The 72,089-nt window shown below is 35.6% G+C and overlaps 4 protein-coding genes, 1 long non-coding RNA gene and 1 pseudogene across 5 annotated transcripts in view; 3 read left to right on the top strand and 3 right to left on the bottom strand.

The window, feature by feature from the left end:
- Window positions 1-2,324, bottom strand: part of LOC139893218 (uncharacterized) — a 2,881-nt gene extending 557 nt beyond the window's left edge. The window contains exons 1-2 of the mRNA XM_071876367.1: window positions 2,193-2,324; window positions 91-1,706 (exon numbers count right to left, since the gene is read on the bottom strand). Of these exons, the coding sequence (XP_071732468.1) occupies window positions 222-1,670 (1,449 nt within the window). The 5' untranslated portion in view covers window positions 1,671-1,706; window positions 2,193-2,324 and the 3' untranslated portion in view covers window positions 91-221. The remainder of the gene's footprint in view (window positions 1-90; window positions 1,707-2,192) is intronic.
- A 33,819-nt stretch (window positions 2,325-36,143) lies between these two features.
- Window positions 36,144-40,215, top strand: LOC139889837 (putative disease resistance RPP13-like protein 1). The gene is made up of 2 exons (XM_071872759.1): window positions 36,144-39,756; window positions 39,883-40,215. Exons 1-2 carry the CDS (start codon window positions 36,301-36,303, stop codon window positions 40,213-40,215), a joined length of 3,789 nt encoding a protein of 1,262 aa, XP_071728860.1. The 5' UTR covers window positions 36,144-36,300.
- Window positions 40,216-44,514: 4,299 nt separating this feature from the next.
- LOC139889835 (protein argonaute 4-like) lies at window positions 44,515-47,962 on the bottom strand. The gene is made up of 17 exons (XM_071872758.1): window positions 47,928-47,962; window positions 47,678-47,846; window positions 47,463-47,579; window positions 47,263-47,370; window positions 47,112-47,174; window positions 46,915-47,028; window positions 46,656-46,821; window positions 46,432-46,544; window positions 46,212-46,349; window positions 45,988-46,118; window positions 45,771-45,836; window positions 45,607-45,670; window positions 45,403-45,514; window positions 45,196-45,269; window positions 44,980-45,074; window positions 44,822-44,853; window positions 44,515-44,696 (listed from the first exon to the last, which is right to left on the bottom strand). The coding sequence occupies exons 1-17, from the start codon at window positions 47,960-47,962 to the stop codon at window positions 44,515-44,517; spliced, it is 1,779 nt and encodes a 592-aa protein (XP_071728859.1).
- Window positions 47,961-58,853, top strand: LOC139894592 (putative disease resistance RPP13-like protein 1; annotated as a pseudogene).
- Window positions 58,854-64,433: 5,580 nt separating this feature from the next.
- Window positions 64,434-65,638, bottom strand: LOC139893217 (uncharacterized). The gene is made up of 4 exons (XR_011774411.1): window positions 65,377-65,638; window positions 65,230-65,291; window positions 64,933-65,140; window positions 64,434-64,854 (listed from the first exon to the last, which is right to left on the bottom strand). It is a non-coding gene; the product is annotated as an uncharacterized lncRNA (long non-coding RNA).
- Window positions 65,639-70,567: 4,929 nt separating this feature from the next.
- On the top strand, window positions 70,568-71,819 carry LOC139893216 (cysteine proteinase inhibitor A-like). Its single transcript, XM_071876366.1, has 2 exons — window positions 70,568-70,680; window positions 71,643-71,819. The coding sequence occupies exons 1-2, from the start codon at window positions 70,585-70,587 to the stop codon at window positions 71,817-71,819; spliced, it is 273 nt and encodes a 90-aa protein (XP_071732467.1). The 5' UTR covers window positions 70,568-70,584.
- The last annotated feature ends 270 nt before the right edge of the window (window positions 71,820-72,089 follow it).

Raw genomic sequence — 72,089 nt, 5'->3', positions numbered from 1 at the left:
AACAAAAAGGCAAAATTAATATGAAACAAAGTAGCAATTTTGACCCATTTACTTATTAGCAGGTCGATTCGGGTTATCTTTTTTCTCTACCTGCTCAAACGGAAAAACTAGGCTTTATGGGAATGCGTTGCAAGTCATTCGGATCGTTCTCGTGCAGATAAATGTGCACAAAAACTGACATAATTCTGTTAACATTCTCATTTTGGGAATTAATCCCATAATTACTGCAACGTTCTAGCCAGTCTTATTTTCTTCCTTGCTTCTTTTAATTTCAACTGAAGCTTTCTTGCTTCTGAGTAAAAACCCGACTCTCGAAGACCTTTTATAACCACCCTTTCAGTAGGTTTAAATACCTTCATACCCTGATTTATACAAGCTAAAAGAACCTTGTATGCAGTCCGATAACTCCTTTCGTTGCATAAATTATGCACCACTGAGGTGTAAGTAATACAATCTCTAAGTTCCATTTTCTCAAAAAGCTTTGAAGCTTTATTAATGTAACCAGCTTTACATAACCGATCAACCATGCAATTATACGCGACTAAGTTAGAATCAAACCCTAATGTATCCATATATTTCAAATGCTTCAAAGCACCATCAAAATCACCTGCTCTGCATAGCCCATCGATAAGTGTAGTATGTGTGTATTGATCACATTTTAATCCCGCTTGTTCAATCTTATCAAACAATTCGTAAACCTCCATTAATTTACCTTCTATGCAATACATATTAACTAAGATATTGTACGACACGATATCAAGCTCAACACCCTTTTTCACCATCAATTGAATACATCTATATGCTTCTTCCAATCTACCCGTTTTAACCAACGCGTTGCTGACTGTACAATACGAAAACGCATCATACGTATACCCTTTACTTCTCATCTCATGAAACACTTCCAATCCTTCTTTAAATTGACCCGATCGAAAATAACATTTCATAATTGTAGTATAAGTACTCGCATTACACGCAAGGTTTGAATCCTCAAGTTCCATAAGGACCCTTCGTGCAGCCCGTAACCGGCCCGCTTTACAAAGCCCGTCAATCAAAATATTGTATGTTATTAAGTCGGGTATAAAACCAAGCTGCTTTATACGTTGAAAGAACGATATAGCGTTATCAACATACCCATTCTTGCAGAGACCGTTAAACAAGGTATTAAACGTGGTCGAACAAGGCGATATATTTTTTGTTAATTTATAAAAAACCTTTTTGGCTTCTTCGGGTTCTCCTTGTCTAAAATAACAATGCATTATAGTATTATAACTCCAAACATCAGGGTTAATTCCAAGTTTAATCATTTCATCGAAAAGATCAAAGCATCTTGAAAATAAGTTATTGTTTGATGCACCAGCTATTAAAGAATTATAAGTAACCACATTTGGATAAATATCTGCTTCTTTCATTCTATTTAAGATTGAATATCCTGAATCAAAGTCAACAAAACGACAATATGCAGCAACCAGTGTGTTGTATGTAACAACATTTGGTAGTGTTCCTAACCTTATAGCATCAACAATAACAGCTTCTGCTTTCTCCAATTGTTGAACTTTACATAATGAAGATACACATATATTCATCAGCCTTGTTGATAAATTATAAACCATTTGCCAAATATATTCCAAAAGTATCCAAATTGAGGCCTCAAATGTCAGATCAACAGACATATATGGATAAGCTTAGAAGGAACTTCAGCCATTGACCTACAAAGTTTTTTAACAGTAAATTAGTTAAAAGCTTTCGTTAATAATACAAGATTAGATGCCAATTTAGTAATTAGGTTTTTGTATCATTGATATTATTTCTTTGCATACAGGTCAATGAAAAAGTATATTGGTAGATAGAGAAGAAAATAATACTTAAAATCACTGGTGCCATTAACTAATCATCATAACCTTCCAGTGAAAAACCAATCTCCCTAGCTATCAAATAAGCTAAACAACATTATTATAATCTACAAAGGCAGCATATCAATTACTTAGAACTATAGCTATGTTTCATATCTAAATTACTAAATTATGTACCTAATAACAAACTTTCAAATAAAGTTTCAAAATTTACATATTAAACAGGCAAATGTCATGGCATTTCATCGAACAAGTGGTGTGCATTACACTTTACTCAAATCTTCTTCATCAGTATCAGTACGGAGCACAAACGCAAACAGAAATTGGAAAGAAGAGAAATACCTGATTTTAGTTGAGGGATTTTAACAGAAATAGAACAGAACAGGCGGAGATTTGAGCGACATGATAACACTTTGGTTTTGTAATAAGTTTGAGGGTTTTGTAATAAGTTTGAGGGTTTGATTTGACTTAGGGGGTTTGGGACACGTATGCACTTATGCTCTAGATGTCAGGGTTAATATGAACTTACAGCTTAGTCATTCAGTCGACAGCAAGCGTCGATTTATTAGTGACTTGACTGACTCTTAGAGCATAAATTAAATTTCAGGCAGGATTTAAAACCCATGAAAATTTGATTTTACCATTTTCATGGCGTCTCAATTTTATTTTAAATTTTTCTTTTTAAAAATTTTTCCTACTTATTGGCCGGAGGTCCACTCAGAAACAATCTCCCTATCCGTCGAATAGAGAGAGGGATGAGTTTCTCTACTTTTGGGTGGAGAAATGACTTGTCTTTATTCTCGGATAGGGGAAGGATTGTCTACATCTCACCTCCCCATACACCACTTATGTGGTATTGGGTTTTGTTGTTGTTGTTGTTGTTGTTGTTGTTGTTGTCTTGTAATATGAACGTTATGTAAAACATGAATTTAGACGATAGCAAAAAGGTTGGAATACGTATACGATGTTATTGTTGTATCGAGACCTAAATCAAAGGTATCAGCAACAGTTTGAGAAACGGATTTTGCTGCAAAAAAAAAATGAAAACAAGTCTAAACATGTCATCAGAAGTTAAGCTAGGGGTGTTCATCGGTTCGGTTTTCGGTTTTTCAGTTTATTCGGTTCAGTTTTTTCGGTTTTGAAACTTATAAAATCAAAACCGAAACCAAATTTAAATATCAAAGCCGAACCGAAAATTAAATTTGATTTCGGTTTGGTTTCGGTTAAAATCGAAAATCACTAAATATAAAAATCATAACCAATATAATTACTTACGTATAAATTAGAAATAACGGTTGTGGAATTAATTTAAGTATATAGGGTATATAACATGTTTAAACCAAATATAAATATGGTTATTAATTTAACCAAATAATACATTAAATTAAATATAATATAAATTAAATATGTTTTAAATATATTTGGTTTAACCAAATAATACATTAAATTAAATATAATATAAATATAAACATTATAAATATAAATATGTTTTAATATGTTATTAATTTAAATTCGATTTTTAATTTAGTTTTCGGTTAACCGAATATAAAATTTTCAAAACCAAAAACCAAACCGAAAACCGAATTACAAATTTTGTTTCGATCGATCCGAAAACCGTTTAAAAATATTTACATGTTAATAATATATAGTTTCCAATAAAAGTGTTAAGCAATCGTTTTTAAAGAAAACACAGTCGAAGTCCATACTCACTAATGTATCCTAACAAACTCGATAAGACACACTAATGCAAATTTCTGGTTCTCTAAGACCAACGCTCGGATACCAACTGAAATGTCCCGTTCATATTGATTATAAACGTTCCATATTAATTGATTTCGTTGCGAGGTTTTGACCTCTATATGAGACGTTTTCAAAGACTGCATTCGTTTTTAAAACAAACCATAACCTTTATTTATCAACAAGGTTAAAAGGACACACCTAGATTATCCAGAAATGATAATCTAATAATATCACACTTACACACTACCAATACATATTGGTTTACAATATTAATCTGTTACAACAAAGTAAAACTCGAATGCAGTTTTAAACAATATTATACAAACATGCTGACACCAAATCTTGTCCATATTTTAGCATGCAACAGCGGAAGCTCTTAATAATCACCTGAGAATAAACATGCTTTAAACGTCAACAAAAATGTTGGTGAGTTATAGGTTTAACCTATATATATCAAATCGTAATAATAATAGACCACAAGATTTCATCTTTCAATAATATACAATCTGTATAAAAATCATTTATATGGTGAACACCTGGTAACCGGCATTAACAAGATGCATATAGAATATCCCCATCATTCCGGGATACCCATTGGACATGATAAACTCGAAGTACTAAAGCATTCCAAATTCCAGAATGGGGGTTGTTAGTTCCCGTAGATCTACCTTTAGGATTCACGTCAATTAGGGGCCAGTTCCCTAATTTTTAGGCTACCAAGCTAAAAAGGGGCATATTCGATTTCGATCATTCAACCATAAAAATGTAGTTTCACGTACTTGTGTCTATTTTGTAAAACATTTATAAAAATGCATGTATTCTCATCCCAAAAATATTAGATTTTAAAAGTGGGACTATAACTCACTTTCACAGATTTTTACTTCGTCGGGAAGTAAGACTTGGCCACTGGTCGATTCACGAACCTATAAAAAATATGTACATATATATCAAAGTATGTTCAAAATATATTTACAACATTTTTAATACGTTTTAATGTTTTAAGTTTATTAAGTCAGCTGTCCTCGTTAGTAACCTACAACTAGTTGTCCACAGTTAGATGTACAGAAATAAATCAATATATATTATCTTGAATCAATCCACGACCCAGTGTATACACGTCTCAGACTAGATCACAACTCAAAGTATATATATTTTTGGAATCAACCTCAACCCTGTATAGCTAACTCAAACATTACTGCATATAGAGTGTTTATGGTTGTTTCAAATAATATATATACATGGGTCGATATGATATGTCAAAACATTTGCATACGTGTCTATGGTATCCCAAGATTACATAATATATTAGAATACGTGTATAATACAATATGAGTTAGCTAGGATATGATAAATATAGATTTGTCACCAATTTTCACGTAGCTACAACAAGCAAAATTATCCAATATTGTTTTACCCATAACTTCTTCGTTTTAAATCTGTTTTGAGTGATTCAAGTTGCTATGGTTTCATATTGAACTTAAGTTTATGAATCTAAACATAAAAAGTATAAGTTTATATTCGGAAATACAGGTTACAAGTCATTTTTGTAAAGCTAGTCATTTCAGTCGAAAGAACGACGTCTAGATGACCATTTTGGAAAACATACTTCCACTTTGAGTTTAACCATGATTTTTGGATATAGTTTCATGTTCATAAGAAAAATCATTTTCCCAGAAGAATAGCTTTTAAATCAAAGTTTATCATAGTTTTTAATTAACTAACCCAAAACAGCCCGCGGTGTTACTACGACGGCGTATATCCGGTTTTACGGTGTTTTCGTGTTTTCAGGTTTTAAATCAATAAGTTAGCATATCATATAGATATATAACATGTGTTTAGTTGATTTTAAAAGTCAAGTTAGAAGGATTAACTTTTGTTTGCGAACAAGTTTAGAATTAACTAAACTATGTTCTAGTGATTACAAGTTTAAACCTTCGAATAAGGTAGTTTTATATATATGAATGAATGATTTTATGAACATCATTACTACCTCAGGTTTTGTGGATAAACCTACTGGAAATGAGAAAAATAGATCTAGCTTCAAAGGATCCTTGGATGGCTTGAAAATTCTTGAAGTAGAATCATGACACGAAAACAAGTTCAAGTAAGATTTCCACTCGAAATAAGATTGTTATAGTTATAGAAATTGAATCAAAGTTTAAATATGAGTATTACCTTGTATTAGAAAGATATATTACTGTAAATAAGAAAGATTTCTTGAGGTTGGATGATCACTCAAAGTGGATTTGCAAGATTGGAAGTAAGTTAGCAAACTTGGAAGTGTTGTTGGTGTGTTCTTGAGTAGTTGTTTTATAACTTGGTTTATGTATGGATTTATGAACTAGATTGAGCTAGATTTTGATGAAGATGATGAAGAACACTTAGAACACCAAGAGAGAACTTTAAAGAGAGTAGTTTGATGCATAAAAATTGGAATTAAAATGTGTTTGTGATGAGTGATGGTGGACGTGATTTTAGAGTCTCCATATAGTCTCCATTAGTTTGTAATCTTGTGAGATATTTCATGCTAGATGTTAAATGATGGTTCCCACATGGTTAGGTGACTCACATGGGCTGCTAAGAGCTGATCATTGGAGTGTATATACCAATAGTAAATACATTTAAAAGCTAGGTATTGTACGAGTACGAATACGGGTGCATACGAGTAGAATTGTTGATGAAAATGAATGAGGATGTAATTGTAAGCATTTTTGTTAAGTAGAAGTACTTTGATAAGTGTCTTGAAGTCTTTCAAAAGTGTATGAATACATATTAAAACACTACATGTATGAAATGCCCCGTCCTAATCCATCTGGACGAAGTCTTCAACAGTTGGTCCCATTGCGAGGTTCTGACCTCTATATGCCATGAACGACTCCATGTAATATGAGCAAATGCACAGCGGAAGATTTCTTTCATACCTGAGAATAAACATGCTTTAAAGTGTCAACCAAAAGGTTGGTGAGTTCATAAGTTTATCGTAAACAATAAAATTCATCATTTTGATAGACCACAAGATTTAAATCCTGCATGGTACAAATGGGCCCGAATCCTATACCCACCTGTAATGTACATGCGATATCTTTTAAATACAGTACACCTTTCTCGTGTACGAAATCATCTTTCATAAATCTTAGTAACCGTACACATATCTCGTGCACAAAAATAACATACACATAACCTGTGTATAAAATTATTCTCTCGATACATAACATTCATATCAATTAGTGGCAATTATCATCTCCACATAATTCAAAGGTGGCAATTATCATGTCCACATAATTCAACGGTGGCAATTATCATGTCCACATAATTCAACAATAATCTGCAGAACTTCTGTCTGCATAATAATTCGTTCGAGGAATGTTTTGCTTGTGTCTATCTCGTCAAACATTTATAAAAGCATTTCATGTATTCGCAGTTCAAAATAGATTTCAAAAGCATTTAATAAAGCAGTTGTAAAAACAACGCATGTATTCTCAGCTCAAAAAATATAAAGGGTAAAAAGGCAAATGAAACTCACCATACTGTATTTCGTAGTAAAAATACATATAACATCATTGAACAAGTGTAAGGTTGGCCTCGGATTCACGAACCTCAAGAAAAAGCTTCCAAAAATATAACGAACATAAAGTGTCTCCTCGCGGGCTCGAACCCAAGACCTCTCGATTTAACAAAACACTCCTCACCATCCGTCCGTTTATGTTTTCTGATATAATATCAGACACTAATATAAATAACCCGTGTTCATTTCTATCTTCATCACATTCTGCCCAACAGATTAATCTAGCAGGCTCTCGGCCCAAAACAACAAGGAGATCACGACCCAACATCTAAGTCCAACAATACAAGGTTTTATAGCCCACAACAAAAAAACGCAAGCCTAGTAACATGTTTTAATACACTTGCACGATGAAATTTTTGGTGGTGGGGCTCGTTAAACACAGGAACACCAAACGTAATTTTCCTCTTTACAGCTCATCCTAACCAATTATTCATTTATCATCATTGTCCCTAATCCTTGTCTTCATTTACTCTAATCTTCGTAACAGGAAGTAAAAGAGAAAAAATTTAAAAGCAAGCAGCCGCCTTAACAGAATAATATAGTAGTTGCAGTATTTAATAACAGCGAACGATTTGTAGTAATATGGCAGCGGTTTATGATGGTTTATGGTGGTCATGTTGGTGTCCTCCAACGGAACAGAAACAGCAAGGAAAAACATGTGCAGTATGAATAATAAGGATGATGATTTTATGTAGGTTTTTGTGGTCCTTAATGTTATAATCGAAAATAATTGTAGCAATATATTCGATGATGATTACTTTGGTTAAACAGAAAATATGAATAATTAGGTTTCGTGAAGGTGGTGGTTGTATATGGTGGTGACTAGGGTGTTTGGCTTCGGTTGTGTTCAATAGAAAACAGAAGTATAAAGTAGATGCAGCGAAGGAAAATAGCAGTTACGATCTTAGTGTTTTGCAGGTGTGATCATGGTTGTTTGGGTTTGGTGGTGGTTTTGAGGGTTGTGGAACCAATGGGTTTAGTGTTCGGTTAACAAGGTTTAAAACAAAAGGAAACAACAAAGTGGTGGTTCGTTATAGTTTAAAAACAGAAACAGAAAGCTGAGTAGCAGCAGCCTGAGTTAACCATGTGGCGGTTTATGGTGTTTTAAATGGTGGAGGTGGTGTTTTACGTGATGATACAGAAACAGTCTGGTATCACTAGCATCGAATAACAACAGTTGGTGTTTGTGGATTCATGGAGAAGAAAAATAAGAGAGAAGGAGGAGATAGATATATGAGACAAGTGGATGAGTTTAAAATCTTAAGTGTATATGCACGTATAGTGATACTTTAATAAAGTATCAAGTTAGGGAAAGAAATAGATAGATATATTTTGTTGTATGCAATCACGGACGTACAGAAGGAACGAAGAAAATAATTATAAAGTGGAAAGTAATAAGAGTGATAAAGGGTGATACTGATATATGCATGTATGTGCCTATGATATACATAGATATGTAAAGTTAATAGAAACCAATCAATTCAGAGAACAAATTCGATGCATGTGAATTTTTCACTTTTTGAAAAGTTTAGCCTCCCTTTCATTTTTCTCTATTTGTTTTGTTCTATCTCGTGAGTATCATTTGGTATTACTTGTCATTACTTCAGCTTTATTGTCTATGTAAATGTAAAGAGTGACCATTCTATAAACCCAAGGGTGGGTATCCTTAAATTTATGCTAGTGATGATAAAAGTATATGATTGACTATTTAATAAACATGATAGTGGAAGACACGTGTAAGTGAGTGACTATACATAATAACATATAACATATAGTCGTTCCACTCTTCCAGAACATCGTAAAATATATAAAAATATTACAAGTAATAAATATTGGTTATGATTCCTTGTTAAGTTTAAAATTATCATCATCTTCATGTTTCTCTCACTAACTAGGTAATAAGGGTCTAGAAACTAATTGATTTATCTTCAAATGACACACTGCATTATAAATGTATTCAAAGTTTGTTTAATATATATATATATATATATATATATATATATACAAATAGTTGTTCGTGAATCGTCGGAAACAGTTGTAGGGTAATTGAATATATGAAACAGTTCAAAAATTTTTGTGACTCAACATTACAGATTTTGCTTATCGTGTCGGAAACATATAAAGATTTAAGTTTAAATTTGATCGGAAATTTTCGGGTCATCACAGTACCTACACGTTAAAGAAATTTCGTCCCCGAAATTTGATAGAGGTCGTCATGGATAACAGTAAGAATGTTTTTATGACAAATATGAGTTGATAAATAGAGTTTTATCATTATTGAGTAATATGGATAAAATCATTTGATTTTGTGAAGAGTACGAGTGAAGTTATTACCAAAGAGTGAAATGAGTAGTTATAGATTCGTCATATCTTTTAACGTAGATGGGATTGATTTCCAAATTCAAGAGATTTGGAGAAAATCTTCGTAATAAGATTTGATTCTTCAGTAATCAAGGGGATTAGGATCCGCTTTAAATGCGATCATCTGTTTTGATTGCTCTGTCAGATATTTTACTATAAATCCACCCTCGTCGTTTCCTTACAACTCACACCTTCTTTCTCCCTCAACTCATACTTTAAAGCAACCATTAATATGCTCCATCTAGTACTGATTCTTGATATACTCCTAACTTTCATATCTGTCATTCTTCTTTTTCATTTACCACCGGAGGATTTTATTTATTTTTACTATTACCTTGGGGTTATAGTAATTTTAATTCTCCCTTGCCTTTACGTGGCAATACGTATTGATATGCACGGTTTGTAATTTATGTGTTATTGTCGAGCTTTATATTTTCTTTTATATTCAAGGGTTCCATACTTTTGTCTCCCTTTCCCGACTACAAGTCAAGCGAATAATGGCCCAGAATTTGTAGATATGAAATTCGAAATGAATATAGTTAATGTTCTAAGAAAGAAATCGTAATGGCACGATCTTGATTTGGCAAATTACCAGAATATCCGAAAAGATAGAACTATCAAGAAGATATGTTCTTAATATGTTTGGAAATTGAGTAGAATGCAAGAGTCGTGTAAATGGCACATGATGATGGTACTGAGAATCATCACGTTTCATTAAAAACTCAACATGAATTACTGTAATATAATCACGTTGATCAAGTGTCATTATATTATACTAACTCATGCATCAGTTTCCAACACTACTTCAAAAACATTCATATTTTAAATTTGAAGGTTCGCAGAATATAGAAACTAAAACAGTTTCCTTTTATGATATAATACGGATAGCGCAGAGAGATAATTAATATCGAATGAGAATATTTATGAAGATATCTTCAGAAATATTGAGGATATTTATAATGAAAGATACGATAATATCTTAGAATTTCTAATATCGATGAATGATGCAAAAGATTTTCCCGTAAAGGTTTAAAGTCAGAAGCAAGGTATTCGTTAATAACTTCAGCAGATACTGAACCATTTGGATTCTTTGAAGACAGGTTTAGTCCTTGTGATTTGTCCACAACCTCCTTCATGGTTTGCTCAATCCGTTTTCCGGTTCTAACTTTTCTGAACTTTGCCAACATCATATTCTTTATCATCAAACTTTCGACGGTTACAGTCGTTTACAGTTTTTGCTACTTCATTCAGCTTTTTCAGAATTCAGAGTATTGATTCGTAGACTGGGTGCTTTTCAGAATTTCAGAATGGAAGATCATAGTTCTAAACGATAAATGTTATATGTATACATATAACTGTTGATGTAGAAACGCTGTGAGATTCAAAATACTGATTGTTAATTCCCGGTAATTGGTATGGTAATTCTTGTTATAAGATATGGATGAGTATATGGTAAGGTTTTAATGAACAAACATAATGGTTCTTCGGAGAGACTTAAGTAAATGAGTAATGAAGTTGCTGGTAAGTTTAATGCTAATGTGATGGAATATAAACGGTTACCCGGTAACGATGATGAAGGGGTAATCTTTATAATAGGGTTTATTCGAATGAAAAACTTGAAGTTGATTTGCTGGAGCTGTCACAAAATTGGCTAATTTGAAAAGAAATTGCGTTGTTATTTTCGGAAATAGCAATGCCAAAGGAGCTAGTACAGATACGTGTATAACAGTTATACAGGTTCCGAGAAATTTTCAGGTGCATAACTATATGCGTAAATCTTTTCTTCCGTAGATGAAGTGCGGTTGGTTCATCCTCTCGATTGAGGTGTTTTCAAGAATCATGAAAGGTTTGGACGCAGATTGTATTCGTCAAGATACAAATGAGGTTTAAGATGAAATCAAGTGGTAAACTTGAAGAATTGTTTAGTTTCATATGTTATAATCAATATTTTAATTCATTTTAGTTGTCTAATGTTGGTAGTCCTCAGTTGATAGTCCACAGTTAACAGTCCAATAATTCATATATAGTTTAATATATAATATTCGAATTAATTAATACGTATCGTGACCCGTGTACATGTCTCAGACTCGATCACAACTCAAACTATATATATTATTGTAGAATCAACCTCAACCCTGTATAGAGAACTCGATCATTACTGCATATAGAGTGTCTATGGTTATTCCAAATAATATATATAGATGCGTCGATATGATATGTCAAAACCTTGTATACGTGTCCCGATAGTTAAAGTGCGTAAAATAAATCACAAAAATTAAATGACGATAAATAAAATTGCGATAAATAAATGTAATCTGTTAGCTAGGAACAGTTAACTGGAACATTTAGCGTGAATTCTTAACAATTTTTCTCATAGTTAATTTGTTTGTTTCTAACAAATTTTATTTTATCCAATGTTTTCTTCATTATGCCACTTGTTGGATTCTGATAAGTCAAAATCCAATTATGAAATTGAATGAAAATGATTATTTTGTGGTGAACAGATTCGTATATTGATGAATGTAAGTAGGATAGTAAATGACTGTTGAATCTGACTTGAAGAATGTACAGTGTAACTTATTAATGTGAAATCTAAATATTTCTCGGGTCTTACCTACCCGTTAAAATATTTTCGCCATTAACAGTTTGTACAAAAGAATTTTTAATTACAATCTTTATGAAAATATATATACATATATATTTTCTTCAGATGTAATCATGAATTTAATGAGTTAATATAATATTAATCTCATTTGATTTACCGTTAGAACTAGAATATATAATCTCTACAACGTTAGAAATTACATAATCGTCATGTAGAACGAAGATAAATGGTGTAGAGCGATACGTAGAACGAAGATCATTGATGTAGAATGATGATTATGCTCGAGGTACCGATTGTGATGTTGAGGCATGAATTTTTGATGGTACTGGTGCTGTTACTGATGGTACTGTTGGCGCTGGTGATGTTGCTGAAGCTGGTACATTTTGCACCATATTCTCCAAATTTATTTTTCGAGCGCGAAGTTTGTTGACTTCTTCTATTATTCCGGGGTAATTATCGGTTGGAACGAGCGAATGAATAAGGTTTAGAATTTTAGATAGAATATAATCTTGGCGAGATATTCGGGAAATGAGAGAAAAAATAGTATTACAAACAGGTTCGCCGGTAAGTGTTTCAGGTTCTTCGCCAAGAGGGAAAGTCGGTGGATGGAAAAGATCGCTTTATTCTTGTCTCCATTGGTTTAGTCGACTACAAACTCAGTCCCAATTCATCCAGAATTGATGATGACTGATTGGTTGATTCATTCCGGTGACGCTGTTTCCGGAGCTTAGGTGAACATCCATGTTAGAATAGCTGTAGGAATAACTATCGGAATAGCTATCGGAATCTGAGGACTCGAACTGGTTGAGGGATTCGTCTCGTACGATCAGATGAAGGATTTTCGATAAGCAATAGATTATAGGATGTAGATTAGTACCCTGCAATACATAATTTACATATGCATATAATACTAAAATCCCATAAGTTACGGAGGAATCTGTAACGACCAAAACAAAACCGTTATTGACGGCGTCGTTAACTTAGGTCCCGTTGCGTGGTCGTAGTCCCTATATGAGACTCGTTTGACCAAAATTATGTCGCATTCATTTGAAAGGTACAAGACTTGCAAGTTTAGTTTACAAAACCGTTCGACAACAAGTGTAAGTTTACAAAAGTCATAAAGTATAAATGAAATAACTTGCGACATGATATATAAGTTGAAAAACACCGTTGCTATAAATAGCGTAAGTATGTAAACAAAAGTTTGAATCCAAAAGTGCTATCCCTAGCGTATGTATGTAAGTATGCTTGACCCCAAGCAAGAAATCAGAGTGTATGCATGTATGCTCGACTCCAAGCAAGTATGAGTGTACGCGGAAGCATGTATCAAATAGCCAAGTATGAACCTGAGAAACATATAGAAAACTGTCAACGAAAAACGTTGGTGAAATCATAGATGTATTTGTAAACGTTGTTTTTGAACCACAAGATTTAGTATTCCCATAGTTGATTATCAAAATCGTTTGCATTCCAAAAGTATTGTTCGCGAGCACCCAATTATCAAGACTTAACGTTTCCTTCCATTGAACCCCATCACTATAGTGTTAGAACATACACTGTTTCTCAAAAATATATTTCACCCGTAGACGGTAGCGAACCGTCCGTAGTGAGGGTTTGTCAAACCCGTATGGCCACACAATATAAGTTCTCGCTTACACCCTGCAAGTGTAACTAATGATAATCGAATTGAGGATTTTTGTTCTAACTCGCTGTGGAATGTTTGTTTTCCTTGTACTTGTGTTCAAAGTATAAAAGTAAGTAGCACCAAATGTAACAAAGTATATGTTTCTCAGCCCACAGTTTAAAGTATAAAAAGTTGTTGAAAAGGTGGGACTATGATCTCACCTCGAGTGCACGAGTATAAAAGTACTTCACAAAGTAACGTATGCATGAAAGTTGCTTAGCCTTGACCTAAACAAGTAAGTTATATCAATTAACCGGTTACGACACAAGGTCGGGTGAAATGTGTTCAATTAGTCCTATGGCTCGTTACGACTCGATTAAGTATAGCATGTGAATCACGTTGTCAAGTTTCATACAAGAAACAAGTATAAAAGCATGTTAGAATGATTGTATAAAAGTTTGGTTAAGTTTGACTAAAAGTCAAACTTGGTCAAAGTCAACGAAAAAGTCAACACGTTCGGGTTCGGTCCCGAACTATTTTTCTGAGGTTTTTATTCATATATAAGTATATTAAAACAAGTTTCATGTGAATCGGAGGTCGATAGCTAGTCAAACATTTCGCGTGAAATGCGCCAAAGTGAGCAGAATTCTGGTCAGTTTTCAAAGTGTGCACGAACCAAAACACAAACAATCACATTTCATGATCCGCAAACAATTAGAACATGTATTTTATATCATCGGAAAGCTATTTCGACAAGGAATACAACTAACCACATATCATCAATCAAAAACATCATTTACAATAACCGAAAACTCGTCAATTGATCAAGAAAGGTTTATTTTCAAAGTTTCAAGTTCGTAAAACGTATTTTATGATTCGGGAATCCAATTTACACATACGATATGCCGTTTTGAAGGTAATGAAACATACATTACTACTAAACACTAACAATTAACATTCCATGGCATTTAAGCATCCAAAAGTTCATGTCAAGAACTATCAAACCCTAGTCAAACATCACAAAATCATTAATCGGGTTTTGAAGTTTTCTTAATCAACCTACACATCCAAATGTGGCTAATGATACTAGTAACACAATTAAAACACGCACTTTAACAATCTAACAACATTAACTCATCCAAAATCAAGGATTAAGCAAACCCATTTCAAGTTCATGCTAGTTACTCCAAAAACAACAAATCGAGCAAACCAAACATATATTCATGTTACACACGAGCCATAGACACTAACTAACACGATTTCAAGTATATAAAACGAATTTAGAGAAATTTAGTGTTTTAGAAATGTTACCCAAAATGGATGAAATTGGTACCAAATCGAAGAGGATGATGAGAGGATCCCGAATATGTAATTTGTTTTGAAGTTTGCTTCCCGATCCGAATTTAGATGATGAAATATATTTGTGTTCTTGAGAGAAAAAAAGAAAGAAAGAGAGAGATGGAGGGATGATGGAAATGGTGGAAAAATGGGTTGACTAGTTGACCTAGTCAACTAGTTTGCCCATTTGGCAACTCCGGTCCCTCGAGTTTCAAAGCGGGTGCGGGATTTAACCGATCGAGTATTTTTAAAACGCAAGTTAACGAGAGATGTTATAATTAAATGACGGAATTATTATGAACGTTAGTCAACGGAAACTACGAATTTAAATAACGAAATGTATTATTTAAAAGAAAAAAGACGGTGTTAAAATAAATTTAACGGAAAAAGGCGGGATGTTACATTATCCACAACTCAAAAGAAATTTCGTCCCGAAATTTAGTTGGAAGTAGTAGTTGTTGAATCTTACTCGAGACCTTGCGTTGTAAATTCTACGAATAAGTGAAGGTACGTCCTTGAGTATTTCCACGAATTTTGACGGTCGAGATCATATGTTGTTTTAAGGTTTGGCTTCCATGATTCATGGTTTCAACAGGTCCTCCTAGGAAGTGAGGGTTATCGTCGATAGTGAGTTCATCAAAGGAGATAACAAATTCTCGTTTCGCAAAACACGTCTTTGGATTGATACATCGAATGTAGGATAAACGGAGACCCAAAATGAGTCGGAAAAGTCTAAACGGCTAGCGACGGGTCCAAAACACCCCAAGAATTTAAAGGATCAAAATACCGCGGATTTAGCTTCCTACGTTTTCCCGAAACGGATTGCACCTTTCCAAGGTGCGACTCTTAACGTGACGCGGTTTCCCGCGTGGAATTTGAAAGGTTTACGTCTAACATCGGCGTAGCTCTTGGTGATTACGAGTCGCGTAGGGTTTTACCTGAATATGAATAAATTTTTTTTTTTTTTTTTTTTTTTTTTTTTTTTTTTTTTTTTTTTTTTTTTTTTTTTTTTTTTTTTTTTTTTCGGTTGCTCATGAATAAGCTCGGCCCCGGTGAATTGATCATCGTTTACTTGGTTTCGACAAAAAGGAGAATGACGTTTCCGGTCATATAAGGTTTCGAAGGCGTGGCGTCAATACCCGAATGAAAATCATTGTAGTACGAGGATTCGGTTAACGGAAAATACTTTTCTCAAGTAAATTTGAAGTTGGTAATACAAACTTGTATTATGGTTTCCAAGGTTTAAATTGCATGTTTGTTCGGTCCGTCGGGTTGTGGATGGTACGCGGTACTCATGTCTAAACACGGTCCCGAGGCTTTTTGTAAGGCACTCCAAAATCTAGAAGTGAAACGAGGATCTCGATCCGAAATTTAAATGGAGATGGCACGCCGTGCCGAGCTAGAATTTCTTAAAATATGTTTGAACAAGTTTCGTTCTTCAAAAGGTTCACGCCGCGGAAAATTTATCGGTTTCCAAAAACATTCGTCGGAACTATTCACCCTCGAGGTGAATACTAGTATTACGTGGAGAGTCCCTCCCTCCATTGAAAGTTTAGAATAAAGATTTCCTGAACCGGAAGTACGAGTGTGGTGAGAGAGAAGTTTCCGCCTCAGTGCGAGCATAACGAGTAAATTGTAATTAGTCAATAAGACTGTGCGAGGACGAGCTAGTATACACGTGTAACATACGGTTGAAGCCGAGAGGAATCGGTAATTCATTCGGAAGCATAAATACAGTTCGACAGAAGTCGAAGGTGTGTCCCCGGTATGGTTGTTATAAATATTCTCGGAGTTTTCGGATGTCCAAACCTGAAAAGACGAAGTCATGTACATGGCACATGGTGGTGTTTAGGTTGATCGAGTCTAACCACCATCACGCGTCACTAGAACTTCGGTATGTCTTACCGTAATATAACCACGTTGATCGAGTGTCGTTATATTACGCCAAATCATACCTCCATTCCCACATCACTCCATGGGTTCAAGTTCGTGTCATCGTGAAAATCTAAAATGAACGGAATGTAACGACGTCTCAAACATGATTCGTATTGAATCGAAAGAATTAGTGCAACTCTAAGGATGCGTTCCCCGAGGGAAGTGTATGAGTGATTGTTCACGTCAATGCGGTTCGAATCAGACAATAACGTAGTTAGGTATGAAAAGAGTAACGAGTCATGATAGCGAGTAGTACGCAACCGTAGCGATAAATAGTGATGACGATACTCATCAAGAGTAGTGACAGTGACTTTACAATACTCATGGATTGTAAGATGAGACGGGGTGAATAACAACCAAAGAGTCAGAATTCCCGAACTAGAGTGACTAATGAAGTCGTGGTCATCCGTACGCGTATAAACTTTGAATTCGCGTGTATTACCAAAAAGTGGCGGAATACGAGTTCGTATGATGAAGGTTGGGTACCATTAAAAAGTTTGCCTAAGAATGATTCAAGTATAATGCACAAGTAGTCAAGTATGTGCTATCTATAGCAAAGGTATGTCGGAAAGCAAATGCTAACTATCCGGTTGTAGTCTAGACTCACTAATGCGTCCTAACGACTCTGTTAGACACACTAATGCACGTCCTAGTTCCCTACAACCAACGCTCTGATACCATCTGTAACGACCAAAACAAAACCGTTATTGACGGCGTCGTTAACTTAGGTCCCGTTGCGTGGTCGTAGTCCCTATATGAGACTCGTTTGACCAAAATTATGTCGCATTCATTTGAAAGGTACAAGACTTGCAAGTTTAGTTTACAAAACCGTTCGACAACAAGTGTAAGTTTACAAAAGTCATAAAGTATAAATGAAATAACTTGCGACATGATATATAAGTTGAAAAACACCGTTGCTATAAATAGCGTAAGTATGTAAACAAAAGTTTGAATCCAAAAGTGCTATCCCTAGCGTATGTATGTAAGTATGCTTGACCCCAAGCAAGAAATCAGAGTGTATGCATGTATGCTCGACTCCAAGCAAGTATGAGTGTACGCGGAAGCATGTATCAAATAGCCAAGTATGAACCTGAGAAACATATAGAAAACTGTCAACGAAAAACGTTGGTGAAATCATAGATGTATTTGTAAACGTTGTTTTTGAACCACAAGATTTAGTATTCCCATAGTTGATTATCAAAATCGTTTGCATTCCAAAAGTATTGTTCGCGAGCACCCAATTATCAAGACTTAACGTTTCCTTCCATTGAACCCCATCACTATAGTGTTAGAACATACACTGTTTCTCAAAAATATATTTCACCCGTAGACGGTAGCGAACCGTCCGTAGTGAGGGTTTGTCAAACCCGTATGGCCACACAATATAAGTTCTCGCTTACACCCTGCAAGTGTAACTAATGATAATCGAATTGAGGATTTTTGTTCTAACTCGCTGTGGAATGTTTGTTTTCCTTGTACTTGTGTTCAAAGTATAAAAGTAAGTAGCACCAAATGTAACAAAGTATATGTTTCTCAGCCCACAGTTTAAAGTATAAAAAGTTGTTGAAAAGGTGGGACTATGATCTCACCTCGAGTGCACGAGTATAAAAGTACTTCACAAAGTAACGTATGCATGAAAGTTGCTTAGCCTTGACCTAAACAAGTAAGTTATATCAATTAACCGGTTACGACACAAGGTCGGGTGAAATGTGTTCAATTAGTCCTATGGCTCGTTACGACTCGATTAAGTATAGCATGTGAATCACGTTGTCAAGTTTCATACAAGAAACAAGTATAAAAGCATGTTAGAATGATTGTATAAAAGTTTGGTTAAGTTTGACTAAAAGTCAAACTTGGTCAAAGTCAACGAAAAAGTCAACACGTTCGGGTTCGGTCCCGAACTATTTTTCTGAGGTTTTTATTCATATATAAGTATATTAAAACAAGTTTCATGTGAATCGGAGGTCGATAGCTAGTCAAACATTTCGCGTGAAATGCGCCAAAGTGAGCAGAATTCTGGTCAGTTTTCAAAGTGTGCACGAACCAAAACACAAACAATCACATTTCATGATCCGCAAACAATTAGAACATGTATTTTATATCATCGGAAAGCTATTTCGACAAGGAATACAACTAACCACATATCATCAATCAAAAACATCATTTACAATAACCGAAAACTCGTCAATTGATCAAGAAAGGTTTATTTTCAAAGTTTCAAGTTCGTAAAACGTATTTTATGATTCGGGAATCCAATTTACACATACGATATGCCGTTTTGAAGGTAATGAAACATACATTACTACTAAACACTAACAATTAACATTCCATGGCATTTAAGCATCCAAAAGTTCATGTCAAGAACTATCAAACCCTAGTCAAACATCACAAAATCATTAATCGGGTTTTGAAGTTTTCTTAATCAACCTACACATCCAAATGTGGCTAATGATACTAGTAACACAATTAAAACACGCACTTTAACAATCTAACAACATTAACTCATCCAAAATCAAGGATTAAGCAAACCCATTTCAAGTTCATGCTAGTTACTCCAAAAACAACAAATCGAGCAAACCAAACATATATTCATGTTACACACGAGCCATAGACACTAACTAACACGATTTCAAGTATATAAAACGAATTTAGAGAAATTTAGTGTTTTAGAAATGTTACCCAAAATGGATGAAATTGGTACCAAATCGAAGAGGATGATGAGAGGATCCCGAATATGTAATTTGTTTTGAAGTTTGCTTCCCGATCCGAATTTAGATGATGAAATATATTTGTGTTCTTGAGAGAAAAAAAGAAAGAAAGAGAGAGATGGAGGGATGATGGAAATGGTGGAAAAATGGGTTGACTAGTTGACCTAGTCAACTAGTTTGCCCATTTGGCAACTCCGGTCCCTCGAGTTTCAAAGCGGGTGCGGGATTTAACCGATCGAGTATTTTTAAAACGCAAGTTAACGAGAGATGTTATAATTAAATGACGGAATTATTATGAACGTTAGTCAACGGAAACTACGAATTTAAATAACGAAATGTATTATTTAAAAGAAAAAAGACGGTGTTAAAATAAATTTAACGGAAAAAGGCGGGATGTTACAGAATCTACGGAAGCAGTCAGGCAAAGATAACAATAACATATATGCTAAGATATGAATTAGCAGATACGCTAAGATACGAATTTTATCTATACACTATTCATGCAATCATTGCAGTAAGATGTGTCTAGACTAAGAATGATAATCAGGTAATTTCCTAAGGATGATAAACAGATGATTTCCGACAAAATGATAAGCAAAACTTTTGACATGCAGACACGGTCGAAGTCCAGACTTACTAATATAACCTAACAACTACTAGGTCAAAGTCCAGACTTATTAATATAACCTAACAACTACTAGGTCGAAGTCCAGACTTATTAATGCATCCTAACAATTACTAGTTAGACACACTAATGCAAGACCTGGTTCGCTACGACCACCGCTCTGATACCAACTGAAATGCCCCGTTCTAATCCATCTGGACGAAGTCTTCAACAGTTGGTCCCATTGCGAGGTTCTAACCTCTATATGCCATGAACGACTCCATGTAATATGAGCAAATGCACAGCAGAAGATTTCTTTCATACCTGAGAATAAACATGCTTTAAAGTGTCAACCAAAAGGTTGGTGAGTTCATAAGTTTATCGTAAACAATAAAATTCATCATTTTGATAGACCACAAGATTTAAATCCTGCATGGTACAAATGGGCCCGAATCCTATACCCACCTGTAATGTACATGCGATATCTTTTAAATACAGTACACCTTTCTCATGTACGAAATCATCTTTCATAAATCTTAGTAACCGTACACATATCTCGTGCACAAAAATAACATACACATAACATGTGTATAAAATTATTCTCTCGATACATAACATTCATATCAATTAGTGGCAATTATCATGTCCACATAATTCAACGGTGGCAATTATCATGTCCACATAATTCAACGGTGGCAATTATCATGTCCACATAATTCAACGGTGGCAATTATCATGTCCACATAATTCAACAATAATCTGCAGAACTTCTGTCTGCATAATAATTCGTTCGAGGAATGTTTTGCTTGTGTCTATCTCGTCAAACATTTATAAAAGTATTTCATGTATTCGCAGTTCAAAATAGATTTCAAAAGCATTTAATAAAGCAGTTGTAAAAACAGCGCATGTATTCTCAGCCCAAAAAATATAAAGGGTAAAAAGGCAAATGAAACTCACCATACTGTATTTCGTAGTAAAAATACATATAACATCATTGAACAAGTGTAAGGTTTGTAACATCCCGCGTTTTCCGTTAAATTTATTTTTAACACCGTCTTTTTTCTTTTAAATAATACCTTTCGTTATTTAAATTCGTAGTTTTCGTTGACTAACGTTCATAATAATTCCGTCATTTAATTATAACATCTCTCGTTAACTTGCGTTTTAAAAATATTCGATCGGTTAAATCCCGCACCCGCTTTGAAACTCGAGGGACCGGAGTTGCCAAATGGGCAAACTAGTTGACTAGGTCAACTAGTCAACCCATTTCATCCATTCCATCATCTCCCTCATCCCTTTTCTCTCCATCTCAAGAACACACACACAAACCCATTCCATTCATTCATCATCTAAATTCAATCTTGGAAGCTCACAACAAATCCGATTACATATTTGGAATCCTCTCTTCATCCTCTACAATTTGATACCAACTTCATCTCGTTTGGGTAACATTTCTAAAACTCTAGATTTCTCTAAATTCGTGTTTTTGATTTGAAATGGTGTTAGTTAGTGTCTATGGCTCGAGTCTAACATGAATATATGTTTGGTTTGCTCGATTTGTTGTTTTTGGAGTAACTAGCATGAACTTGAAATGGGTGTGCTTAATCCTTGATTTTGGATGAGTTAATGTTGTTAGATTGTTAAAGTGCATGTTTTAATTGTGTTACTAGTATCACTAGCTTCGTTTTGATGCGTAGGTTGATTAAGAAAACTTCAAAAACATGAATATTGATTTTGTGATGTTTGACTAGGGTTTGATAGTTCTTGACATGAACTTTTGATGCTTGAATGCCATGAAATGTTATTAGTAAGTGTTTAGTTGTAATGTATGCTTCATTACCTTCAAAACGGCATATCATATGTGTAAATTGGATTCCCGGAACTTAAAATGCATATTGATGAACTTGAGGCTTTGAAATGAGCGTTTATTGATCACATGACGAGAATTCGATTGTTGTAAATGATGTTTTTGTTTGAGGATTTGTGTTTAGTTGTGTTCCTTGTCAAAAGAGCTTTCCAACGGTATAAGATACGTCTTCTAATTGTTTGCGGTTTGCGTTTTGCGTTTGTTTGAAGTTTTGACCAAGACTTGAACCTTGAAAACGACCTGACACCAGACCATGTGTTATGTCGCGGCGCGACACCCCTTGCCGCGGCGCGACATTTGCCTTGTCCAGATTCTGTCCAACTTTTCCATTTTATCAAAAATGTTTGCCATGTTCTAGACCTCCAATTCACATGCAACTTGTTTTAACATGCTTATATATGGATAACTAGCATAGAAAATTTGTCCGAGACCCGACCCGAACGTGTTGACTTTTTCGTTGACTTTGACCAAGTTTGACTTTTAGTCAAACTTAACCAAACTTTTATGCAATCTTCCTAACATGCTTTTATACTTGTATCTTGCATGAAACTTGACAATTTGCTTCACATGCTACATAATCGAGTCGTGTCGAGCCATAGGACTAATTGAACAACTTTGACCGATCGTGTTTACCGTTATTTGATACAACCTATATGTTTAGGTCAAGGCTAAGCAACTTTCATGCACACGTTTACTTGTTGAAGTACCTTTATACTCGTGCACTCGAGGTGAGATCATAGTCCCACCTTTTCAACAACTTTTATACTTTTAAATCGTGGGCTGAGAAAACATATACTTTGTTACATTTTGTACTACTTACTTTTATGTTTTGAACACAAGTGTGAAAACAAACATTCCACGTGCGAGTTAGAACAAAATGCCTCAATTCGATTATCATTAGTTACACTTGCAGGGTGTAAGCGAGAACTTATATTGTGTGGCCATACGGGTTTAACAAACCCTCATTCGGACGGTTCGCTACCGTTATGCGGATGAAATATATTTTTGTGTTTTAGTGTGGGTTCTAGCACTGTGTGGTGGGGTAACGTTGGTTAAGTTTTGATAATTGAGTGCTCGCGTATAACAACACTTTTGGAATGCAAATGATTTGGATAATCTACGTTATGGATATACAAAATCTTGTGGTTCAAAGACAACGTTTAATACTTACTAAACCTATGATTTCACCAACGTTTTCGTTGACAGATTCTTCTATGTTTTTCTCAGGTCTTGCACGATATGTGATACATGCTTCCGCTCACTATTTGATACTTGCATCCGATGTCGAGTATACATGCATTTCATGGAGCGTCTTTTGACTTTACTTTAAACCGTGTCGCCTAGATTTCAATCGTACTTATAACGTTGTAACTTAACTTTTGGTTGAACAATTCTTGTAAACTTTGAAACAATCTTTATTTTGAAATGAAGGCGACATATTTTGGTCAAACGTTATCTTAAAGACTTATAATCAGGTAATGGGACCCACGTAGCCGACGCCGTCACTTGACGATTTGTTGGGGTCGCTACAGTTGGTATCAGAGCTGGTTTAACCTTAGCCGTAAAGGTAGTCACGCGCGCCGGCTGTTAGGCCGGGCACTCATACGGACTATGCTTTTTGGCGGGTTAATCGTAGAGGGGGTTCTCACAGTGTTACCTGTGACGAAGCATTGGCTCTTACCCCTTGCGATCCCTTGGAATTTGAGGGTTGGCAGTTTGGCAGAAATGCGGGCCGTAAAATCAGTGTCTGAGGTACACTCAGTGGTCACCAAGCGGTTAGCTGGAAAGGCACTGGGTGGGTTTCTACCCCATCTGTCGTTACAGTTGGTATCAGAGCCTTGGTTGTAGGGATTTAGAGTTCATTTGTGTCCACCCCGAGTCATAGGGTACATAGGTGAATCTAGACTACAACCGGCATATAGACTGAAGTAGGGATTACTTGACTAATTGTGCATTTATACTCGAACTCTTATATCATATCTAACTCGTATTCGATCTTAATCTTAAGTTGATAAATTTTGTTGATGCGCCACTTTGACTTTATGAAGTAATGTTAAATGCACATGAGAATCAGGGTAATATAATTTCCGGGATTATATTACGGTGATTCACATGGACGTTCCGACATTATGACATAAAGAATTTAAGGCGAGTCAAGGAAAATTTTCTCTACATCATCCTTCCCTATCATGATTAGTATTATTGAGAATACTAATCAACGATATTCTTGTGTCTTGAAGGAACAATGCTTCCCCGTCGCGGACCACGTAATGAAACTTCCGAACAAGCTTTTCAATGCATGATAGCCACCGCCATAGGTGCGGCTATGGCTAGTATCTCCTCCGACATCAATAACAACCACAACCACAACAACCATGGAGCCGGTAATTCAAACGAGGGTTGCTCCTACAAAACTTTCATGGGGTGCAAACCTCACACCTTCGATGGGACCGGAGGACCGGTTGTGCTCACCCGATGGTTTGAGCAAACAGAAGCCGTTTTTAGCATAAGCGGTTGTCGGGACCAAGACAAAGTCAAATATTCCACCCACACTTTCGCCGGTATCGCCCTCACATGGTGGAATACGTATGTGCTGTCGGTGGGTATCGATGAAGCTCACACTCTCTCATGGGCCGACTTAAAGAAAAAGATGATCACCGAATACTTCCCGCGCGAAGAGACCCGTAAGCTCGAACACGAACTAAGAACTTTAAAAGCGGTCGGGAATGACCTAAAGGCATATAATCAACGATTTTCTGAGCTATCCTTGATGTGTCCAAACCTCGTGACCCCCGAACCTCTAAGGGTTGAACTTTACATGGATGGTCTTCCCAAGAGCATCAAACAAGGAGTAATGTCATCCAAACCCAGTAATCACCAAGAGGCCCTGAATATGGCCCGTCAATTGAACGAAACGGTAGACGAGATTGAAGTGCCGGCACCTAAAGCCGAGGATGAGTCGGGTGACAACAAAAGAAAATGGGAAGCCCCCCAATCGAGTAACTACAACAACAACTTTGCCAAGGAACCTCTCACCCCCGTCGGCAAGAAAAGTTATGCCGGGACACGACCTTTTTGCAACAAATGCCACAAGCATCATTTTGGTGAATGTGGCAAGCTAATTTGCCATCGGTGCCAAGGTAGTGGTCATATTGCCAAGTATTGTGGAAGTACCGCCCCCGTCACTCAAAAGGGGCCCGGCGCACCAAAGCCGAGTATTTGCTACAAATGTGGCCAATCGGGTCATTTTAGGAATGAATGCCCAAAGAATAAAGCAAAAACCAACGCGCGCCGTTGAACTTACAACATCGACACCTAGGATGCCCGAGACGATGATGGACTAGTCACGGGTACGTTTCTTCACAACAAACCGTATATTTCATACTCGTTCGATTCGATTACCGCTAGACGTTTTACGACCAATACTTTGACTTGTACTCATTACCTTCCATCTTTTCCCCTAGATACTATTTAGGCAATTTAAGCGACCAACGGAAAAATATTGTGTGCCTATAAACTTTATTGGAGGAAATACGTTAAGACTTTTGACTTGACACCTATAGAACTAGGGAGCTCGGAACCTATTCGTAAAAAAAAAAAAAAAAAAAAAAAAAAAAATGTGTTTCCCCATCATCTTGTATAGATTATTGTGAACTGAGTAATTTTCGGTTGGAAACCGATACCCTCTCCCTCGCATCCATGACCTCATGATTATTTGCACGAATCCCGTATGTTCCAAATCGACCTCCGTTCCGGTTATCATCAATTGGGGGTTAAGTGAGACGATGTCTCCTAAGCCACTTTCCGAACTCGCAACGTTAGTTGTAAATCTCTCTTAGTACCGCTTGAATTATTTAGGGCTCGCCCGTATCCATAAACCTCTTGAACCGCGTATGCAAATTCATACAGACTAATCTGTTATCGTATTTATAGATGACATCTTAACTTATTTAAGTAAAGAAGAAAACGAACAACATCACCATCTTAAGCTCGAACTTTTGAGAAAAGAGCAACTTTATACCAAATTCTCCGAGTGAGAATTTCTGTTGAACGAAGTCCAATTTTCTAGACCATGAAGTTAATGGTCAAGGAATTACAATCAATCTCGAAATCAAGCCACATGTAATCAGGAAACTCTCCCAACTCAGACTTGTATTCGTAAAAATCTTAGATCTCACCGGTTGTTACCGAAGATTCATTTCTGACTTTTCTCGTATTACACGACTTTAATCTCTCCACGATCGAACCTTGAGCGTGATTCTTCACACCAACATTTCTAGCTAAATTCGTACAACACCAGATGGGACTCAAATATGGAAATATTTCTACTTGGACGCCGAAAGGCATACTCTCTCGACTCGAAATCAACGGGACGGAAATTCGTTATTTTGCACGAAGAATTCAAATACTAAATTGTGGATCCGATCAATATTCTTGTCATCACGTACCACACTACATACCTCTGTTATTTCACCGTTACCGTCTGATATTACTGGAAATTAAGATAACACACAATCCAACGATATTTCACTCTTCTTTGACTTAACGCCCTTGTGTTTCTGATAATCGGTCAACCATCATTCAACCCCGAACTATACAACTACGTGTACTACCTCGTTTCTCTTTCAGACTTCAACTTTCGACAACTAGAGGCACGTTATAGCAACCTCGAGATGCAAGCTCATCCTATTCTAAGTCCTCATTTCACTCCTATCTTTATCGCTCGCATTTCCGTTTAAAGAAATTCCTCATATTACCTAAGTATTCGCCACGAGGATGAATAGTCCTAACGAACATATTTCGAACCCTAACTAACTTGTTCAAACGTATCTTAAGAGATTCTATTCCAACACGGCGTATCTTTGTCAATTATTCCGTATCAAAATACTCGTTTCACTTCTAGTTTTACAAGAAACCTTGGAGACCCGTTTAGACATGAGTACCGCGTACCACCCACAAACCGACGAACCGAGCAAACGAACGATTTACGTCTTGGAAAGACATGTCACAAATTCGTATTGTCACCTTTAGTAGATCACTCTTACAACAGTAGTTACCACTCGTGTGTTCACGCGCACTTTCCGAAACCCTATATGACCGCTAATGTCATACCCCTGTTCATTTAACCAAGGCATCAACCACCGAAATCTGAACTCCATCAAGAAACAACAATTGAAATCATTCAAATCCGAGGAGGGCTCGAGACGATCCGTAGTCGCCAGAAGAGTTATACTAAACTTAGATGAAAACCTCACAAATCCCAGTGTGTAACCGCGTAATATTGAGAAACCGCACCTTGGAAAGGTGTAATCCATTTTGGGAAATCGAGAAAGGTTATATCCGCAATATTGAACCTTTTGAAACCTTGGGGCGTATTAGAGCCGCTTCCTACCATTTAGAACGGCCGACTCAATTAAGTTTCCGTTTACCCTACATTTCGTGTAACAAACTTAGAAACGTGTCCTGCGGAACAGGAACGTGCAATCCTGCTGGATACATCAACTATCGATGACAAACTTCTCTTCATAGGAAAACCAGTTGAAACTGGGGATCGTAAAAACCGAACCTTAATGCAACGTAAAACCCTGACTATCCAAATTCATGAGAACCCTCAAGAACGTACTTTCACTTATTCATAGCATTGACAACGTAAAGTCTCGAGTAAGAGATATCGACTACTACTTCCAACTAAATTTCGGGACGAAATTTCTTTTGAGTTGTGGATAATGTAACATCCCGCGTTTTCCGTTAAATTTATTTTTAACACCGTCTTTTTTCTTTTAAATAATACCTTTCGTTATTTAAATTCGTAGTTTCCGTTGACTAACGTTCATAATAATTCCGTCATTTAATTATAACATCTCTCGTTAACTTGCGTTTTAAAAATATTCGATCGGTTAAATCCCGCACCCGCTTTGAAACTCGAGGGACCGGAGTTGCCAAATGGGCAAACTAGTTGACTAGGTCAACTAGTCAACCCATTTCATCCATTCCATCATCTCCCTCATCCCTTTTCTCTCCATCTCAAGAACACACACACAAACCCATTCCATTCATTCATCATCTAAATTCAATCTTGGAAGCTCACAACAAATCCGATTACATATTTGGAATCCTCTCTTCATCCTCTACAATTTGATACCAACTTCATCTCGTTTGGGTAACATTTCTAAAACTCTAGATTTCTCTAAATTCGTGTTTTTGATTTGAAATGGTGTTAGTTAGTGTCTATGGCTCGAGTCTAACATGAATATATGTTTGGTTTGCTCGATTTGTTGTTTTTGGAGTAACTAGCATGAACTTGAAATGGGTGTGCTTAATCCTTGATTTTGGATGAGTTAATGTTGTTAGATTGTTAAAGTGCATGTTTTAATTGTGTTACTAGTATCACTAGCTTCGTTTTGATGCGTAGGTTGATTAAGAAAACTTCAAAAACATGAATATTGATTTTGTGATGTTTGACTAGGGTTTGATAGTTCTTGACATGAACTTTTGATGCTTGAATGCCATGAAATGTTATTAGTAAGTGTTTAGTTGTAATGTATGCTTCATTACCTTCAAAACGGCATATCATATGTGTAAATTGGATTCCCGGAACTTAAAATGCATATTGATGAACTTGAGGCTTTGAAATGAGCGTTTATTGATCACATGACGAGAATTCGATTGTTGTAAATGATGTTTTTGTTTGAGGATTTGTGTTTAGTTGTGTTCCTTGTCAAAAGAGCTTTCCAACGGTATAAGATACGTCTTCTAATTGTTTGCGGTTTGCGTTTTGCGTTTGTTTGAAGTTTTGACCAAGACTTGAACCTTGAAAACGACCTGACACCAGACCATGTGTTATGTCGCGGCGCGACACCCCTTGCCGCGGCGCGACATTTGCCTTGTCCAGATTCTGTCCAACTTTTCCATTTTATCAAAAATGTTTGCCATGTTCTAGACCTCCAATTCACATGCAACTTGTTTTAACATGCTTATATATGGATAACTAGCATAGAAAATTTGTCCGAGACCCGACCCGAACGTGTTGACTTTTTCGTTGACTTTGACCAAGTTTGACTTTTAGTCAAACTTAACCAAACTTTTATGCAATCTTCCTAACATGCTTTTATACTTGTATCTTGCATGAAACTTGACAATTTGCTTCACATGCTACATAATCGAGTCGTGTCGAGCCATAGGACTAATTGAACAACTTTGACCGATCGTGTTTACCGTTATTTGATACAACCTATATGTTTAGGTCAAGGCTAAGCAACTTTCATGCACACGTTTACTTGTTGAAGTACCTTTATACTCGTGCACTCGAGGTGAGATCATAGTCCCACCTTTTCAACAACTTTTATACTTTTAAATCGTGGGCTGAGAAAACATATACTTTGTTACATTTTGTACTACTTACTTTTATGTTTTGAACACAAGTGTGAAAACAAACATTCCACGTGCGAGTTAGAACAAAATGCCTCAATTCGATTATCATTAGTTACACTTGCAGGGTGTAAGCGAGAACTTATATTGTGTGGCCATACGGGTTTAACAAACCCTCATTCGGACGGTTCGCTACCGTTATGCGGATGAAATATATTTTTGTGTTTTAGTGTGGGTTCTAGCACTGTGTGGTGGGGTAACGTTGGTTAAGTTTTGATAATTGAGTGCTCGCGTATAACAACACTTTTGGAATGCAAATGATTTGGATAATCTACGTTATGGATATACAAAATCTTGTGGTTCAAAGACAACGTTTAATACTTACTAAACCTATGATTTCACCAACGTTTTCGTTGACAGATTCTTCTATGTTTTTCTCAGGTCTTGCACGATATGTGATACATGCTTCCGCTCACTATTTGATACTTGCATCCGATGTCGAGTATACATGCATTTCATGGAGCGTCTTTTGACTTTACTTTAAACCGTGTCGCCTAGATTTCAATCGTACTTATAACGTTGTAACTTAACTTTTGGTTGAACAATTCTTGTAAACTTTGAAACAATCTTTATTTTGAAATGAAGGCGACATATTTTGGTCAAACGTTATCTTAAAGACTTATAATCAGGTAATGGGACCCACGTAGCCGACGCCGTCACTTGACGATTTGTTGGGGTCGCTACAAGGTTGGCCTCGAATTCACGAACCTCAAGAAAAAGCTTCCAAAAATATAACGAACATAAAGTGTCTTCGCCCGGGCTCGAACCCAAGACCTCTCGATTCAACAAAACACTCCTCACCATCCGTCCGTTTATGTTTTCTGATATAATATTAGACACTAATATAAATAACCCATGTTCATTTCTATCTTCATCACATTCAGCCCAACAGATTAATCTAGCAGGCTCTCGGCCCAAAACAACTAGGAGATCACGGCCCAACATGTAAGTCCAACAATACAAGGTTTTATAGCCCACAACAAAAAAACGCAAGCCTAGTAACATGTTTTAATACACTTGCACGATGAAATTTTTGGTGGTGGGGCTCGTTAAACACAGGAACACCAAACGTAATTTTCCTCTTTACAGCTCATCCTAACCAATTATTCATTTATCATCATTGTCCCTAATCCTTGTCTTCATTTACTCTAATCTTCGTAACAGGAAGTAAAAGAAGAAAAAATTTAAAAGCAAGCAGCCGCCTTAACAGAAAAATAGAGTAGCTGCAGTATTTAATAACAGCGAATGATTTGTAGTAATATAGCAGCGGTTTATGATGGTTTATAGTGGTCGTGTTGGTGTCCTCCAACGGAACAGAAACAGCAAGGAAAAACATGTGCAGTATGAATAATAAGGATGATGATTTTATGTAGGTTTTTGTGGTCCTTAATGTTACAATCGAATATAATTGTAGCAATATATCCGATGATGATTACTTTGGTTAAACAGAAAATACGAACAATTAGGTTTCGTGAAGGTGGTGGTTGAATATGGTGGTGACTAGGGTGTTTGGCTTCGGTTGTGTTCAATAGAAAACAAAAGTATAAAGTAGATGCAACGAAGGAAAATAGCAGTTACGATCTTAGTGTTTTGCAGGTGTGATCATGGTTGTTTGGGTTTGGTGGTGGTTTTGAGGGTTGTGGAACCAATGGATTTAGTGTTCGGTTAACAAGGTTTAAAACAAAAGGAAACAACAAAGTGGTGGTTCGTTATAGTTTAAAAACAGAAACAGAAAACTGAGTAGCAGCAGCCTGAGTTAACCATGTGGCAGTTTATGGTGTTTTAAATGGTGGAGGTGGTGTTTTACGTGATGATACAGAAACAGTCTGGTATCACTAGCATCGAACAACAACAGTTGGTGTTTGTGGATTCATGGAGAAGAAAAATAAGAGAGAAGGAGGAGAGAGATATATGAGACAAGTGGATGACTTTAAAATCTTAAGTGTATATGCACATATAGTGATACTTTAATAAAGTATCAAGTTAGGGAAAGAAACAGATAGATATATTTTGTTGTATGCAATCACGGACTTACATAAGGAACGAAGAAAATAATTATAAAGTGGAAAGTAATAAGAGTGATAAAGGGTGATACTGATATATGCATGTATGTGTCTATGATATACATAGATATGTAAAGTTAATAGAAACCAATCAATTCAGAGAACAAATTCGATGCATGTGAATTTTTCACTTTTTGAAAAGTTTAGCCTCCCTTTCATTTTTCTCTATTTGTTTCGTTCTATCTCGTGAGTATCATTTGGTATTTCTTGTCATTACTTCAGCTTTATTGTCTATGTAAATGTAAATAGTGACCATTCTATAAATCCAAGGGTGGGTATCCTTAAATTTATGCTAGTGATGATAAAAATATATGATTGACTATTTAATAAACATGAGAGTGGAAGACACGTGTAAGTGAGTGACTATACATAATAACATATAACATATAGTCGTTCCACTCTTCCAGAACATCGTAAAATATATAAAAATATTACAAGTAATAAATATTGGTTATGATTCCTTGTTAAGTTTAAAATTATCATCATCTTCATGTTTCTCTCACTAACTAGGTAATAAGGGTCTAGAAACTAATTGATTTATCTTCAAATGACACACTGCATTATAAATGTATTCAAAGTTTGTTTATATATATATATATATATATATATATATATATATATATATATATATATATATATATATATATATATATATACACACACAAATAGTTGTTCGTGAATCGTCGAAAACAGTCGTAGGGTAATTGAATATATGAAACAGTTCAAAAATTTTTGTGACTCAACATTACAGATTTTGCTTATCGTGTCGGAAACATATAAAGATTTAAGTTTAAATTTGATCAGAAATTTTCGGGTCATCACAATGTATATACATTTTAACTGAGTCGTTAAGTCATCACTAGTCGTTACATGTAAGTGTTGTTTTGAAACCTTTAAGTTAACGATCTTGTTAAATGTTGTTAACCCATTGTTTATTATATCTAATGAGATGTTAAATTATTACATTATCATGATATCATGATGTATTAGTATATCTTAATATGATATATATACATTTAAATGTCGTTACAACGATAATCGTTACATATATGTCTCGTTTCGAAATCCTTAAGTTAGTAGTCTTGTTTTACATATGTAGTTCATTGTTAATACACTTAATGATATATTTACTTATCATTTATCATGTTTATCATAGTGTAACAATATCTTAATATGATTCATATGTAATTAGTAAGCCGTTGTTATAACGATAATCGTTATATATATCGTTTCGAGTTTCTTAATTCAATAAACTCATTTTTATGTATATCACTCATTGTTAATATACCTAGTGAGATACTTACTTATCATACTATCATATATATATATATATATATATATATATATATATATATATATATATATATATATATATATATATATATATATATATATATATATATATATATATATATATATATATATATAGTTTTTACAAGTTTTAACGTTCGTGAATCGCCGATCAACTTGGGTGGTCAAATGTCTATATGAAACCTATTTCAATTAATCAGGTCTTAACAAGTTTGATTGCTTAACATGTTGGAAACACTTAATCATATAAATATCAATTTCATTTAATATATATAAACATGGAAAAGTTCGGGTCACTACAACACATGAGCAAACTTAATATGCTAAAACTAACAGAAGTTAGTGACGAGCTCACCCGTATCAAAAGTTGAGAAATGAAGGTCAACGAGATCAAAATAAAAGAGGAAAATGTTACATGTGTCGTTTGATCCAAAGATGAAGTAGCAACTGATTTTGGTCAATCAAAAATTCGTATAGACAAGCATAAAGATTTTCATTATTAATTTTGTTACAACTTACCTAAATATTGTATATGATCACCATTGTCATATAATAATATGGTTTTAAGTTTTAACATAAACTTAATTCAAAATAACATAATAAAAATCTTTTAAAAAAAAAAGTCATTATCGCACTGTATTTTTTGTTTATGTTCAGTTTTACCTCTTATTTTTTATTTTTTTATTTTACATGCATAAAGTAAAAGTATAAAAAAAAAAATTAACTTATTATTCTTATATATTTATAAAATATACTATTAATTTGGAATAAAACGGCAGAAAATCAACCATGGTCATCAAATAAACTAAATTGTATATTGGACTATTAAAATTAAATTGTGACAAAAAAAAAAAAAAAAAAAAAATCTTATACTCTATATGATTTTACGAAAATAAAATAGAATACTCGTCTAACTATAATTTAAAGTTTACAATCGAATAAATATAAAAATAATCTATCTATATTCAAATGGAGATAATTTTTTTTTTTTTTGAATAGCGGTTTTGGAATCAACTTTTGTTCCATACACTTTAAATCTTCATCGATCTCATCACAAATGTTCACGTAACTATTTTGGAATGTTCAATTTTAAATGGACAAAATTTCGTTCCCCGTTCCTGAACTTTACATCAAATTTGACTCCTCGTCCTTTTTTTTTGTGCATCCATCGTCCCTAATGTATCACAATTCTACATCCATCGTCCTTTTTCTTGACTCCTCGTCATTTTTCTTTCTGTCAATTATACATCCATCGTCCCTAAAAAGGACGAGGAGTGTAGAATTGTGATACATTAGAGACGAGGAATGCAAAAAAAAAAAAAAAAGGATGAGGAGTCAAATTTATTGTAAAATTCATGGACGAGGAATGAAATTTTGTCTTTTAAATGTTAACATTTACTCTTAAGAGATAATATTTTTGATTGATAAATAATGTTAAAAGTGAGATTTTTTTAAAACTTTGTGAAAATTAAGGAGACTTTTAATGAAACAGAAGTAATATATATGATCAGACTACTATACCCTTGTAACTAAATTAATTTGACTTTCATATTTATATTTATTATCCACCAAATGGCTTTAGTTATTGAGTCGACAACAAGTGTCGATTTACTGATGACTTGAATGACTATAAGAGCTTTAATTAAATTTCAGGCATGATTTAAAACTTATAGAAAATTTGATTTTATTATTTTCATGACGTCTCAATTTTTATTTTTAATTTAATTTTATTTTTTTGAAAAATGTTTTCTTACTTATTGGTCGAAGATCCATTCGGAATCAACCTCTCTATCCGTCGAATAGAGAGATAGATGACTTTCTCTACTTTTGAGAGTGTTTTCACTCTGAGTAAAGAAATGACTTTTTTTATTCTCGGATAAAGGAAAGATTGTCTCCATGTAACCCCCTAGTATAGACCACTAATGTGTTACTTGGTTTTGTTTTTGTTGTTTTATTTATTAATATTACTGTTACTATTACTATTATCCACCAAATGGAGCTGTCATCGATCCGCCGATCATATTCTCCTCCACAAAACAAATCGTCAAAAACAAAGAATTAAAAACCAAGATCTTCCAAGAAACAACCAATCACAGCAAACTACTTCTAATCTAAAAAGTTAGATGACATGCATTTGATTTTACTTTCAGTGATATCTTCGTCTTCGACCTGTTTCAATTATGTACAAATCAGATCTAGGCATTTTGATTTTTGCTTATCCATCGATGAAGATCGATAAATTAGATCTAGGCATTTTCGATTTTGTACCGGAATATCCCATAATCTGGCAAGGACAATAAAATAACATGTTTTTTTTTTTTTTTTTTTTTTTGCAGATCTATTGTTAATGTTTGGAATAATCAATAAATACAAAATGATATAGTGAAAGAATTGGTTAGGGTTTTGATGGTGGTTAACAGTATCGAGTTAAATGATAGAGAGTGGGTAAAATAGTCAATTCATTAAAATGGTGTGTATTAAAGCGAAACTACCGAAAACTTTGGCCGAGTTTTGCGTACACGAGCAAAGACCCTCAAAATAAAGCCCTGCATTTTTTGTGGAATTGAAATTATTTGAATGCATGCAAAATTAAGGTTGGATTTACCTGAGAGCAGTGGTTACTGTGATTGTTAATATTGATATCGATACTTATTATTAGAGTAGTTAAAACAACAGCTTTTTGGTGGAATGATAGTTCAGTTTTGCAATATGGTTAAAGTATCATGTATTCAGTATTCATGTACGTATGTTATCTTTACTTTTTAAATTATTTGAATATTCGAATATTGATATTTATATATATTATTTCCTTTTTTAAATATAGAGGTAAAAGTTTTCATGTAGTGTTTTGTATTGTGGGCGTTTGTCTTTGAAGCACGGGCAGATTTCTGTGCGTTTGTGATTTTTTTTTTTAATTTTTTTCTACCTTTTTCACCACTTTTTAACCGAACCTCCAATCATATTTTGACACATCACCCACAAACGCCCTTACAAAAGACCCCATTACAACTCACCCCAAAATGTTATGGCCAGTCACAGTTTTTACCCAAAAAGTGCAACTGGCAATTCACAGTCACCATTATCTATGGTAAATATATCTGATATGCTCTGTTTTTCTTATTGGCTACTACGCCGTAGATTTTTGTGTGGTTGATCGAGTAAACGTTGACCATATCAACGACTTAAAACTCCGGCAAATGCACGAGGGTTCTTAGCAACAACCATTTTCATTACACCCAATTCATCTATTTACTATAATCTCTACTCGATCTCTCTTCATAAACTAATTAAGTAATTAACAATGGCTGAGGTTATGGTTTCTGAGATCCTCATAGTTCTTTTTGAGAAATTAACTTCTGAAGGTGTTAAGAAAATTGTTCGCTCTTGGGGAATTCAATCCGAGATCAAGAAGTTGGAGAGAATATTGTTGCAGATCCAAGCTTTGCTTAATGATGCTTCTGAAAAGGAAGTAACTAATGAAGCTGTTAAACTGTGGTTAAATGCTCTCCAACATTTGGCTTACGATATAGACGATATACTCGATGGTTTAGCAACGGAGGCTATGCACCGTGAGTTCAACGAAGAATATGTTGGCAGCACCTGCAAGGTAAAAATCCCAACTTGGTTTACAAATTTCTCACTAAGTAATCGTATGGGTCGCAAGTTAGATGATATCACTGCCAAGTTGGAAGATTTGGAAAAAGAAAAAACTAGGCTTGGTTTGGTTGTGAAAGAAGATAGGCCAAAAAATATAAATAGAAAATACCAAACCTCTATGGGTGGGGTTGGTAAAACGACTCTAGCCAGACTTTTGTATAACGACAACCAGGTGAAGGATCACTTCGATCTCAAGGCGTGGGTTTGTGTTTCAGATGATTTTGATCGTTTTGGTATAAGCAAAGTTATCTTTCAATCTGTAGCTGGCCAGAATAAAGAATTTGCAGATTTAAATCTACTTCAAGTAGATCTTAAAAATCTACTTACGGGGAAACGTTTTCTGTTAGTGTTGGATGATGTATGGAGCGAAAGTTATGACGATTGGGAAACTCTGGTTACTCCATTTCATGCATGTGCTCCTGGAAGTAAAATCATCTTGACAACAAGGAAGGAACAACTGCTCAAGAAGATTGGCTATAATCATATAGACCATCTGCAGAGCTTGCCACATGATGAATCTCTATCTTTGGTTGCTTTACATGCTTTGGGTGTAAATAACTTTGATTTACATCCCAAACTTAAACCATATGGAGAAGGTATTGTGGAAAAATGTGGCGATTTGCCTTTGGCTTTGAAAGCAGTTGGGAGGTTGTTGAGGAGCAAAGGAAATGGAGAAGAAAATTGGAAGGAAGTGTTGAATAGTGATATATGGAGACTAGAAGATGGAGGTGGGATAAAAGCCCTTAAATTAAGCTACCATGATCTTTCCGCGTGTTTAAAGCGGTTGTTCGCATACTGTTCTTTGTTTCCAAAAGACTATATATTTGATAAGAGGGAGTTGGTTCTGTTGTGGATGGCGGAAGGATTTTTGCACCATTCGATTCCAGACAAGTCAGAAGAGGACTTTGGCCATGAATGTTTTGATGAGTTGTTGTCTAGGTCATTTTTTCAGCATGCACCAAGTGACAGATTGTTATTTGTGATGCATGACTTGATGAATGACTTGGCGACATCAATTGCTGGTGAATTTTTTGTTAGGTTAGATAATAAGATGGAGGAGAAGGATAAAGGGAGTAAAGGATTGGAAAAGTATCGCCATATGTCATTTGTTCGTGAGGAATATGGAGCCTATAAAAAGTTCAAGGCATTCGAAGGAGCTAGAAGTTTGAGAACGTTCTTGGCAACGTCTGTTGGGGTGATAAAAAGATGGGATTATTTCTACTTATCTAATAAGATTTTGGTTGACATACTTCCGGAGCTACCCTTGCTAAGGGTTCTCAATTTAAGCAATTTCCAGATAAGTGAGGTCCCAGAGTCAATCGGAAATTTGAGGCATTTGCGGTATCTTAATTTATCTCGAACTGAGATCACACAACTACCAGAGAGTGTCTGCAATCTCTATAATTTACAGACACTGATCCTGTTTGGATGTGAAAGTTTAGTCAAGTTGCCCAACAACTTGTCAAAGCTTAAGAATCTGCGGCACTTTGACATCAGAAAAACTCCAGGTTTGAATAATATGCCCTTAGAGATGGGTAATTTAAACAGCCTACAAACACTCTCCAAAATCATTCTTGGAGGTGAAAACGGCCGATTTAAAACTTCTGAGTTGAAAGAATTAAAGAACCTGTGCGGGGAGATCTCTATAGAATGTTTGGAAAAAGTGCAGAATGTAACTCATGTACAAGAGGCAAACTTTTCGCACAAGAGGATTAGCAAGTTAGAAGTGAAATGGAGTGATGATGAGTTTGATGGTTGTCACCGTAACCATGTGCTTGAAAAGGAGGCTCTAGAAGGGCTGAAGCCTCATAATGATACTTTAAAAAAACTCAAAATAGTGTCATACGGAGGAATAGAGCTTCCAAATTGGGTTGCACATCCCTCTTTTGGTGGGTTGTCACGTGTATCGATAAGTGGCTGTAAAAAGTGTACATGTTTACCATCACTTGGGCAGCTACAGTCACTTGAGGAGTTGTTTATTGGAGGCATGGATGAGGTGTATAATGTGGGTTTCGAGTTTCTTGGTACTACTGGTGTTGGTGTTTCATTCACGTCACTTAAAACTCTATGCTTTGAAAATATGAAGGGGTGGGAGTCATGGTCAACAAAAAGTGGGGTAGTGTTTCCGTGCCTTGAGAAGCTTATTATAGTAGGATGTCCTAATCTGGTACAAGTATCAATCGAAGCATTGCCACCACTAAGACATCTAGCAATTACCAAGTGTGATCACATTGTGTTGATAAGTTTGGTTCGTGCAGCTTCATCAGTCACCACGTTATTCCTAAACGGTATTTCAGGTCTTACTGATGAGGTGTGGAGAGGTGTTATAGAATATGTAGGGGAAGTTGAAGAATTATTTATATGGAGGTGTGATGAGATAAGATACTTGTGGGAATCAAAAGTAAAGGCAAGTAGGGTTCTTGTGAGTTTAAGGATGTTGTCTGTATCTAATTGTAATAATTTGGTGAGTCTTGGAGAGAGAGAGGAGGAAGATGATGGTGATGATGATGATAAGAATGGAAACAATCTCCTCCTCACATCTCTTAAACTACTTCAAATATCTAATTGTAATAGAATGGAGCGTTGTAGGTGTCCAAACAACATTGAGACATTGAGTATTGAATTTTGTGATTCACTTACAGATGTTTCCTTTTTATCAAGAGAAGGAGGACATAATCTTAAGTCACTTACAACTTGGTGTTGTAAAGGAGGAGACAAGATGCTTATCAACAACAACAACAACAACAACAAAGCCATGCTTTTGCTTCAACATGTACGTATAGACAATTTTCGGAATCTGAAACTCATCCTTGAAATGAAGTGCTTTGTTCATCTGACCCGTTTAGAAATTCGCAATTGTGAAAGCCTGGAATCAATTCCCGATCAGCAATTGCCGGATCTCACCTCGTTAACAGAACTGGCCATTTGCAAATGTCCAAAAATGGATGGTTCATTTCCTCGAGGGCTTTGGCCTCCAAAATTGAAAATCTTAACAATAGGCAAGTTGAAGAAGCCCATATCAGAGTGGGGCCCACAGAATTTCCCAACGTCACTCGTTAACCTAAGCTTATGTGGAAATGATGATGATGATGATGATGATGTGAGTATTAATACTCAGTTTTCTCGTCTTCTTCCGTCATCTCTCACCTCTCTTTCCATATATGATTTTAAGAGATTGGAAACAATATCAATATCAATGGGACTGCAACACCTCACCTCATTCCAGCATCTTAGAATTAAAGACTGCCCAAAGATGAAACATCTCTTACTTCCATCATCTCTTACTTCTCTCGATATAAGATTTTTGGAGGAATTGGAAACAATTTCAAAGGGACTGCAACACCTCACCTCCCTCCAACATCTTCAAATTTTATGTTGCCCAAAGTTGAAAGATCTACCACAAATGTTGCCTTCACTTCTCAGTTTGGCAATCACTGATTGCCCGAAGCTGAAAGAAAGGTGTAGTAAAAGTAAAAGTAGAAGAGGATCCTACAACTACAACTACTGGCCCCTCATCTCCCATATCCCCAAAATCGACATAGACAATGAGTTGCAATGAAGGTATTCCATATCTCTTTTCTTTCTATTTCTGCATTTATAATCTGGTTTTGATACAATCGAAAAAACATATTTTTAATACTATCGCATCTCAAATGTTAACATAATGCGTACAAATAATGAATGATGAATCATTTTAATAATGCACTCCCTGATTATAAACAAAAGAATTGATAAGTTTTTTTTACTAGATGCTGTATGAACAAAACAATTACACTAACGATCCAAGTTTCTTACAGCAGTAACTTGCTAAGATTATCATTTCATTATTATATGTTGAAACTGCAACTTAAAATCTTGATAACAGTTGTTTGAAATGTGCAGTCAAACATTAACATTATGTAGTATACAAATCTTAAATGACTTTAATAATGTACTCCCTGATTATAAACAGAAGTTTTTTTTCTGACTATGCCACATGAATAGAAAAGTCAAATAATTTTCTCTTAATTAGCTTAGGAAATTATATTCATATAATAATAATATGCTTTGGGGGAATTTCTACCCATTTAACCCTTTTCTTTTTTTTGTTTCGCTACAAAAGTATCTATTTATCTATGTTGTGGTGAAACATTGCACAAATTGACGCATTCATAGGAGAAATTGCCACATCTATTGCTAACTATTGGTTTGTTACACTAGGTGTATCATCAGGCACTTCAAATATTGCAAGTGCTTTTCAGTTTTGGGTAGAGATCAATTGTAGTGGTTCCAGATGACATTCTTCCACTGCCACCTGTAATTAAGTCACCTAAATGCTAGCTATATAGAAGATACATGGATGTAGGTACCATTACTACATTTAAAACCTTCATTTTTAACACCTTAAGATGTAGGCATCAATGTTAACTTAATATATTGTTTGTTAGGAATTTAATGCAAAAATATCACCGTGACCAACTGGTGTCGGTAGACAAGTTACAAATGACTTCAAGACTTTCTTCACTCGTATATACCCCCAACCCCATCGGATCCAAGGTAGAGAAATATTCTGAAAATGAAGATTTGAGATCATCATAAAAAAGGCACCAAATTAGCAAGCAGTTTGTACATTTGCAAACGGGAGGTTGGACCTGTTGAAAGTGTTGGCTTTTCTATTGGAAATAATTTTTATTGTTAATTCGATCTTTTGTTTGGTTAGGTGCATTGTTAGTTTATTTTCGTTTTTTGTTAAATAAAAATAGATTTAATTTATATATATGTTTGAGGTGGTGTTGTGTTATGCATAGTGTAATATTTGTGTGAAGATAAGAACCATAAAAATTCGCCAAAATACACTTTTTTCAATGTTTTCGTACAAAATACATTTTTTTTAAATTATCATTTTACACCATTCGGTCGACCACCATATTGTATGGTCGACCTCTTCATTTTTCAATGTGGTCGACCAAAGTTTATAAAGGCATTGGTCGACTACAATGTTAGGCTGGTCGACCATTGTAGTCGACCAAAAAAAGCACGGGCGACCAAATTGATGGTCGACTACCCATACTAAACACTGATATAGCGAATTCCACATTTCAAAATACAAATTTTCGCTCCACAAACCCTAGATACAAACCATCAACCATGATTCATTGCAAAAACACTAATTCGATCATCATCCCTGATTATTCACATATCGATTTCAAAGATAAACCCTAATTCGATCAATCCTGATATCTGCAATTCTAAGTAACATACTTCAAATAGTCCATCGAGAATCACATTGAATCAAATGTTTTTGAAGAATCAGATTGCCAAAGATGACAGATGTGGAGGTAACCTGAAATTCTTATTTTGTAAATTCAAAGTAAATTTGATTAATTCTTTGAGACATTAAATCGAACACTTGATGTTCGATTTAATGTCTTTGTATACGTGTATGTATATGTATATGTAACTGTATATGTATATATAACTCTATATGTAACTGTATGTATATGTGGATGTTTGGAAAAGTTAATCCAACAAGAACATAATAGTAGATCATCACTTACAACAGAAGCAGACATATTGTGAGTAGACAATATAAGATCAGAAGTAAAGTTGTGTAAGAATTAAAAAAAACTGAGGAGTATTTATAGGCTTGAAACAATATAAAAAACTCTAAAATCCAAAAAATCTTACCTAATATCAATAAAATTTTATCTGATAAATCTTATCCAAAAAAATGTGTTGTTTTTGCACAGATGGTCGACTATTTAGTCGACCAGGTTTAACATGCTAGTCGACCAAGATTTGCTTGTTAAGTTGGTCGACCAAATAGTCGACCATTTTATCGATGTAGTCGACAAACAATATGAGAAAATGTTGGTCGACCACCCTGAAAATTCAATAGGTCGACCAGGCGAAAGGGTGGTCGACCAAATTGTTGGTCGACCGAATGGTGTAAAAAAACTATTTTTTTTAAACAAGTGTATTTTGAACGAAAACTAAAAAAAAAATGTGTATTTTGTCGAATTTCCCTTCTTTTATGTTATTCCCTTGTTCAAGTGAATGTGGCATCTTCTTTCGCAACACCTTATGTGATTTGTTCATGTTGTTTGATGTTCGAAATACATTACCCTTGGCCGAGTGAATATTGCACTTTCGTTGAAAAAACTCGTGATTTGTTCTTTTACCGAGTTGACCCAGTAATGTAAGTTTGTGTTTATTAATTTATGCTTACCTTACGGTTAAGTTTAGGCGACATTATATAAAACGTTTTAAAGTAGCTGTAGGCTTTTATAATGTGTCTTGACAAGTCCGTTGATAATGTCAACGGCATGTAACTAACTAAGGGCAGATTGATATATAGATAAATTATCCTCATGGTATGTTAATCTACTATACATACAAAACGTGAACAAGGACATATTTTGAAGCCACAAAAGATAAACGTTGGTTCTTAGTTGTGGAAGTGAACTTTACACTTTGGAATGCAATGGGACTTGAAGATCGAAAATATTCCTAAAATCATGAGAGCACCCGGGTGTAAATGGGTGTACAAAATACACTACAAATTTGATGGTAAGTGTGAGCGATTTAAAACCACGTCTTGTTATTCTTTGAAAATCATCAAGCCGATGGGATTAATTATAATGAAACTTGTGTACCGGTTTAAAACATGTTGACCATTCAGGTCGTTTCCAATCAACGGAAGCTTCATCAAATGGATGTACATAATCCGTTTTTACATGGCGATTTGGAAGAAGTATTTATGAAATTATTGCTCAGATTAGATGGGACTCGACATGGACCGGCATGCAATCTCGTCAGAAGTCTGTATGGTCTTTGACAAACTCCGGGATGTTGAATCACTAAGCTGTCATAATCATGCATCTTACATAGTAATCATACAACTAGTAAGTACTCTTAAGTTACTTTGCAAAGGTGATTGCACACGGAAATTGTTAAAGATCAAGACATACCTGCATTTACCTTTTATGGTAATGAAAACTTTGGATCAGAGAAAGGTCATCTCATCACTTCCAAGTTTAGTTATCACAAAGAGACAAACTGCAGCCTCACAAATCAACAAGTCAACGGCTATAACAGCAGGAATAGTTCCATTTATGTAAAAGTGGTTCCAAAAGCAATATTGGATCCATACTTCTATTAGGAAAGAGCTGTTAGACTTTTCTTGTATAAATCATGTTCATATTCATTTGTAAAACTTAACTTTAAGTTTTGAAATAGCTGAATTATAATCAAAACATCATTCAATCTTCATATTCAATCGAAAACAGAAATAACAAATAACAGTACGAACCTGAGCACCTAAATCTAAAATACATACTCCAAAACAAAGTGTAACAGCTTTGTAATCATAAAATTTATTCAAATCTAAATGTCACGAAGAAGTTACCAAACTTACTAGTTGTACGATAAATAATACGATCAAGAATTATTCAGTTGTCTATTATTCACTAGTCCGGAGCGTCCATTTGTTACCATGGACCACTGGTTTTATATAGCATCGAGTAAATGTTTAAGCATTTCAGGTCTTCAGTTCACTAGTTTTCAAAAGTTATGTTTGGCAATTCAAGATTGTTCTTTGAATACCACCTGTAAAAGTTCAGTGATGGCAAACCTTCAAGATAAAGACTATTCTGGGTATCAACAATGACTAAAGCAAACATAAGCATCCAAAGGCAGTAACTAGATCCAAACAAGCAGGCAACATGCTAAACATTCACAAAACAGCTGTTTCTACCAGCGCAAAATACCAACATATCCTAAAGTACTGGACATTGAGACCTTTAGTTCAACTTCGCGAACGGAGCTAGCCAGGCCACAAAACATACCACTTATGCACAAAACTATTGTTCTAAGGGATTTAACAGAAAAACATAGAATTGCAGACATTCTCCTGCAATTTTGGTAACTGAGGTACTGGCACTGCTCCAGCAGACGTAACACCAGTTCCACCATGGCTCGAAGATGTCTCCGAGTGTTCCTCAAACTTCATGAACTGAGACATCTGTGTGGCTGCTAAATGCGCATAGCAAATAGGTGCAACTGCATTCAACAGCAGATAAAACATAACTCAAAAAACAAATATGCAAGTGTAATAACAGCTGAAAAAATTATACTTCGTTGCCCAAATTTACATTCACATGTTACAATTCAAAATTTGAACTTACCAACAGAAATTGCAGTAGTGCTTCTTTGGTAACTGTCACAATTCAAAATTTAAACACATATTTAGATGATGCACAAAAAAAAAGTCAACATAATAATTTATAGTGTGTAGAGTAATTAATATACAAGGGATAAAATACAAATAAAAGCAGTAACTTACACATATGACAGAGAGTGTACAAGCTCCTGGAGATCATCAGCTGAAAACCCGATTTCATCATACAGCACATGATAATGTGTTGGCCTTGTTGTACCCTGATATTGAAATTATTTCATGCAATTAGCACAACAGTCAGCATTAAAATAGCAAGTTTCTTCGTAACTTTGGCTTTTATCTCATAATGATTAGAAATAAAAAAAATTATGCAATACTTACTATCATTCCAGCATGCGCACACATATAAAAATCATTGTTACGGGGATGACACACCTTGTTATCAATTACCGTTCCTGTTGCAATGAAAGCAAAGTTGTTTAAGACGCCACTTAAAACGAAATTGAGCGGGACATTTTGGATTAATTAAACTGAAGTTTTGGTATATTAACTCTAGTAAGATCGTTAGAAGTTGCAGAGTAGACGTACCAGGTGCAACATTATCGGGAGATCCTGGCTGGAAGAACTTAGTGTGGTGATTCTTTTGGGCAATTATTACAAGGAATTTAGGGCACCATTTATCATCCAGAAATTTGCATGCCTGCACCATCATTAAAATTAAAAATGTATTTATTTAATAAAGGTCCCATCATGATAACAAAATGATTTTCTGAACTGTAATGTTGATCAAACCTCGATAATTTGGTCCAACTCGATGTTGAGAACCTGAGAGAACTGTGACTCACTAACACCATCCCTAAACATTGAACATCAAACTATTAATTAATTGTACTTTCAAAAACAAAGTAATAAAACATCTGTAAAATCAAAAAACCACATCATAATTGAAGATTTACCTGAAGATAATGATCTGCTCGGGCTTTCGCTTGGCTGAGGTCACGTAAAAGTCAAGAAGAAGCTCCCTGAATAACATAAAATATTTATTCCCAACATAAAATCAAGCATAAAGGCCCATAACTATTTTCTATATTTACAACTATAGCACTTTAGCATCTGTGATCTGTATTGTAAGAGCTCCTGAGGGTAAAAAGGAAAACAGAAGAGAAAGTTTACCTCATGATACCTTCATCCTCGGTATCAGAAACCTTTTTAAACAAAGAGTCTATCATTTCCACTTTCGGGGACTGAGTACGCACAGAAGCTCTATAACGAGAGATCAACGGATAGTGACGTGAACTAACAACCTGCAGAATTTTTTTTACCTTACTCACAATTTTCCATACGAAAAAAAAAAAAGTAGTTGGTAAATATATTTATTTTTAAATGGTAAAATTTACCGCAGCAATTGAGGGGACATCAGACTGTCCAGGCTGGCCATGAGAAACGTCCATCCCAAGAATGATTGTTGGGGTCTTGGATACAAGTGGAATTGACGGGTTAACTTCAACAGCTAGCTTTGAGTTCAATCCTCCGAGCTGTATATCCAAAAAAAAACGGTTAGAATTTTAGCATTGCTTTTTTTTTCTTTTTCGTGTGTCGTTATAATGATGAACTCACCTTGGCATTAATCTTCAACAGTACATTAGTCAAATACTGATCATTGACCCTCGTGGGAGCAATGCATTGAGTTACTATTCCATAATCAGCAAGATTCTTCTTCTTCCAAGGACCTTCAATGTCACATTTAAAAGGTTCCGTTAATTATAAAAAAACAATAATAGTAATAATAATTAATAATTAATACTAATAATAGTAATAATTAAAAAAAATAAGTAGCAGACCATAGAGATCAGAGTTCTTCCTCTCGGGTAACAAGCAAAGTAGAAACTGTGGAGCACCAGGAAGTTTGGACTGAATGTACTCGAACATTTTCTCGACTCTAACAAGTGGTGGAGCCCGCCTATTTTGAGGACTCTCCTCAAACACCTCAAAAGGATCTTCAATTTTCTATTGATTTGAAGAAAGCATTTCAGTTAGTCAAAAGTATTTACAAAATTAATAAAGATTATTCCCAAAAATATTTGAATGAAAAGAACGTACAATTCCTTTCAAGCCTCCACATTTGATCAAATCCCTTACAAGGTTACGAATGTCACATCTAGCAGAGAAGTTAACAACTGCCCATTTGGTGATAGTTGTGGGATCCACAAGTTTCTGTATCATAATAAAAAAAGATTTTAATCACGAGTCTATTGTACAATCGTAACAGAACATTTTCTAGAACCAAAAAAAAGAACCTTGTTGTTAAAGTTCCAGCGGCCATTTCGCGGAAAGAAATCTTCACCATTTCCTACTTTCAGCTGGGGAATATAACAAATGATACATAAAACAAAGCATAAACAAAAAAGTAAAAAAAAATACAATCTTAAAATCCAGTGAAAAATGTACCCTTGGTGCTGGAAGAACTCTTCCTTCAACTTGTGTAAAACTGTTGTTAATCGAAATGCCACAAGATTTCAGCAGAGGCTCAGCATCATAATTGTTGAGTCTTAAAGCCTGAAAATACATAAATAAGAATTTATATAACAAAAGCAAAAAGAAGACTTTCTTTTACTTAATAGTATCACTTAGAAGTTTAAGAGCCATACATCAGTCAAAACCCTCATTCTTTCTTGTGGCTTTTGGCGGGATTTCTCCACCAAACTGGCTCGTTGCATTGTATTCAGTGATTTTGTGTAGCGTTGCAAGGAAACCAATGAGCAGAACTACAAACAATTTAGTAACAACTCTATAAGTAAAATTCATATTCACATTACAAACAAATAATCATCAATATCAACTAAATGATGTCTCATTTTTGTACCTCGATAGGAAGAAATATAGGCTTTTTTGGCTTCCCAACATTGATGCATGGTAGCTCAGCAGAGTAGCGCAGATTAAGTTTGCGAATATTCACAAAATAATCGTACACAGTGACTTCATCTGTCTTAAATTCACCATTCTCGTCCCTTGACTTTTGTCTCAATGAAAACCTACAATAGTCATCAACTTTACTTAATATTCTGTTTTTTGCACCATCAATCACAAATAATATAAAAAAGAAGAAAACATACAGCTGCTGATTGCAAGGTTTCTCACTCAAACTCATGTTAATTAGTCAAGTGAATTGTTTGAATTGTAGTGGCTGATTTGTTGTTGCTTCTTTCATTGCAGGCGTATTGCTAGATTATCTTTAGTTGCTGAGGACCTAAACAGATATCTGAAACTGATTGCCACACCAGCCAATGATGACGTACACGTATGCAAATATCAGCTTTAAAAATGCTATTCTTGATGGACTACATATGCTAGTGCAGATTTTGACCCATTCATTCTGGTTATGTTCTGTCTTTAAAGTGTATAGTTGACAACAATAAAAAAAGTTTACTTGGAATGAAAAAGGGTTCTATTGATTCAAACTGGTCGAGTGTTTCCCAAAGCATATTTTTTCTGTCTACAATCTCTTCAAATGCTTTACTTACTAGATAAATAGTGTGATACTCTAGTTTTTGTAACTAATAATAAAATTATTATTTATTAACATTCAAAAAGTGGACAGAATTTGCATGGTGTTGACCCAGTCCGACCTGACCTGTGTACGGTCATGCTTTGTGTACTTGAAATGTTAAGGTGGAAATTGGACAAGGCTAGCTTATGATAAAACGGTTTGTGTCATGTGGTTGTGTAATGTTAAACTTATGGGTTTATTACTTAAAGTTGTGTGTTATGCTGCGTTATTGCAGATTACAAGTTTTGAGTGTTGCAGATTGCATTTGGTTCGTGATAGGACCTGGGTTGGAAGGGGTTTAATTGGCATGTCTAATTATATGCATATAAACCTGTAGCATTTAAAGTACTACTGTATAATTTAGTGGGTCTAATGTGGGACTGGGATTAGCTCTATTAACTAGCCAACAACAAGCGTCGATTTATTGGCGACTTCACTGTCGCTTAAAGTCTAAATTGAATTCCAGAGAGACTTTAAAACCTATGTAAATGATCCACCATTTTTCATGGTGTCTCTTTTTTATTTTTAGTATTCTTTATTTTTGTTTATTTTTCTATCTATTTATTCATCTTTTGACGGAGGTTCTTACGGAAGCAATTTCTCTACCATGTAGTAGAGAAGGGATAACTTTCTCTTTCGGTGGGTAGAGAATCTTTCTCAACTCGTGGTTAAAGAGATGACTTCTCTTCTATTATAGGATAGAGTAAGCATCTCCTCCTTACCATGTGAGGGATTGATATTGTTGTTGTTGTAATGTAGGACTAGGAGCTTTTTCGTTTAGGAGTATTTTTAATCTTAATATATAATAATAATTTATTAATAATATTATATACAAGATGATTGTTTCAGTGAAAGTAAAAACAAAGAAAATGGAATCATTTTCTTAGAAAAGTTAAAACAACAAGCTTTTTTATAGTGGAATGATATGATATTTTAGTTTCAATAGATGGTTATCGTTATCTTCACTTTTTTTTTTTATTCTTGAATATTGATATTTAATATTTCTTTTTTGGCCAATGGAGATTTTACAAGATATTTGTAGGGAAAAAGTAGATGTTGACCATGATCAACGATTTTCAAAACTTCTACAAATACGGTTCTTGACTGTTAGCTTTAATTTCACTACACCCCATTTGATTTCATCTCTCTACTATAAATATAATTGATCTTCGATCTACTCTCTCATCATAAACTTATTAGGGATGGCAGAAGTTATCGCTTCTGATATCATCAAACTTGTTCTTCAGAACTCAGAAGTTAGCCTCTGAAGCTGTCAAGAAAATTGTTCGCTCTCGAGGAATTCAATCCGAGCTCAAGAATCTGGAGAGGAGATTGTTGCAGATCCAAAACGTTCTTAATGATGCTTCTCAAAAGGAAGTAACTGATGAAGCTGTTAAAGTGTGGTTGAATAGTCTCCAACATTTGGCTTACGATATTGACGACCTACTCGATGGTTTAGCAACGGATGCTATGAAGCGTGAGTTCAAAGAAGAAGAATCTCTTGCCTTCACCAGCAAGGTAAGAATGTAGGGATTATGCCCTTTAAGATGAACAATAAAAGACGATTAAAAGAACAATGCCAAAAGATTGGGACGATTTTCTTCTTGCTTTTATTTCACTGAATAATAACGATTACAATTACAGATAAAAAAAAGATGAAAACGGCTAAATAAACTGGAAGATAGAAACTGAAATAAATCGTGTGCAATATTTTCTCAATGATGCACGTTATACTCCTAAAGAATTGGTAACTAGCAAATGACTTTTTCTTCTCAAACAATCAGCTTTCTTTTCTTTATTCCCTTTGGGCCTGGTGGAGTCCAATAACAGAATTAAGCCCAACATTCACCCCTCTAATTCTGGCTCATACACTCCAGGTCTTCAACTCCCATCAAAATTCTCATCTCTGCAAATTTGAAACGTGGTAAGGCCTTTGTTAGAATGTCTGCTTTCTGCTGCGTACCACTTATATGTTCAACAATAATCGAGCCTTCCTCTACACATTCACGAATGAAGTGATACTTCGTGTCTATGTGTTTGCTTCTTCCGTGGAACACCGGGTTCTTCATAAGCAAGAGTGCAGATTTGTTATCAACAAGAATCTTCACACTCTCCCTTTTACTTCCAATTATTTCAGCCAACAGATTTCGTAACCATTTAGCTTGGCATGCCGCTGCAGTGGCTGCCATAAATTCGGCCTCGCATGATGACAAAGCTACCGTTTGCTGCTTACTCGAGTTCCAAGTGATGATGTTTCCCGAATAATAAAACACCATTCCGGTTGTTCCTCGCCTATCGATCCAGTCCCTGCCATAACTACTATCACTATAACCAAGGAGTTTTCCATCGCCATTCTTCCGATAGTACAACCCGTACGAAAGAGTTCCTTTTACATATCTCAACACCTGCTTCAATGCTTGTCGATGACTCTCCTTCGGTTTTTTCATAAATCTGCTTAGTACCCCAACCGAGTACCCGAGATCCGGTCTTGTATGTACCAAATATCTCAAGCTTCCAAGAATGCTTCTATATTTCGTCTCATCTACACAGGCTCCAGCTTCATCTAAAGTCAATGAGAGTTTTGGTTCCATAGGATGTCTTGTTGGATTACATTCTACCATACCGGCAGTCTTCAAAAGCTTCATCGCATACCCCTTTTGTCCAACTTTTATCCCGTCTTCTGCCTGCTCTACCTCAATTCCAAGGTAGTATGATAACAAACCGAGGTCACTCATCTCGAAAGTCGTATGCATCTGCTCCTTAAAGTCATCAATTTGTCTTTGATTTGAACCTGTAATAAATAGATCATCGACATAAACCGCCACTATTAGAAGCTCTTTCATTGATTTCTTCGTGTATACAGCTTGATCTTGTGGGCAACAATTGAAACCCAACTGTTTTAGCACTTGATCTAGTCTCGTGTTCCAGGCTCTAGGTGCCTGTTTCAAACCGTACAACGCTTTCTCGAGTTTGTACACATGTCTCTCCTTTCCTGTTACCACGAAACCATCAGGTTGTGAGACGTAAATTTCTTCCTGAATATTTCCATTTAAAAATGCCGACTTTACATCCAAATGGTGAATTTTCCACTCTTTTGATGCGGCTAGTGCAAGTAATAATCGAATGGTTTCCATTCGAGCAACGGGTGCAAACACCTCTTCATAGTCGACTCCTTTCTTTTGCACATACCCCTTGGCAACCAATCTTGCTTTGTACTTCACAACATTACCTTGAGCATCCCTCTTTACTTTAAAGACCCACTTCAAACCGATGGCTTTATGACCGAGTGGCAAAGCGGTTAGCTGCCAAGTGTTGTTTTTGTTGATTGATTCCATCTCCTTTACCATGGCATCATGCCAATTACTATCATCTTTGGCTTCTAGAAAGTTTCTTGGTTCATCATCAATCAACAACAACTCTTCCTGATCGATTTCTATAGGCTGGGTTCTTGCATATATGTCATTTAATGATCGAAATCCACGCACCGGAGTGTGGTCGTAGTTTTGATCATCTTCCTGTGACATATCAACATCATATGTGTTACATCCTTGAGTTGAATTTAATGAGGTACCTGGACTATTAAATAGTTGTGGTGATACAGTGGATGGTGAGTGTGTGTCATCACCATTTTGTGTACCACAATCTTCACTTTCTTCATTTACATGTGCATCTCCACCATCAGTAAAAATATGCACATGTTCAAGTGATGTTTCTTCTTCATTTTGCCTTTCTGTACCCCAATCCCATTTCAAAGTTTCTTCAAAAACCACATCCCGTGAGATACATATCTTGTTCTCTTTCGGGTTATAGAGTCGATACGCTTTGCTTCCTGATTCGGTTCCTAGATGAACCATCTTTACACTTCGATCACTTAATTTTGAAAGTTGATTTTTTGGTCTCTTCACATAACAGACACATCCAAACACCTTAATGTGACTGAGTGTAGGCTTGCTCCCATTCTTTGCCTCGTATGGAGTCATATTTTTTAACCCTTTGGTAGGAACCCGATTGAGAATATAAACAGCTTGACGTACCGCTTCACCCCACATTTTTTCCGGTACTCCCATTGTCTTTAGGAGCGACCTTGTCATTTCCATTACGGTTCTGTTTCTTCTCTCCACAACTCCGTTTTGTTGTGGGGTATACGGGGCCATTAGTTGTCTTCCAATGCCTTCTTTAAGACAAAAATCCCGAAATTTGTTTGAAGTGAATTCACCTCCCCGATCTGACCTTAACATCTTCAACCTGAATGTTCCTTCACTTTCTACTTCTGACTTGAACTTGACAATAGTTTGAAAAGCGTCCCTCTTTTCTTTAATCATGTATACCCACATATACCTACTATAATCATCAACAAGTAGCATAAAGTAACGATTACCTCCCGAGGTTGCGGGTGTGATTGGTCCACATAGGTCGATGTGAACCAATTCCAAAGGTTTCTTTGCACGAAATTATGCTTCTCTCGGGAACGAAAGTCTACATTGTTTCGCTACCATGCACCCCTCACAAACTCGGGATGGCCGAGTTAACTCTGGTACACCATGGACTAAGTCTCGCTGTACCATTGATTCCATGACCCTGAAATTTACATGACCCAATCTCATGTGCCACAACCAGGCAACATCATCTACTTCGGTTAGTAAGCATACTGGTTTTGAAATGTTCAGTGAGATTTTGTACAAACGGTTGCTCGTTCTTTGTTCCTTTATTACAAGTCTGCCAATTTCATCATAGACTTTTAACACTTCGTTCACCATCTCTATCTTGTAACCGGATTCGGTCATCTGTCCAAGGCTAAGTATATTACTCTTTAAGGCTGGAATGTAATATACTTCTGGAATGGCCAAGTGATCACCATTCTTGCATTCTACTACAACCGTCCCTTTACCTGCTATCTTAACATTCGAATTATCACCAAACCGAACTCGACCTCTAATTCCTTCATCAAGTTCTGAGAAGTGTTCTTTTATACCCGTCATGTGATTACTCGCCCCATTATCAAGATACCATACGTTTTCTTTCTCATTATTCTTCGCTGAAAATACTTTCTCTTCATTTAGGAGCGCCATCGATTCGTGTTCACCATGTACAACAAGTAATAAGGCTGGCTCATCTTCCTGACTTTGTGTTAAATTTGATTCATCAACCCTTTCTTTTGGTGATTTACACTCAGAAGCATAGTGACCATAGAGGTTACAATTAAAGCACTTTATGTGCTTTTTATCTTTAGTGCGGTTAAAGCTATTTTCCCGAGATGAACCTCGACCACCTCGACCACTTCTACCGCGTCCGATTCCTCTTCCTCGGACACCATTACGACCACCTCTATCATAATTAGACGAACCTCGTCCTCGTCCACATGTCGAGTTACCTCCACTCGACTGTTTTTGACTTGACTCACCCACAGTTTTTGTAAGCAACAAAGCACCTTCATTGCTTACGTTGGTACTACGAAGCTTCAACCTGTCCTCGTAGGCCTTTAACCTGCCTATTGCCTCTTCAAACGGCATCTTGTCCACATCCGAGTATTGTTCGATCGATGCTATTAATTGTAGGTACTTATCCGGCACGGAATCAAGTAATTTTCGGACAAGTATACTGTCTTCAACCGTGGATCCGAGGCTGTTATACTTTGAAACCATGCCGCTGAGTTTTCCAGCAAACTCGTCAATCGTTTCACTTTCCTTCATTCGTAACCCTTCAAATTCACTTTTGAGGGTATGTAGTCTGGCTTTTTGAACACGATCAGCACCTAAGTACCGAAGTTTCAAGGCCTCCCAAATCTCTTTTGCTGTTTTCTTCTTCGCCACTTGAAGAAGAATATCTTCCGGTATTGCTTGAAAGATAAAAGCTCTAGCCGCCTTGTTCTTTTTCTCGTCCACCTCTGCACCTTCTGGATATTCTATGGATTCCCAAATACCTTGGGCGTCCATTATCGCTTCCATCCGAATGGCCCATGTCGTGTAATTGCTTGACGTTAACATGGGACATTGCAACGACACCCCGCCGTTTTCTTTTGCTACAAGTTGAGTTGATACTGACATCTCTTTGAATCGAAGGTACTTTGGCATAAACACTGGCTCTAGATACCAAGTGTAGGGATTATGCCCTTTAAGATGAACAATAAAAGACGATTAAAAGAACAATGCCAAAAGATTGGGACGATTTTCTTCTTGCTTTTATTTCACTGAAAAATAACGATTACAATTACAGATTAAAAAAAGATGAAAACGGCTAAATAAACTGGAAGATAGAAACTGAAATAAATCGTGTGCAATATTTTCTCCATGATGCACGTTATACTCCTAAAGAATTGGTAACTAGCAAATGACTTTTTCTTCTCAAACAATCAGCTTTCTTTTCTTTATTCCCTTTGGGCCTGGTGGAGTCCAATAACAGAATTAAGCCCAACAAAGAAAACTCATTCCAACTTGTTGCACAAATTTCTTATTAAGTGAAAAGATGAATCACAAGTTAGATGATATTACCAACAAGTTGTAAGAGTTAGAAAAGGAAAAAACTAGGCTTGGTTTGGTTGTGATAAATGATAGGCCACAAAATACAAATCAAAAATACCAAACCTCTGTTGTAGATATGTCTAGTATCGTTGGACTTCAAGTGGAAAAGGGGGAATTACTTCACCAATTACTGACGGTTAAACCTTGTGATAAAAGCTTTAGCGTTGTTCCGATAGTTGGTATGGGTGGGGTTGGTAAAACTACTCTAGCCAGACTTTTGTATAATGACAACCGGTTGAAAGATCATTTCGAACTCAAGGCGTGGGTTTGTGTTTCTGATAATTTTGATAGTTTTAGTATAAGCAAAGTTATTTTTCAATCTGTAGCTGGCGAGAATAAGAAATTTGAAGATTTAAATCTACTTCAAGTAGATCTTAAAAAAGTACTTATGGGGAAACGTTTTCTGTTAGTGTTGGATGACGTATGGAGCGAAAGTTATGAGGATTGGGTAACCTTAGTTGCTCCATTTCATGCATGTGCTCCCGGAAGTAAAATCATCATGACAACACGAAAGGAGCAATTACTCAAAGCATTGGGTTGTAGTGATCTAAACCTTTTGCAGAGCCTGTCACATGATAATGCTGTGACTTTATTTACTCAGAATGCTCTGGGTTTAGATAACTTTGATTCACATCCTACTCTAAAACCACATGGTGAAGATATTGTGAAAAAATGTGGTGGCTTGCCTTTGGCTTTGGTAGCACTTGGGAGGCTATTGAGGACCAAAGAAAATGAAGAAGAGTATTGGATGGATGTGTTGAATAGTGAAATATGGAAATTAAAAGATGGAGGTGGAATTGTTCCTGCCCTTAGACTAAGCTACCATGATCTTTCAGCGTGTTTGAAGCGGCTCTTTGCATATTGCTCTTTGTTTCCTAAGGACTATATATTTGATAAGAGGGAGTTGGTTCTATTATGGATGGCTGAAGGATTTTTGCACCATTCGACTCCAAACATGTCAACAGAAGAACACTTTGGTGATAACTGTTTTGAAGAATTGTTGTCAAGGTCGTTTTTTCAACATGTACCGAACGACAAATCGTTATTTGTGATGCATGACTTGATGAATGACTTGGCAACATCAATTGCTGGTGAGTTTTTTTGTAAGGTTAGAAAATGAGATGGAGAAGGATAAAGGGAGTGAAGCATTGGAAAAGTGTCGACATATGTCATTTGTTCGCGAGAGATATGTAACGTACAATAAATTTGAGGAGGCATTCAAAAGAGCCGGAAGTTTGAGAACATTCTTGGGTACGGATGTTGGAATGATAGATGATTGGCAAACATTCTACCTATCAAATAAGATTCTGGTAGACTTACTTCCAAAGCTACCATTGTTAAGGGTTCTTAATTTAAGTAACTTTCAGATAAGTGAGGTACCAGATACCATTGGTAGTTTGAGGCACTTGAGGTATCTTAACTTATCTCAGACTATGATCACACAACTGCCCGAGAGTGTCTGCAACCTCTATAATTTACAGACACTGATTCTATGTGACTGTGATAGATTAGTTAGATTGCCCAACAATTTCTCGAAACTTAAAAATTTGCGGCATCTTGACATCAGGAAAACTCGGAATTTGAATAAGATGCCCTTACGGATCGGTAAGTTAAACAACCTACAAACACTCTCCAAAATCATTGTTGGAGGTAAAAACGGATTTGGAATTATCGAGCTTAAAGAACTAAAGAATGTGTGCGGGGAAATCTCTATTGAAGGATTAGACACAGTGCAAAATGCTACTGATGTACGAGAAGCAAACTTTTCGCAGAAGAGGATTAGCAAGCTAGATTTGATATGGGGTAATGTGATTGACAGATCTCAAAAAGATTTGCTTGAAAAGGATGTTTTTGATGGGCTGAAGCCTCATAATTCTAATTTAAAACAACTCAATATAGTGTCATACGGAGGAACATAGCTCTCAAATTGGGTTGTGGATCCCTCTTTTAATAGGTTGTCACATGTAACGCTACGTGGTTGTAACAAGTGTACATGTTTACCGTCACTTGGGCAACTACTCTCACTCGAGGAGTTGTTTATTGAAGGCATGGATGAGGTAAATAATGTGGGTGTGGAGTTTCTTGGTACTGGTGTTTCATTCCCTGTACTTAAAATTCTAAGCTTTGAAAATATGAAGGGGTGGGAGTCATGGTCAACCAAAAGTGGGGTTGCGCTTCCGTGTCTTGAGAAGCTTGTTATACAAAATTGTCCTAATCTGGTAGAAGTATCAATTGAATCATTGGCTTCCCTAAGACATCTTCAAATAAGGAAGTGTGGTCACAGTGCGTTGACAAGTCTTGTTCAAGCAGCTTCTTCAGTAGTCACTGAGTTGGAAATAGAATCTATTTTGGGATGTGAGAAAGGCATGGTTGATGTGAATAATGTGGGGTTGGAGCTTCTAGGTACTGGTGTTTCATTCCCCTTACTTAAAATTCTAAGATTTAAAGATATGATGGGGTGGGAGTCATGGTCAACCAAAAGTGGGGTTGTGTTTCCGTGCCTTGAGAAGCTTGTTATAGAAGAATGTCCTATTCTGGTAGAAGTATCAATCGAAGCACTGCCATCACTGAGACATCTTGAAATAAGGGAGTGTGATCACATTGTGTTGACGAGTCTGGTTTGTGCAACTTCATCAGTCACCAAGTTATACCTAAGCTGTATTTCAGGTCTTAATGATGAGGTGTGGAGAGGTGTTGGTGAGCATCTTAGGGCAGTTGAAGAATTAAGAATATTGGATTGTCATGAGATGAGATACATTTGGGAATCAGAAGCAAAGGCAAGTACGGTTCTAGTCTGTTTAAGGAAGTTGGAAGTAATGGGATGTGAAAATTTGGTGAGTCTTGGAGAGAGAGAAGAGGATGATAAGAGCAGAGACAATCTCCTCATATCTCTTAGGATACTTGTAATACAGGATTGTAAGAGAATGGAGCATTGTATCTGTCCAAATAACATTGAGACATTGTGCATCGAATGGTGTCATTCACTTACAGATGTTTCCTTTTCATCAAGAGGAGGAGGGCAGAAGCTCAAGTCACTTATAATTTGGGGTTATAAAGGAGGAGACAAGAGTCGGATGCTTATCAACAACAACAACAAACCCATGCCGTTGCTTCAAGAATTAAGTATAGAATATTTTCAGAATATGAAATTCATCCTCGAATTGAGTTGCTTCCTTCATCTCACCAGTTTGACAATATTTGATTGTGAAAGTCTGGAATCAATTCCTGATCAGCAACTTCTGGATCTCACCTTGTTAACAAGATTGGTAATTAAAAATTGTCCAAGAATGGATGATTCATTTCCTCGTGGGCTATGGCCTCCCAAATTGCAATCCTTACAAATAGGCGGGTTGAAGAAGGCCATATCAGAGTGGGGCCCACAGAATTTCCCTCCCTCACTTGTTGACTTGGAGTTATATGGAAATGATGATGATGAATCGAGTATTAGTGATGGTCAGTTGTCTCTTCTTCTTCCATCATCTCTTAATTCTCTCCTGATGGAAGATTTGAAGGACATGGAAAAAATATCAATAGGACTGCAACACCTCACCTCCCTCCAACATCTAGTAATTGTCAACTGCCCAAAGTTGAAAGATCTACCAGAAATGGTGTTGCCTTCACTTCTTAGTTTGGAAATCTATAGATGTCCGATACTGAAAGAAAGGTGTAGTGAAAGTAAGAGTAAAAGTAAAAGAGGATCCTACAACTACTACTGGCCCCTCATCTCTCATATCCCAAAAACCTACATCTGATGAATTGAAGGTGAGCATCTCCCTGTCCCAACATCCAATAATTTTATGTTTTATTCAAACAAAACTACTTGTACAACTACAACTTTCAATTAAAACAACAGCTTAACTATACTAGATTACAAATCAACAATATGATGATTATAATGTTCAGTTTGTGAATATATTTCCTAGTTATGGATGTATTGTGTAAACCAATTGCATCTATGTATCATTTTATTTATTATCGTGAAATTCTTGTATATACAAAACTTATGTATATCTTTTTAGAATTGTATATATAGAGTTCTATTCTTTGGACAATATTTTTGGTTAATATCATGTGTTTTCTAATCCAATTAGATGCCTTAGCCTTACCATATATTTTGAAATGCAAATGACTCGGTTTATACCGTCCATCCACTTGTATAAATAAACTTGTTTGAATCACTTAAAAATGCTACCAACAATGTGATTGTGATTGTGATTGTGATTGTGATTGTGATTGTGATTGTTATTGTCAGGGGCGGAGCCAGGAATTATAGTTGAGGGTGGTTAATGCTAAATCTCGCATATGACATGTTTTACATGTATGGAAGTATGTGATGTTGGGGTTTGAGTAAGCATAGTAGTATATTATTTCTGATCTCCCATTTTATCTTCCACTTTGATGCAGGTATGCAACTGCAAGTGCACGTTCCGATGGGCTTCTTTTGCTTTGTGGTGGCCGGGATGCAAATAGTGTGGTAAGCTGTAAACAATATGTTATGTTTTTACCCAAATTCAACCTTACAGCCCTCAAACTAATATGTAAAAACTATGGACTGCTGAAGAAAGCATAATAATGGCTTAATTTGTGAACGGATAAAAGAACAATGTTAACATGTTCAAGATATCTGTTGAAAGTGTTTTGTTGCTGAGGCTCAAATGGTTTCATGAATCCTTATGGATTGTTACTGCTTAAAATACTTTGTGTGCTAGTTACAAGTTGCAACTGTATATAATGTGTATTGTTTGCAAATAGCAGAAATGTTTTTTTGACTTGATTTTCATATTAATATCAGCAGCCTCTGGCAAGTGCTTATGGACTTGCAAATCATTAAGTGATTGCTGGGAATGGGCAATTGCTTCCTGGGGTTTCACCGTCTCCTCGATATCAACATCCAGCGGTGCGCTTTGTTTTTTACTGAATACTAAGCTACAGCTATAGTGGACTTTATGTGTCATAATCACATAAAACACATACATATACCTGCAGAGTACTAGTGGGAAATAAATGATAAAGGCGGAACTTTATGTTGTACCTAACTCTGCACCAGCTGGGATACGATTGCATCACGGAATTGTCAAGATTATAGGAGTTCATTTTCATATTTTTCAATAGTTCAAGTTAAAAGTTGAGTTTTGTTTGGTACACAAAATTATAGTTATAGAAACTTATTATAAGCTTATTGAAAATATAAGCTCTACAAATATAAGCAAGTTGAAGTAGCTTATAAAATAATTAGAGCTTATGAAACATGAAATTATCTTGGATGTACTTTTTTAGAACTGATTATACTAAAACATTTAAATCAGATAAACAGCTGCAATAGAAAGTGCGACGAGTGATGGTGTTTGGACGTCCTTCTGTTATTTTGAATTTTCCTATTTTTGATTATTTTTTATGGTTAAATAAATTACACATCAAATTATTTTTGGAGACAAACGAGTCTACGATGATCATGTTAGATAATAGGTTAGTGGCCCAACCCGATTGTGGGCTTGGGTCCGTTAGGGTTTATAGATTAATTAGGGTTTCCAGTTATAAATAGTTAATCAATAATAGAGAATGGTAAGGGGGTTCTATTATATAACAGTTCCATCGGGCTTCTTTTGTTTTGTGGTGGCCGAAATGTGAATAGCGTGGTAAGCTGTAAACAATATGTCATGTTTTTATAAAGTATAAAAGAAAAATGTTAACATGTTCAAGATATCTGATGAAAATGTTTTTGTTATTGAGGCTCAAATGGTTTTATGAATCCTTATGGATTGTTAGTGCTTAAACTACTTTGTGTGTTAGTTACAAGTTGCAACAATAATGAGTATTGTTTGCAAATAGCAGAACCTTAATGGTTCGCCCTAAACAATCTCACCACCAGGATATGTTTAATTATTTGACTTGATTTTCATATTAACATCTGCAGCCTCTGGTAAGTGCTTACGGACTTGCAAAGCATAGAGATGGTCGCTGGTGGAGATCGATGCTGCAGTTGAATTGACAAGACGTTGTAGGGATGCAGCTGCTGCTGTTGGTGATTTAATAATTAATATTCATCTATCTATGGTGGTTTACGTTGAGGTATGACCTGATCATTTACTTTGTAAAGTCCCCTAGTTTGTATATATATAGCGTTATGACAATTTGGCTAGCACACCCACACCAGCGGAAACGAGGATATAATTTGTTTGAGACAAATTTGCGAAAAATAATAGAAAGCAAATAAAGTAACTGATAACACGACGATTTAACGTGGTTCGGCAAACCCTGCCTACATCCACCCCAAGAGTCTCCTTTATTCTTATAATATAAAAGAACTCGGTACAAGAAAAAGTACACTATGAGTTAAACTCAAACCCAAGCCCCTTAGATTTTAGTATAAAATCTAAGTTTCCCGTACACTCTTTTACACTCCTTACAAGAATAAAACTCTTAACCTCACAAAGAAGGGTTCCCGTTGATGTTACTGATCAACTCCCTATCTACTTTGTGATACCCTCACAAATAAACACACTCCGTTGATAAACCCTATCAACTATGTTTTTCCTTTGTGATTACATTTTTGTGGATGTTATTTTCTTCTCTGCAAGATCACCTATTTATACATGAATATATTCATGCATACAAGTTGCCAACAACTCTTGATCACACCTACCCCATGTGAAAACACAAACATTGCCAACTTTGAATTGTGATGATGCAAAATCAAATTTCTCTTGGACAATTTCTAACAACCACATGTTTATCACATTTAAATGTTAGTCAAATATGGACTACTGTCCAACATATAGTCTGATGATTAATTTCTCGCGTTTCTTTAACAATATTGACGAAGCAGAAACTTATGTCAATTACGCAAGTGAATCATTAAAAATATGGTGGCTGGTTTGATGTGGCTTCCTTCGTTCTTGAGAACCTAGCTGCCGTTGAAACAGATGCTGATGGAGCGACCAGTTGTACTAGGAGATCCCCACCACCTAATGATGGCATTTATACTGATGTCAGTACTGAAAATGATATTTTCCCTGGCTCAAGGTACTCTTAGCAAATTCTTGATCGACTATATAATTGCAGATTTTGAACCATTCATTCAGGTTATGTTCTATTTTTTATTATTAACATATTACAAAGTTTACTTGAAATCAAAAGGGTTCTAATGGTTCGAACCGGTCGAGAGTTTTTTGCTGTTTGCAATCTCTTCAGTTGCTTCACTTATTAGATAAATTGGGATGTGATACTCTAGATTTTGTTAATAAATTAAATTATATGATTATTTATCAACATTCAAAAGATGGACAGAATGTGCTTGGCATTGACCCGGTCCGACTTGACCTCTTTTGATCCTACCATATATATTTTTTTTGGACATCATATTTAGTTTGGGATCACCCAGAGGGACTTAACCACCCACGCGTTCATCTCCCGTAGTTGCATAACCCGCCCTCAACTACTGGAGGAAACCCGTACCAATCCAAGGGTATGGCCGGTAAAACCCCCCTCCCCGCCGCCCCCGCACTAAGCGAAAGGCGACCTGGGTAGATACTTCAGGTCAGGGATAACATTGAGTACAATATTGCATCCCAGCGGAGTCGAACTCCTGACCTCTCGCTAAGAGAGGCAGGCCACTACCAGTTAAGCTACAACTCAATGTTTGATCCTACCATATTAGTTACTCAATTCGTTTGACTCTTCTAATTTTCCACCTCTGATTGACTCTTGTTATCATATGAAAAAGACAAAGCAAAGGAGTTGAATACTTGGTCGAGGCTTCAACATTTTGTAACCAATTCTGCACCATCTGGCATACGATTACATGTCAGTCATTTTTGACCCAACTCATTTCATTCTCTTATTTAGTGCATACACTACTAATCTAATTTCTTTCTCGTTTATTTTTCATAGTTAGTTAAAGCTGTTTCTATTGTGATCTTTCAGGTGACAGGTCACTTTTTAAAGCCTTGTTGGTGGAAGCCACCTGTTCTGTTCATCGACGGTTTTTTCTGGATTGTAATGAGATAGCTAATAGCTAATCTTTATGAAAGTTCTGAAAGGAGATTTTCATGTGAACATAGCATTCTACAACTAGGGGCTCCTATAAACATATTTGGTGATTTGCATGGTCAACTGGAGACCTTCGCCTTCTGCATCTCTATTTTTGTATAAACCGATTTGTATATTTCTTGTGTTTTTGATTATACGGACAGTTCGTTATAAATAAGAAGGGAATTCCATCAAATTGACAAAGGCTTCATAAACAGATACAAGCATCCAAATACATCAGCCTAAAACAAAACAACAACCACTAGGCCGATTGACAAAGGAGCCATGGATTGAACTCCCATACATATAATTAAAATTAATGACTAAAACAAGTTTAAAGGTAGTTCCCCGCAAGAACACTTTGAGCTGGATATTGCGAACTATGTGAGTCTAACACGTGATCTTTCCATTGAAACTATGTGGTTTCTTCCGATCCAAATTGCCCATAGAGTAGTCGGGCCAGTCAATCTCCAAAAATTGTTGCCTTTGACCCCATGCAATAAAACCAAACGCTTGAAAACCGAACAATAGACTCCGTTATGAGATATCAAACATTCCATCAATTAAAAAGAGCCGACCAAATATTGAACATCCATGAGGAATGTAGCAAAAGATGTTCGGTAGATTCTTCAACACACGAGCACCAGACGCAATCTCCAAAAATTGTTGCCTTTGACCCCATGCAATAAAACCAAACGCTTGAAAACCGAACAATAGACTCCGTTATGAGATATCAAACATTCCATCAATTAAAAAGAGCAGACCAAATATTGAACATCCATGAGGAATGTAGCAAAAGATGTTCGGTAGATTCTTCAACGCACGAGCACCAGACGCATAACGACATATGGTCAGGGCTTACAATGTGCCTTCACCTAAGAACACCCCTAACGGAATGTTATTTTTAATCGAGAGCCAATAAAAAAGTATAATCTTTGAAAGCATTCGGTTATTCCAAAGCAAGCTGACCCACGGTGGAGACTAATTGTTACCTGTGGGTTAAGAAAATTTTGATTGAAAGGATCAAACCACTCTTCATACGCCTACGAAGGGACAAAGAGTTGACATCATTAGAGCTTATAGCCGTGGATAATGGGTTTTTGAATATGGTTGATAAAAAGGAGAATATTGACTTTCATATGGCTACACGAAAGGGTCAAAAAAGGTACTCCTACTTAAATTATCAATCTGTAAAGTCCAATGGGTTAATGTGTAATTCATCCAAAGTTAATAAGTACAGGGACTAGAAGTGTCAATGTGCTATAAAGATGAACAGGACGTTATTTCTGTTACACGCTCCTCTCTCCAGCTCATTGACTTTTGTTGACTATGTTAATTAGCGTGTATAAGTCGCAATTGAGGCAATTGGTAGTTACAATATGTTACGTTCATTAACTTTCACTTTTATATTCATAGTGTAATCAAGTCATTCGTGTACAATTGGTCACGATCAATAAAGAACTTATGTTTGTCTAAATCGACATATGAATGTGAGCACCTCTATCCGTTTCTACATTTGCCAAGTTTTCATAAATTAAAAGTCATAACTTCTTATGACAAATTGTTTTTTAATCATCAGATATATAGATTAGATATAGATTATCTCTTCTTAGGATATTATGTTGATTGAGGCCACACAGATTGGAAACCAACCATTAGTCTTCTGTTATCTTTGAAGGTATTACATGTGTCTCCCACTTTCGTATGGAAAGTTAATTTTAGCATTAAAAGAAGTATGATTAATTTAATTCGTTTATCTAAAGATATTGCTTGCAATTGGTTGAATATTGTAGGCCACACAGATTGGAAACCAACCATTAGTCTTCTGTTAGCAGCTTCATCATTCCCACAAGAGACGTCAAGAATTAGTTCTGTATCCCAACCTCACCCGGCCCCACAAGAGACGTCAAGAATTAGTTCAGTCATTAAGAACACCACAATTTCCACCTGAATTTAGCAAAAAAAGAAAAAGGGTTAGTTTTAGGTAACACCTCTGCACAAAATGCCATAATTTTGGAAGTTTACCTCATTATCATTTGGCATTGAGGCTTTCGTGTAGCGAACAAGAAACAAAAAAGGCATAGGAACTATCAAATACCAGCCTAACTGTCCAATAAATGATTTCTCCATGACCAGAATCTGCTCTCGAGAGTACGCATTGTCAGATATCGCAAATCAAATCATTGACTTCTGGTGACCATATTACCTTCCGCTTGCGGTTTCTGCAATTGGGCTAAAAAAAAAACCAAGAAAACTATCAGCTTCAGACACATAAAACATTTAGTGATTCAACTTGTTGAACACAAAACTTACAACATATACCTTTACATTCTTAGCAGCTACTGCAAGCTTGTGCATTTGCCACCAACTGAGCGCATAAAATTCTAATCAAAATCAAAAACATTTTTTCAAAAACAAGTCAAGAACAAACAAATTTGATGAACACATATATATGATAGGGAGAATAACCTTGTCATCGGCCGAGTTTGAGGCTTTCCGATATCAATAACGGTTGAGGCAACCACAAGATAACCAATATCACCAAGGGCTCCCCTGTTCTTTCACCCTGTACCCCATTCTTCTGATTTACATCAGCTACACATAAATCAAACTTTAGTAAAATACTATCAATCAATATACTATTATTATGGAATGACTTTACTGTGCCGTTGGTCCCTCCATTATACACCAAAAAGCTAACAGCGTCCCTTCGGTTTTTTTTTTTTTTTTTTTTTTTTTTTTTTTTTTTTGCTAACAGCATCCTTCCATTATCCAATTTAAGCATACCGAGTCCCTCCGTCTAGAATCCGTTAAAAAATTATGTCAACCCGTGACATGTGACTAGCATGTGAGGGTAAAATCGTCTTTTTACCCCTCTTCTTCAACGGAATCTGAAATTTGCTTAACTTGTTCATCCCAAAATTACAAACCCTAATTTTTTTTTTTTTTTTTTTTGAAAAAAAACAAGCAATACAAACTAAACACAAATCAAACCGAGTACCGAATTTCATCGATCTAAGTTCATAGTTCTTGCTCGTTCAATATACCACTAATAAAAATATAAATGAAATCAAATTTACTTCAGGCTCGTATATGTACAGACAACTATATACAAAACATGTATGAGTAAATCCAAATTGTAAAATCAACCAAATATTCAAGTTAAAGTAAAATGCACCATTTTACCACACACAAAAAATCCATCTCAACTCAGATCGAAAGATTTAAACTTGTAGATTTAAACCCAGATGGCAAATCACCGCCGGAATCCATCATCATCCTCAAACGAAACCCAAACCATAACCGGAATCTCCGTCACCATCCTCAATCGAAACCCAAATCACCACCAGACTCCGTCACCATCCTCAATCGAAACCTAAATCACCACCAGAATCTCCGTAACTATCCTTAATTGAAACCCAAACCACCATTTTACCGGCCGTTAACTCCATCGTAAGCGACCTTCATCGACACAGCTACCACTGTTGACTTCGTTTCTTGTTGGTGGTATTTCGTTTCTAATTTCTTTATTTCATGATTTCGGTTTGTTGAATTTTTGTTTAAATTGTATAGTTGCATTTGATGAAGATATCATACTGAATTGAATTCTGTTTGAAATGAAGGATTAGTTAGGACTTGGACTGTTGAGGAACAAGATCACTAGAATTTGATTTTGGCTTTTGATATTTAATTTTCGAAGCTAGCTCCACCGTCGGGGGTTCGATTTTCAATGTATTTTATTGCGTTTAGTTTGTAAAATTATTTCTTGACTAACGATGATGTCGTTGAAGCGCAACTCGAGTCGAACTAAAAGGTATAAACCGTGAAAGATTTAAATGTTATTTTAAATTAACAATATATGTGCATCTCCGCGTTTCGCTATGGAATTGTCGACTTTTAAAAATTTAACGCAAAATCAACGCGTATGAAAAGTACCCCAAATATTTAGCGTTTTTTTAAAAAGAATCCGTTTTGCGTATCGTTAGTGACGTGTTCGTAAAATTATTTCGAGTTTAACGATGATGCCGGAAAAATTTAACTCGTTGCAAGCGATAAAATATGACCTGTTGAATATTTAGGTGGAGTTTATTTAAGATTTTTTATGAAAATGTTGATTTGGCACTTTACCCCCTGTTTGGGGGCCGGTTTTAATGTTTGAACAAAGTGTGGAGGGTTTTTTGGCAAGGTGAAAGTAAAAAAAAAAGTGAAATGACAAAAATACCTTTAGTACTATTCATCATTTTTTTCTAATAGTTAATATGGTAATTCACCAGTAGGCATAATGATTTTAGATTTTTTTTTTTGTCAATTAGGGTTTGTAATTTTGGGGAAGAACAAGGAGCTTTAAATTCAGATTCAGAATCAGATGAAGAAGAGTAAAAAGACGATTTTACCCTTACATGCGAGTCACATGTCAAGGGTTGACAGAATTTTTTAACGGAATCTAGACGGAGTGACTCGGAATGCTTAAATGGGATAATGGAAGGATGTTGTTAGCCACAAAAAAAAAAAAAAATGAAGGGACGTTTTTGATGTATAATGGAGGACCAACGGCACAATAAAGTCTTATGAATACTAAAATCCATCTGGGCCAAGCTATATTGACTCAAAGCCCTAAACTTTCTTGATTATAAATAGAAGTTTTCTAATGACAACCCTAAGGGTTGTCATTAAGGGATTTAGACATGTTAATTTTGTTTGTACATTCAAAGTAACTACTCATTTTCTAGAAATAACTACCACTAAGTCAACAAATGTACCACAAGTTTATGCATAAATTTTTTTCAAAAAGACAACCTTAAGGGCTGTCATTAGAAAACTTCTTATAAATATAGTTTTCACAAATTATTGCTTTACTTTTCACTTATATCTTATCAATTTCTAATCAAGGCAACAAATTTTCATACTAATCAATTTTTTGATACACATAAAACCATTATTCGCAAAGTTAATACCCAATAAAACACTTACCCAGGCATTAATTTGTAAATAAATCACATAAACAGCCATTTATTTCAAGAACTAACTCATACAGATGGCAAATATTAATACCTCCAATAGGGACAGCAGTTTCATTAGACGTCATATCTCCTTATTCTTGATCTTGCATATGACCGGAAAACGCCTCCAATACTCATCAAAATAGATGAGAAAAACGACTGAAGACTGCTGTTTTTTGCCCCCCCCCCCCCCCCCCCCCCCCCCCCCCCCCCCTTTCCGAGTTTTAGGTCGCCACAGTATGACCGATTTATTCTTCTTTTAAATAAATTAAAGTCACTTGCAGTTTCTTCTTATTGTAGTGATTGATTTTAGGTTTGATGAGCCGGAGAAATCGATCGTACGAGGGATTTTACTTTTTAATTGGATATGGGATACACAGGAAGCGCCGCATTTTTTTTAAAAAACGGTCATATTTATAATTTTTAATTTCTACAAATTCGAATATTAACCTTTTTATGAGAAGGCCATGAACACTACTCACATGAATTTTCATTTAAGAAACTCTCTTCAATCATCGACGATCGGTTACTTGGCCAGAACTCGCAACCTGGGGATGTAACTTGTCGTAATTTTTTGGTTCCTAAAAAAGTGGAGCTCTTCGTTTGGCGTGCTCTGAAAAAGCGTCTCCCGGTTAGGATCGAACTAGATAGGAGAGGCATTGATTTGCATAGCGTTAGATGCCCTCTTTGCGATGATGGCCTCGAGTCAATTGAGCATACTCTGATCTTTTGTTCGTATGCTCAAGACCTTTGGTCCCGAGTCTTCAAATGGTGGAATCGTGGTGTCTTCTCAAACTTTTCTTTGAATGATCTCCTTCGTGATAGTACAGCTTCTAGTTTGATTTGGCAAGGGGTCGTTTGGGCTACTTCATACTTTATTTGGAAGTATCGCAATATTAAGGTCTTCCAAGATAAGGGATGGAGTGCCCCGGTGGTCCTTTGCGAAATCCAAGCGATATCGTTTGATTGATTCTCGTGTAAACTCAAAGATTTAAAGCTAGATTGGAATACTTGGTTATCCAAACCGGATACCTATTTGTAATTTTTGCATAGTCGTTTTGAGGTGCAATCTCTGCATCCTCCACTCTTGTAATTGTTTCGTGATTGTTGGGCTATTTTGGCCATCTCGAGTTATTAATAAAATTACCTTGCTTTTCAAAAAAAAAAAAAAAAAAAAAAAGAATTTTCATTTTACAGTAATTTTTTACAATATTTTTTTTTTATACACGAACTTTTTTTAAACATCAATATAATATCCTATTTAAGGCCATGAACATTACTCACATGGTTTTTTTTACAGTCTTTTTTTCAATAATTTTTTTGTTCATAATAGTACGCGAGTGGCGGATCTTGGACAAGTTTAATAGGAGGGCCAAGAATATTCTAACGTAAAATTTATTTCACAGAGTTGTCCAATATATTTCAAACGATTTTGTGCTCGTAAAATATGTAGTTATTTAAATTAATATATAATATACAATTAAATGTATATCTAGATTTAATTTAGTTAGTAAGTGGCAGTATAATTAATTTATGTTTTGCATTTTACATTTTATTTTAGAATTGATATCAAGTATCAATTTTAAAGTCGAAGGTTAAAAATATATTTTTTTTTTCCAAAACCTTAGGGGTTTGTGTTGAAAAAAATTAAAAAGTACATACGACTATCTCTCTTCTTATTGTTTTCCTGGAACTCACTCACATCTATTACCATTTTCAATTTTCAAATATTCTTGGTATAAAAAATTAAATTTGAATTTCCCTTTTTCTCTAAAACAAATGAAAAAATACACACTACTTAATCTTGGAAAGGCCAACACCCCCTCTATGTCCCCTCCCCCTAAAAGATCTGCACCAGGATACCCGACTGTTGAAGTGTATATATATATATAAATCGTTAATTACGTATTGTAGTTATAAAAAATTGAGAAGTTGTGATGTGGTCCAGCGGTTGTTGGCCTGCCTCCTTTAGGAGAGGTTAGGAGTTCGACCCCCGTTGGCTACATATTAAAACACAATTTCATAACTGTCATGAAGTATCCACCCGTGACACATTTCCTATATCGTTTGAGGGTAAAGGGGAGGGGGTTTTACTTGGCCGTGCCCTTGGATCGGTTTCAAGGTTTCCTCTCGGGCAGCGATGGGGGCGGGGTTATTATCGCTGCATCGGCATAGTCGAAATGGGAGATGATCGCAACGGGTGGTTTAATCCCCCCTCGAGTGATCTCAATCGCTGTTAAAAAAAAAAGTTATAAAAAATTGAAATTGTATTTAAGTGATAGAGCGAAATCATTCCCCGGGGACAACACGCAAGCACATTCCCGCTCGTTACTATCAAACTTGATCATGGTTTTATATCCAACATATAGGAATTCATTCGTTACATTGCCATTTTTAGTAATTTTAATTTGTATTTGTATTTAAATCAAATTAAAAATATAAAACCACCTCTTATTAAATAGAAAAAAATAGTGAACGTAAAATCATGTTATTGCTTTTCTCACCACGTGCAAACATCCACTCACCTTGCTGCTAGTTTTTCGTTAACTATCATTCCTTCCATCTTATATTATAGTCTTCATGCATTGATAAAAAAATAATAATAATACCATTGTTCATCCTTAAACACCGAGATTAACGTTTAATAACATTGTAAAAAACAATAAAAACAATAAAAATGGCCGTTGCTGGTGGAATTGTTGAGTCTACTAAAACAAGCGCTGACATCGAACCCTTTGCTCGATTCGCCATTGATGAACACAACAAGAAGGCGGTATATTTTTTCATTTATTTTTTTAAATTAAAAGAAAACGGTATATATTGATGTAGACGTGTAAGGTAATCTACTGATGTTGGATGGAAGAAAACTATATATATGATATCTCCATTTAACGATTTTTTAAAAGCCTTTTTGTGTAAGGTAGTTTTGATTATCTTTAAAGCGTGGGAGTGATAAGGTTTTTTCGCAGAAACTTTGTAATTCTGTCAAATCTTTTTTTTAAAGGCAAACTCACACACCCACATAATACTAACACTAAGCAGGACTCGAACCCTTAACCTCAAGGTTGTAAGGGTGACCTCCATACCGCCAAGCCATTGGCTCTTTGGTATTCTGTCAAATCTTATAAGATGATTTCTTTTATTTTTTATTTTTTAATTTTATAGTGTAGCTTTTGAAGAAGTTATACAAGACAGAAAAATGAAGTCTCATCTCATTGGAATATTTTTGAAATAACTTCTTTTAAGATGACTTATAAAAGCTGTTTTGGGATGTAATAAATACTCCATATATTTGAAAGCTCATTGAGAACCTTGGAATTTTGTTGTTTGATTTAATTTAACATGGAACCTCACAATAAAATTGGATGGTGTGTGTTAACAATGATAACAGGTGATTCAAAACGTAATCCCATGCTCTAATAACCGGTGGTAGTTAAGTTACAAATCAGATTACATATAAGTCGTGATCGATTCAAGCAATTACACTCGTTGTAATATAAAGATATGGTGTATTGGTGTATGTAGTTCTGTATGATACTTGGTAATTCATACCAAGACAGACGCCAACATTATAATTCCAGTTGTTCCAAATTAAAAGATGCAGACACAAAAATAATCAATATTTTTGTTATGAAATTATCGGTCACCTTGATTTATATCCACGAAAGATTCTCTACATTTGTTGTTGATGAATATTCTCTAAGGAAATATTAACCCATGTATAATTAATTGCAGAATACAGCGCTGGAATTTGTGAAGGTAGTGAGTACCAAGGAGCAAGTAGTGCAGGGTAACATGTATTATATCACACTTGAAGTAAACGAAGGCGGTGAAACTAAAACTTATGAAGCCAAAGTGTGGGTTAAGCCATGGGAAGACTTCAAAGAATTGCAGGAGTTCAAGCTTGTTTGATCCTGCAACTTAACTTCCATCCGGTAAATTCTTGAAAAAAATTGGATCTTTATTGTTTCAAAGATATGAATACAATCAACTGTTTAGGTGCGCCTTAGTGTCATTACTCGTTAGATCTTCAAATCCATGAAACGTATTGTTTTGATTTGGTTTACATATTTTGTGATCAGGTGAAGGAAGAAGTCACCACCGGATGGAAGCTATAATGTGCGCATGATTTCTTCTGGCTAACTACGATACACGTTTCTTGTACTATGATGAAAATTAATG

This window comes from Rutidosis leptorrhynchoides, chromosome 2 (genome assembly GCF_046630445.1).
Source record: "Rutidosis leptorrhynchoides isolate AG116_Rl617_1_P2 chromosome 2, CSIRO_AGI_Rlap_v1, whole genome shotgun sequence".
Lineage (NCBI taxonomy): Eukaryota > Viridiplantae > Streptophyta > Magnoliopsida > Asterales > Asteraceae > Rutidosis > Rutidosis leptorrhynchoides.
The sequence above is the reverse complement of the archived record's forward strand: the minus strand, read 5'-3'. Positions and strand labels throughout refer to the sequence as shown.

Coding starts and splice junctions, on each gene's coding strand:
- LOC139889837 (XM_071872759.1), top strand. CDS start 36,301: ATGGCTGAGGTTATGGTTTCTGAGATCCTCATAGTTCTTTTTGAGAAA. Junction 39,757..39,882: donor ATGATGATGATGATGATGAT/GTGAGTATTAAT, acceptor ACCTCATTCCAG/CATCTTAGAATTAAAGACTG.
- LOC139889835 (XM_071872758.1), bottom strand. CDS start 47,962: ATGAGTTTGAGTGAGAAACCTTGCAATCAGCAGCT. Junction 47,175..47,262: donor GAGTTCTTCCAGCACCAAGG/GTACATTTTTCA, acceptor TATATTCCCCAG/CTGAAAGTAGGAAATGGTGA. Junction 45,270..45,402: donor TCCCGATAATGTTGCACCTG/GTACGTCTACTC, acceptor TCATTGCAACAG/GAACGGTAATTGATAACAAG.
- LOC139893216 (XM_071876366.1), top strand. CDS start 70,585: ATGGCCGTTGCTGGTGGAATTGTTGAGTCTACTAAAACAAGCGCTGAC. Junction 70,681..71,642: donor ATGAACACAACAAGAAGGCG/GTATATTTTTTC, acceptor AATTAATTGCAG/AATACAGCGCTGGAATTTGT.